This window comes from Magnolia sinica, chromosome 5, assembly GCF_029962835.1.
Source record: "Magnolia sinica isolate HGM2019 chromosome 5, MsV1, whole genome shotgun sequence".
NCBI lineage: Eukaryota > Viridiplantae > Streptophyta > Magnoliopsida > Magnoliales > Magnoliaceae > Magnolia > Magnolia sinica.
In genome coordinates this window covers 88919317-88991405 of record NC_080577.1, presented here as the reverse complement: position 1 = coordinate 88991405, position 72089 = coordinate 88919317, and the positions used below count along the sequence as shown (strand labels likewise).

The 72089-nt window shown below is 40.5% G+C and overlaps 1 protein-coding gene, 1 long non-coding RNA gene and 1 other non-coding gene across 3 annotated transcripts; 1 reads left to right on the top strand and 2 right to left on the bottom strand.

Moving 5' to 3' along the window:
- Positions 1 to 38986: 38986 nt before the first annotated feature.
- On the bottom strand, positions 38987 to 39447 carry LOC131247100 (uncharacterized protein At2g29880-like). Its single transcript, XM_058247540.1, has 2 exons — positions 39172 to 39447; positions 38987 to 39085 (listed from the first exon to the last, which is right to left on the bottom strand). The coding sequence occupies exons 1-2, from the start codon at positions 39445 to 39447 to the stop codon at positions 38987 to 38989; spliced, it is 375 nt and encodes a 124-aa protein (XP_058103523.1).
- Positions 39448 to 39746: 299 nt separating this feature from the next.
- LOC131247383 (uncharacterized) lies at positions 39747 to 40702 on the bottom strand. Its single transcript, XR_009171691.1, has 2 exons — positions 40451 to 40702; positions 39747 to 40368 (listed from the first exon to the last, which is right to left on the bottom strand). It is a non-coding gene; the product is annotated as an uncharacterized LOC131247383 (long non-coding RNA).
- Positions 40703 to 62853: 22151 nt separating this feature from the next.
- LOC131247473 (small nucleolar RNA R71) lies at positions 62854 to 62960 on the top strand. Its single transcript, XR_009171766.1, has one exon. It is a non-coding gene; the product is annotated as a small nucleolar RNA R71 (small nucleolar RNA).
- The last annotated feature ends 9129 nt before the right edge of the window (positions 62961 to 72089 follow it).

Genomic DNA, 72089 nt, shown 5'->3' with positions numbered 1-72089 from the left:
ATAACCTATAACCTAACCTTAACCTTAACCTTAACCTAAACCTAAAACCTAAACCTTAACCTATAACCTAAAACCTAAACCTAAACCTAAAACCTAAATGTATTCTCAAATCCCTAAACCTAAACCTACACCTAATCCTAATCTCAACTCCCTAACCTAAACCTAAACCTAAACTTGAAAACCCAAACCTAAACCCGATCCCGAACACGAACCTGATTTCCTAAACCTAAACCTTAACCTATTCTCAATTCCCTAAAGCTATAACCTTTAAACTATAACCTATAACCTAAACCTAAAACCTAAACCTAAACCTAAAACCTAAATTCTCAAATCCCTAAACCTAAACTTACATCTAATCTTAATCTCAACTCCCTAACCTAAACCTAAATCTAAACTTGAAAACCCAAACCTAAACCCGATCCCGAATCCGAACCTGATTTTTAAACCTAAACCTAAACCTATTCTCAATTCCCTAAAGCTATAACTTATAACCTAAACCTAAACCTTAACCTAAACCTAAACCTAAACCTATAACCTTTACCTAGACCAAAACCTATGACCTAAACCTTAACCTATAACCTATAACCTATAACGTAAACTTAAAACCTATAACCTTAACCTAAACCTAAAACCTAAACCTTAACCTATAACCTAAAACCTAAACCTAAACCTAAAACTTAAATGTATTCTCAAATCCCTAAACCTAAACCTACACCTAATCCTAATCTCAACTCCCTAACCAAAACCTAAACCTAAACTTGAAAACCCAAACCTAAAGCCGATTTCCTAAACTTAAATCTTAACCTATTCTCAATTCCCTAAAGCTATAACCTATAACCTATAACCCAAACCTAAACCTTAACCTAAACCTATAACCTAAACCTAAACCTTAACCTAAACCTAAACCTATAACCTCAACCTAAACCAAAATTGTAACGCCCTGAAAATCGGGGGTCGAGCAGGAGCCAAACTCCCGAGTTCCAACACATCACTTATGCAACATAGATAATGATGATTAAATGTTGTCCGTATTAGTGCATTAAACATGAGTGAGATTATACCAAATCAACATATCATACTCTAGAGACAGTTAAATTACGCAAGCGGAAGACTGTGATAAGTACATATAAGCATATAAGTGATTCTAAGTCCCTAGAGTATGAACGTCACCAGGTTAAATAGTTACATGTACTATACCAAAATTTACAAAATGATCAAGTGTAATGTCCTCTAGTCCATATCCTAGTAGCCCCAATGGCGCAACTCCAGGTCTACATAGACCGGCCCGAGAGTTGCATGTAGGAGAACTCCTCATCATCATAAAAGACAGGCTCCATCTCGTAGGCCTCACCATCACCTGAAATTGTAATAGAGTCTGGTTGGTGTTTTAAAACACCGTCCCAGCGTGGGAGTGAGTGATTAACTTAGTGGAGCTATAAGGCAAAGGTTAACATATTATCAATTCAGTCAAGCAGTAATAATGAAGCAATACAACAAGCATTCCTAGGTACTCTGGTTAATGCAAGAATGATATGTGTTAATGATGCATGCCCTCGCCATACTCCCTCTGCGACATCATCTCACGATCGCGGCATGCACCCCTTCTTCTATGCTCAACTCCAATGTCAAAGGCATATGCAATGTAGTGCATGTACGTGATTAGCTAAGTTCTTACTTAGTCTTATTCATACAATAGGTTGGGAAGCTAAGACACCTCCTTTTATATCATTTACCCAAATAATGATCTATCTAGGGTCGTCAATCCTAGTTAATCTCATACGATAGCAGTTCTAGGTCGATACGGAGAGGCTCGTCACCTCACCGCATGCTTATTTTATACTCGAAGTCACTACAGAAAGGCTCGTCACCTTAGCGTAGTCCTAGTGTATACTCGAGGTCACTACGAGAGGCTCATCACCTGATCGTAGGCCGACAACTCGAATACAGTGTCCCATACCACGTTATTCAGCTCACGAGTTTATTTTACTCACTGCTCACTACGGGGAGGCTCGTCACCCCAGCGTAGGCCGTGTAAGACCCGTATTCTAGACCGTACTATTCTTTCGAATCCCACGATCCTTCCCGTCGAATTTCGGCAACCTGCGACTGATAATCGACGTTTGTGCACGATCCTAAGTCGTATCCTGTAGAATTGAGTTGGCTTAATCCAAGACTTGTACCATTACGACCGCACCGTCGCTGTGGTTCCAACGCCACGTCTTCCGTACTGATCTGATACCTTGGCAGGTAAATGTGCGCTGGCGTTTATTTCGAAGAAACACCGCGTGTTTGCAATCCCAAGAGAATCTCTACAACATGTCCCATCAATCAATCATTCAAATCAATCAATCAATTAATCAATGTTTTTTTTCTCCTCAAGTTAAGCAACCCCAAAGTCAAATCTTTCGCACCGTCTCCCTTACACACCCATACATGTCTAGTACAACATCACCTCACATCCATCACTCTCTCTCCTTACAACCTCTTCTCTCTCTCTTTCTCAACACTCTATCCCAAGCAAGCAAGAGAACTCACGTCCAAGCATTCCATGTGAAGGAGAAAAGTGACTTTGTGTGGCCCACCTTTCCCACCCTAAAAACCATCATCTTAGCCATTCAAACCTCATCACCCTCCATCAAAGTGAAGCATAAGGAGATTGGCTTTCCAACGGACCGAGAAGACCGAACGGTGGGTGCTTCCATAGGCTAGATTTCATTGTTTTGATGATGGGCCAAGTGAGGCCTACCGATTGATGGTATGGATCTCACTTTGGACCCTAGATGTGGCCGATGGCTCACTTTAAATTCCATGATCATTCCATGATGGGGCCATCCTCCATGGACCCCATCATGATGTTTATTTTTCTTGCATAAATAGGGTCATCTAGACCTTTCATTTTGGTGGAGAAGTGATCTCCACCATTGATCCTTGATTTGGTGGGCCCATATGTATTGGGACCCACTTGATGTATGTTTTAAATTATGCAAGGGAGGGCCCATAATGCCGGGGTCCCTCCATCACACGTGTCCCTCTCTCCTTCTCTCTCTCTTTCCCTCTCTTTCTTTTATTCTTGTATGTGATGATGTAGTGGTGTGGCCCACTTGGATGGATCCCACCTTAATGTATGTTTTACCCATACCATTCATCCATTTGGTGGCCCACCGGAGTAAGGCCCACCTTATGCATGTGTTACACCAAGACCTGGACGTGGAAAGAAAATACAAATATTAGCTTGGTTCTACAAGCCTTTGGGGTGAACCACTTGTGTAGGCCCCACCTTGATGTATCAATCTCATCCAAGCCGTCCATCCCCTTTCCTACCTCATTTTAGGCGTTGAACCGAAAAACAGAGTCAATCCGAGGTTCTGGCGGGCCATAGCATAGCAAATGGTGGTTTTCACCATTGAAATCTTCCCTAATATTTCTATACATCGAAAAATACTCAATATTGGGCTCGTTGGATCTGTTATGAGCTGTAGAATCCAATGGCTGGAGTGGATTCACTTGGAGCGGGCCCCATGTACGAAAAACCTCGAAAAAATGAGATTTAAAAAAAAAAAAACTTACAGCAGCAGCTGACGCTGCTGCTGTCAGAGGTGCAGGCAGCGTCAGCGTTGGCGGGTGGACGGACGACAGGGACTCACGGTCCTAGCTGTGGGCCCCACCATGATGTTTGTTGTATATCCACTCCGTCCATTCTGTGGGCCCCTTAAGGCTGTGGGCCATCCCCAAAAATCAGCCCTATCTGATGCTCAGATGGCCCACATCATAGGAAAAGTAAGATTAAATGGCTACCTTTGAAAACCTTTTCTGGGCCACAGAAGTTTTAGATCAAGATGAAATTTACTTTTCCCTTTCAGCCAGGTACGTGTGACCTTATCAACGGATTGGATGACATATAGACATGATGGTGGGCCCCATGTGGGACCCACAATGATGTATGTGTTCTAGTCACACCGTCCACTGCTGTGGACGGTGGATCCTACCTAGATGTATGTGTTTTATCAATGCCGTCCAGTTGCTGGACGGCTAGTGAACCCCACCATGATTTATGTGTTTATCCACACTGTCCACACCTGGATTGTGGGACCCATCATTATGCATGTGCTCCATCCAACCTGTCCATCCACTTTGAAAACTCATTTTATGGCATAAGCTAAAGGATGAGACAGATCCATGGTTCAAGTGGACCCCCCTATATTATATATATATATATATATTATATTATATAATATATACGTGATGGTGGGCCTTCAATGGACCCCACGATAATGCATGTGTTGCATCCAAGCTGTCCAATCATTTTAAAAGGCCATTTTAAGGCTTGAGACTAAAAATAAGACAGATCTATAGTTTAAGAGGACCCCACCTTAGTATATATATAAGGCCTAAGTGATTAGGCCCATCTTATCATATTTATGGCCCGTTGTTGAGGCCCACCTTAATATGAATGTAAGGCCCATATTATAAGGCCCATTGTGATATATTCAAAGCCCATGGGTTATGGCCTATTGCAATGTATATAGGGCCCATTGGTGCGGCCCATTGATGTGGCCCACTTGATGAATATAAGGCCCATGTGATATGGCCCATTTGATGTATTTAAGGCCTAATGGGATGCCTTTAAGGTCCATTACAATGTGTGATTCGTCCATGGTTTGTGTAATGATGTTTTATGGCGGGCCATGCCTTGGGAGCAATGTCGATTTGACGTCCACATTGTAATAATGTTGGTTAAATGTCCGCATTATGACTCTCCCTTGGGCCCATTGATAGACCCATACTGGTTATATGTAGGCCGTCTAGGCCCATCTTCGGTGTAAGGATAGTTCATTACTTTATAACATGCTTAGTACACTCCCATGATTCATGCGCATACGCATCATATGTATGCTTGATATAAGAAATGTTTGATCATAGCACATGCCGTTAGGCCAAGACATTTACGGGACTCCTTATGAGATGGAGTGCCCCACATGAGGGCGTGGTACGCGCGAGATTTCTGCATGACTGACGGTTTGACTCATGCATTTCGCATTGTGTGTCATGATTCACTACACGCCCTAGCGACATCAGGGCCGTGGCCTCCACAGGCATATCGTGGATGGTCGTATCAGATACCGAAAATATTGGTTCTAGTATTGTGGGCACTTAGGATATCCTTGGGTAAAAATCTCAGAACCTTTTTTGGTAGCAGGAGTTGCTCCAACGTCTAGACCGAGTGGATACACGAGCGCCCGAGTATCGAATACTAGTAGGTCGCGTCTCTCACTGTGTTGTGGTCGGTTGGAAGGGGGTGTGGCCTTATCCACTCGAGTGAGGGGGCTATAAGCTAGGTTGAGTTTAACCAGCTTGCAAATGAGTCCGCTATCGACCAGCCAGGTAGGTATTAACAGACTACTGGTCAAACGGATAGTATGGTCTCTTTCACTTGCTTGGCTGTGCAGCTAGGGAGGAGGCAGTCAGTGTGAGTGTACTAAACCTCGGTGTATCTAGAGAGGAACTATACTGATATGTATACTTGATGAGTACTGACACGCTTGCTTTGCATCTCGCATATGACATTTGGTTACAGAGGCCTCGCATCGCATGGCCTTGGTATGGCCGATAGCATTCATGCCTTGCATTACATAGTTTTGGTATAGCTGATAGCATTCATGAGCTTACCCGCATATTTCTGCATTACTCTGATATTATATACTTGACACTCACCTTACACACACTTTCACCACCCTCTAAGCTTTCTATAAGCTTATGCACAATAGATGCGTGCAGGTGACGTTGGGTTGCAGCAACGTTAAGCTTGGAGCGTGCGGCCGAGCTTCTGGAGTTTCTTTTACTTTTATTATATTGTATTTTCCTTTCATACGCTTTGTACTTAAAGTTTTTGATATAGTGGATATGTGGTGATGTTGTTTTGTGACTTGGTTATGCTTGTAGTTATGCTCCATTACAAAAAAAAAAATTCATACTGAAAATCCTCCTTGTAGGATCTCAGGATCGAAATCTGGCATGTGAGTGCCGGAATCCGAGAATGGGGCATTACGGAGGCTGTCGGCGCTAGATTTGCGATCGAAAATTTTGTGAGCCCGTTTTCTGAGTTTGGGGCATGACAGGCCGACAGCTCGACCACGGTGTCCCATACCACCATGCTTGGCTCATGAGTCTTTGCGGATCGTGGTAACAAGGTTAAACGGGCTTTTCACTGGTAAATTGGTACCTTAGATTTAAGCAGTAGCGTTCATACATGGTGAACATACATTAGGCCAATTGGGTTGCTTAACAAGCTCGACTGGTACTAGCGTACGTTGAATTGACCGATATGGAGTGCGTAAGCATTCCATGTGGCCTAACCACTGTCGACAACCAGCGTGTAACTCAGATTCCTCGAACATGTCTTGTGTGGTGAAACAACCTCGACCACTAACTCGAAAAACATTACCGATTGCCTGGGCTATACAGTAGTCCCAATGATACTCAAATGCAATAAGCATTCATATGTGATAGTTAAAATAGCATGTGACAAATAATTCAAGTATAAATCTTGTTTGAGTATTTAACAAGTACATACCATACATATTGTCATACATAGACATTCATCCATAAATCACATAATAGCAAGATAAGTTACACGAAGGAAACTGTAACTATAGATAAGGTGATTGAGAATCATATCTCAATACCCTAATTAAAAACATTTCAACGAGCATTTTCTCATTCAGGCACTTTATCAAACACTTAGGCTACACATATCACATACATGTAATAAAGTAATTATAATAGGTATTATAGCAAATCCCTTCATAAAGGATTCACCATACGTACAACAATCATGTATTCTCAGTCATTAGACATGGCAAGCATAAATCATAACTCCATACTCATTTAAACATTTCAACAAACACATGGAATGCATTAAAAATCAACATAGTTTACATATATATGTAATATATGGAAAACATCACAATTAGGCACATGTGACAGCAATTAAGTCAGTCATAAATCATTACTAACATTGAAAGCCTTGAAAACCACAACCTAAACATTTATAGTCCGCACCTTTTGCCGGTAAACTCGTATCGAACTCAGTTTGTATACTAAGTCTTTGTTTACGGTACAACGGCAACCTGAATCACAAAATAGGTTAGCTATTTTACCGATTTTACTACTCGGATTCCTAAATCAGATTAGGGTTAGGATTTCTTACCCAAAAATGGATTTGGAATCACCGATGTAGTGACACGGGAGAGGCGATTTAGCACGTAGAGCGGTGGGATCAAATCCAGCAACTATCCCTCACTCTCTCTCACTTCTCCTCACTTTCTCCTTCTCTTTCCTCTCTTCTCTCTCCTAGGGTTTATAGAATTCGTATGCCATGGGAGAGAGGGGGTTTAAGGGCCTTATATAGGCTCAAAAGCGAGCTCAATGGCCCCAGGGCCATGGTATACTTAGGTTATAGTCAAATGGCGGCTGTTTCGGGCCAATGGAGCTAATCTGGAGGCCTATTACCTGCATACGGTCCGGAGAAATTTCCCTGACAATGGATCTATGTCAGGTTATGTTTTCGGCCCGATCGGATCAGTGGATCGACCGCGGTGGACCTGTTTCAGTTCAACGGTCGTTATCACTTGATCAGGGTCACAAGTACATTGACCTATGTAGGAAAATTTTCCTGATCTGAGGGTGTAGTTGGCTCAAAATATGACGGTCTAAAACCTTAAATTTGGCCTGCAAGAGAACGACCCAATTCACTTAAGTTTGAGTTCATTTTCTGAAGATATTCGCATTTCTCACACACTTCACTCCGGGCTCAGGTTGTGCATTTCGGGATATCATTTGGACTTAATTTTCGAGATAGTTGTCAAGCCCAGTAAGGCAGTCATAATTGTTTAGCTTCACGTTAATCGGACTTTTGACGCGTGGTCCAGGTCCAATATGGAGTTTCATGATGCTCCCAAGAGCAACTAGGTTTTGAGATTGATCTTAGGTTTTCAAGTAATGTAGAGTTAGCGATCCTACTTTTTTTGGGTCTTATAAATCGTGTAGAAAGCGGTTCAGCTAATCTATCGGCTAATTCGGTTTAGTAATTAATTAATTTTCGTCTGATTTCTAAAGGATTCGGTCCTTAGTGATTTCTGCCTGAGGTGGTAATCGGGTCTTTGTACGGATTTTTCCGAGACGTTACAAAAACCTATTACCTAAACCTTAACCTATAACCTATAACATATAACCTAAACTTATAATCTATAACCTAACCTTAACCTAAACCTAAAACCTAAACCTAAACCTATAACCTATAACCTAAACCTAAATCTAAAACCTAAATGTATTCTCAAATCCCTAAACCTAAACCTACACCTAATCCTAATCCCAACTCCTTAACCTAAACCTAAACCTAAACTTGAAAACCCAAACCTAAACCCGATCCCGAACCCGAACCCGATTTCCTAAACCTAAACCTTAACTTATTCTCAATTCCATAAAGTTATAACCTGTAACATATAACCTATAACCTAAACCTAAACCTTAACCTAAACCTATAACCTAAACCTAAACCTATAACCTTAACCTTAACCTATAACCTATAACCTATAACCTATACTTATAATCTAAACCTAAAACGTAAATGTAAACCTAAACTAAACCTATAACCTAAACCTATAACCTAAAACCTAAACCCAAATCTAAAACCTAAATGTATTCTTAAATCCATAAACCCAAACCTACACTTACTCCTAATCTCAACTCCCTATCCTAAACTTAAACCTAAACTTGAAAACTCAAGCCTAAACCTGATCCCGAACTCGAACCCAATTGATGTAATAATGTAGCTCAATCATATGACAATAAACAAGAAATCTTGCTTTGTTGGCAAGTATACTCGAACTCAAGCATCACAATGCATCTATTTCTATCTCACTATCTCATCGGTAAAAGCACTTTTGTTGTATTGTGTGCTTCTTAAATATCATCCAAGCTTGTGTATACATTTTGTACATTCCTTTTGTTGTTCTCATTAATGATTTCTTTTTTCTTTTTCTATACGTTAGTTGATTAGATAGAGGCTGAGCACATAGTCTCCGCAATCTGACATCGGATATAAATATATTATAAGTCAGTCTAATTTTCAAAAAATTTCAAACCGTCATAAAGTAGAGACCGTACATTGTGTGAGATGAAAAACGGTGCCTAACCCTTATTTCAACACCAAGGTCACTAATCAAAATCTTTGATTGCAAACCAATTACAGGAGTTACTCCCCCACTCACAATTAATTTCATGGTATCTAGTTTATCACATATTCAGAGCTTTATTTAGCTAATAGCAATTCCAAGTCAATCAAATCATTCTTGACTCAATACCGCACCCACGACCCTAACCCATGCCATTGCCATCTCTAGTTGTGCCTTGATATTAGGAAAATAAGTTGCTGGCCTATGAAACTTCCTCACAATCATGCGTCTGTATATATTGAAAGGGGAATTTAAGTAGAGCCAGCCGTTTAATTAATGGTTTGGACATTGCACTTGTCTTCCATGCTGGTGCATATGTGGTGGTGGGTGCATTAGCTGATGACTTGTACACACGTGCAGGCTTATCTGTAGAATGTGGTGGAAATTCATGCTTGTGGCCCACAGGTACTGAATCTAGACCATCAAAACCCTAGGCTCCAATGTAGATAGGTTACGGCTTGAAAACCATATAGAATAGAGGAATCTAATCACCGTATCCACATACATTGTCCATCGAATATGGGCTATTGATTATTTTTCTTTTTTTAAATTGTCCCCTTGATGGTCACCCATTCATTGAATCATTGTGATTTTAGAAATGACCATTGGGGCCCACAATTTGAATGATCTGTAAGGTGGATGTAATTTGATTATAATCGACCTTGCTCTCTAGGACAAAACTCCTGATCAGAGGAGATTAGGAACTCAAGAAATCATCAGGTCAAGCGTTTTGGACGCACGAGAGCTCGTAAACGGATTGGCTATCAATGGCTAGTGGTCGGTGCTCTATGGCCCCAACATGATGTATGTGTCTCATCCATGCCGTCCATCCATTTTTCTACATAATTTTATAGTATGAACCCAAAAATGAGTTAGATAAAAATCTCAAGTGGGCCACACAGTGTTAATTGAACTCTCACCATTAAAAACTTCTTGGGGCAACAAAAGTTTTGGATCAAACTAGTATTTGTTTTTTTTTTTCTTTCTTTCTTTTTCCTTCATCCAGGTCTGTATGGCGTAATCTACAGGTTGGATGTTAAATAGAAATTACAGTGGGCCCTAGGAGGTTTTTAATGGTAGACATTCAATCACTACGGTTTTCCCATGGTGTGGTCTGCCTGAGATTTGGATCTGCCTCATCATGCGTAAAGTATTAAAATGATGTTTAAAAATGGATGGACGGTGTGGATAAAACACATAGATCATGGTGAGGCCCACAGAGCACCGACCACTGGCCACCTTGCTAGTGGCAGCGTCACTGGCCAAACCGCGTGCGAAGACGTCGTGGAAGGCAAGTCGTTTCGCGAGGATAACACGTGCATTCACGAAAGAGCTTTTTACATTTTAGCATGCGTGAGCTCTTATTTATTTATTTATCGCATTCAGCTTTCTTACCTTTAAGACCTTTTTCGATTCGGATTCCATTGTGAAACATACAGCGCAGACGTCAGTAGCTACTGGAAAGCTCTGTGAACCCCACCATGATTTGTGTGTTTTATCCACGCCGTTCATCCATTTTTCTAGCTCATTTTAGGACAAGAGCCTGAAAATTACGCAGATCGATGACTTAATTAGGTGGAGGACACCACAGGAGAATGTGGTGATTAAGTGCCTACCATTAAAAACTTTCTAGGCCCCACCCAACACGGTGCGGATTAGGTACGACCTAGAGTCACCAAACACGATGTGATCCTTACCGTGGGGCTCACCTTGATGTATATGCAGTATATCCACATCTCATCCGTCAGATTCAAATCTCAGGTGGACCACACTAGACGGAAAGCAGTGATTGGCCTTTAAAACGTTTTATGCGCCACAAAAGTCTTGGATCAAGTTGATATTTGTATTTTCCCTTCATCCAGGTCTTTTTGACCTTATCAACAGTTTGGATGGACAATAAAAGCTACTGTGGGCCCTAAGATTTTTTTTTTAATGATGGCCATCTAATCGCCACTGTTTCCTGTAGTGTGGTCCACCTGAGATATCGATCTTCTGCAGTTTTGAGCCTATGCACTAAAATGAGCTGAAAAAACAGATGGACAGAGTGGATCAACTGCATACACATCAATGTGGGCCCCACGGTCAGGACTGTATCGTATTGGGTGAAGCCGGGCCGCACCTTATCTGCACTCAACTCTTTAATAGTTCCATCCACGTTTCTATCCATCCGCTTTTTCACACAAACCTTCGCTGGCCTCTTTCCATGAAATCAGATGCTTTAACTCCCATTTCTCCACACCATGTGCCATGCACAAGACACGCGTACTATTATTAGCCCTTAAAAATATTTATTTTGTCCAAAACTATCCTAACCGTCAAATTAATGGACCTTTTCTTAAGGAATGGAGCCAATGTGCTTTTAGAGGGTGGTTTGTTTAGTACCTATCTGCATAGAACTTAACAAATATAAAGCAAGTTATCCAAGCCTTTTCAGGCTTGATTGATACGTGACAGTTAACGAAAGAAAAAAGAAAAAAGAGAGGATTACTTTCTTTGTGAAGGATATTATGAATTACTTGTAAAATTTATATAGCTGAATTACAGGGATTTAACAGTGCATTGGAGATGGGAATCTAGTAGCAATATTAACTGGAATTTATACCTAATTGGGACGCCATATGTAATGTTTAGGATTTTCGCTATTTTGGATTTCAAAAATCCTTGAATAAATATTTTTGTTGTAAATGGATTAAGTTGTCACTTATTTATCCTTAACACTCGATGTTATCTTATACGCGGGTGTCACCAGTAACAAACTGCACAAATTTGATTAATTAATTGTAGGAAGTTAATGAATTCACCCGATCACTTAAACCTCGAGTCTAGCCTCATGATTTATTCATTTACAGCCCAAAATCTAGTCGACCTGTCATTGACTAAGTAAGACAGTCGTAACTAAATAAAAACCTACATAAAGCCAATACAACTAGGGGTCACTAAACTGATTCAGTTACTTTTTTAGCCTAAGAACGAGGGGTTTAGGGTGATTATGATCGGATTGTCATTTCCGTTAGTTGTAAATAGGCCAGAATATGAACTTAGCTAATATAAACCCTAATTATCATGTAGAAGAAACATTGCTACCTAATTCATTCCAGAAATGCCTAGATTTTTCGAACAAATTCTAAAACACTCGTTAGTGGGCCACTAAACCCGAAACTATAGAAAGACATTTGACTTAGCGGTCTTGACATCTATTGTGAGACATCAAGTCGAAATCGCATCTCCAATCACTCAACTTGGATTCGCAAGGTCAGTACATGAGATGTGTAAATATTCCTGAAATTAACGAAGAACTTAAGTTAATTATTTGTATTCGGTCCTTGTCAAAGTAGTGGCTTTCGAATCATTAGATCGTGATCAAATTTAGGGCAGCAACCTAAGTTATTACCCTTCTCATATCCGTATAGTCGCGACGCTAACAGACCATCAGTGACCGTCGAACAGACTTTAAATCATAACCGTTGATCAGTGTGTCCCATATGCAGGGTAATCGAAGCCTTGCATAGATCATCACTTAGAGAAATTATCCTATGTCTTAGATGGACTTGTACATCTCATAGTGGGCCTTAAGAGCTATAAACAACCTCTCATAGGATTATATGACTAAAAAAGTATGGCCAAAAGCACCACTTCTAGCACTATAAGTACATCCAATTTGGGCTCCCCTCCCTCAAATCTGAATTTTTGTAGACACCCCACCCAGGATAACATCTTGAAAAAGGCTAAGATAGGCCAGGAACCATATCACACCTTAAATCAAACCCTAATCCTAGCCTAAACTTAACCCTACCACAAAAACCTCAAAACTTCCAAACCGAGACCCAAAAGCTTGATTCAAACGTTCAATCCACATACAGCCCCCGCCTATACCTTATACCATGACTAGAACCCGTTACCCAGGCCCTAGCCAACCTGGCCGAGTCATAAAACCCCAGAAGGAAGCCACCGTTCGAACCAGCACATCAGACAAATCCCGCACGCGCGAACCCGGCCTGAACAGAGCCCGGGCGGTAGTCTGACTACTTCCGGCAGTAGTCAGACTACCGCCGGCGGTACTCGGAGTCCCGCCACATGCAGCTCATGTGTGGATAGCTGTCCCAGCATCTAAAAGTCAACTTTCTCTGGTATTTACCTTCCCCATCTTCACTATTTACCATTTTAACGGCCCCCAAAGCCAATGGGAATGTGCCACGTGACACTCCTCTCCCCCTAGCCAATCACAAGCCTCTATTTCCTAATTTTAACCCTTACCTACCCCATATTTACGACAATGCCATTGGAGAAGGTTATAAGTAGCCCTCTCCTCTTCTCATTTGATCCATCCCCAACAAGCCACTTCACATTTTCAAGGCTAAGTGCGAAAAAAAAAGGAGAGAGTGAGGAAGATACTGAAGGAAAGGGAAGGAGCCCCCAAGCCTTCAACGATCCGAAATTTTCAGCCACCCCCTAGCCTTCCTCTCAACCTTTCCAATCCATAAATCTAGCCTAGATTGATCATGGTTCAATCCATACCTTAGCTCACTCAAAGATCAAGCCAAAGATTCATTCATTTTATATACAAGCATTCATCATGACATCTATTCCCTTCTCAACCCCCCTGCTCCTCCAGATCTCTAGTGAACGTATGCTCTGTGACTTGCCATACACCGTATCCTGTCACATCAGAAATTGCTAGTGATCTAGTCCATTCTTCTTTACCTTTTTACATAAACATCATTACATCCTCCTTCTAGACACGCCATTGGACGTATGCTCTGTGGCTTACCGAAGTCTCGGATCTTGCTACATTAGAAATTCACGTGTGTGCCTAGTCCCATCTCGACCACAGCATACATCATCCCTTGAGATTGTTTTATTACACTAAGTAGAGACTATACATTTGTACGGGCAGATAGGGTGCCCAACACCTTCTCTCTTTGTAACCGAGGTCCCTTACCCATAATCCCGGATAGCAGACCAGGAGTCAATCTAAAGGAGGGAAGTCTTCAGATTTCTCCGACTTTACGTATTCTACAGTTCTAGCCGACTGTGGGATTCTGAGATTATTCTACTAGTGGTGACTCCAACATTCATAATCACCTATATTAAAAATACAACAACACTAATCAGCGTGGGCGCCAATTTTTCAGTGTCTATAAAATGGCGATTCCACTGGGGAATTTGCTAGCTCGCACTGGCTGAGACCCGACTCAAAAGTGTGTGGTATTTTAATCTTAAGGGATATCATCACTACATTCATACAAAAAAAATATTTTTGGCTTGCACTTTCTTGGGCATAGATTCGAACCATGACTACTCGATCTCGCGCAGCCATGACCTCTCAAGCTACCCATGAAGAAGAATCGGCAGTTCAGCCAATTCTCGAAATATTAACACCCGCACCTACATCCGCATCGCTACCAGTGGCTCCAGCAGACCCACAAACCAACACCACCATGCAAGAGATGGCCCATAGTCTCCAAGCAGTGCAAGAACTATTACTTCGCTTAGTGTCAAATGTCACACCAAATACATAGGCAACTCAGCTTAGTGTACAAAACAGTTCACTCCCTCAAACTCCTTTTGCCTTCTCCCTCATTCCTCCAGCAAATCCCGTACTCTCTCTCCCAGAAGAGTCAGCACAAGATCAACACCAGCCAGCAAACGGGAGCAACCCTCCCACACATCACTACCCAACACATCACAACAATCAAGTTACAACACAAGTTCCCCCTCATGGGAACCACAAACAAGAACTGGCGGATGCCCATGAAGGGGGCCAGTTTCGAGTCTAAGTCACTCCCCCTAACGGGAGCAACATTCCAGAATTGATAGATACCCCAGGCGGGAGCCACTTCCGAACATCACACCCTCCTCCGAAAGGGAGCAGCGTTCAATTCCAACTACCTCCCGTCATCGGGAGTCCACCATTCTTCTAACAATCCCTCGTCCTCGATCCATATGAAGAGGAAGCAGCACAAGCCCTACAGTAAGGGGTAAGATATCCGCAGCAAAGCAAGTCAAAAATCAAGGAATTACAAGAACAACTGCAAATGGTGCAAAATCAAATTCAGAGACAGCAAGGAGTGGATCACCCATGCACCAAATTCAGGGACCTTTTTCCCTTCCCAGACGCCCGAGTACCTCCAAACTTCGAGGTACCAAAATTTAAAAGGTATGATGGTAGTGGATGCCTCACAGCACACCTAAAAGCATTTTGTGGGGAATTCAATGCGATAGCAGGGAATGATGGAGCCTTGATATGGCTCTTCTAGAAATCCCTTAAGGGTGACGATTTGGATTGGTACACCTCGTTGGATAGCCATCAAATCAGAACCTGGGAAAAACTCTCCCAGGCATTCATCGACAGGTTCTCATACAACCTGAATATGGCTCCGAGAAGATATGACCTGGCTGCCTTGAGGAAAAAAAGTGACGAATCCTTATCAGCATACGTAGGACGATGGCGAGCCATGGTGGCCCAAATGAGAAACCCCATCGATGACGAGGAGCAGATATCCATGATCGTACATTCAGTAAATTCCAGCATTTTAGGATATCTAATCTCGTATCCATACATAAATTTCTCCTAGCTCATTCGAGCTGGAGAATAAGTGGAAGCTGGGATCAGAGCTGGAACCATTTCCCCATGGCCACACCAGACCCCTACAATCAGAAGAAACAAAGTCGAGGGGAAACCGGTTGGATACGGAAATGGAAACGACACTACTCCTGTACAACGCACGACAAAGGTAAATAATATCGTTGCTAACACTTGAGGCAATCAGTATGCTCTACAACCGGAGCCGCAACAAGATAGGCAGTATCAGCCACAGTCAAATACGCAGTACTAACCACAGCAAACCCAATAGGGATAGCAGACACAACCATCTCAACAACAATTAAAACCACCCAGGGGGAATGCGCAAGGTCCATATAAGCAAGCAATGTTGGGAAGGAAGTTTACCCCTTTAGCACAAACATACAGTCAGGTTCTGACAATGCTAATACAAAAGCAACTCTTGACACCACTCCAACCGCGACTTCCACCTAATCCCTTGTCTCCCGATTACAACGAAAATCAATACTGTGCATACCATCAGGCTCCTGGCCACTTAATGGACCGCTGCTTTGCTTTGAAACATGCAGTCCAAGATTTAATCGAAAGCCAGAAGATTGCGATCACCCCACAAGCCAATAATATAGCTCAGGCTAACATTCTCCAAAATCCCCTACCATCGCATCAAGCAGGACCTAGCACATCCAACACCTTTACCGTCAACCATATTGAAGGAGGGCAATCCATACACTCCTCTCCACATCATTCCATACAAGCAATCATGCCTCGTACAGCAAATCGGACATGGGGATACCAACAGACGCCATCGCCTGGGCCACAGGTATTCCTTAAAGCAGCACCAATCACACAACCTCTTGTCTTCCTTGAAGCAGCACCAACAACACAGCCTCTTGTCTTCCTTGAAGCAGCATCAACAACTCCACTTCTCATCTTGCAAGGGGCACCCCCAGCATCCACCAGGTCATATCCTCAACATCACACTCCCCAAGGAGCACGTCTCGCCCTAAATTCGGCAAATCCAAGGTCGAATTCTAAACCCATTGTTCTCCCGATAGGTCTCCCTGATCTAACTCCACTAACCTTGCAAGGGGCACCCCCGGTTCAAGCCCTAAAATTTCTGATGCCACACCAACTGGCACATGCCCAGAGGACCTCTCCCACACAGCAAATGGAGGAAGAGAATCCTAATGTCAAATCTCACCAAGACTTGGTAGTACCTTAAGAGAAATCACCAAGTCTCTCACAAATGATTCCCGCCACAACCCCTCAACCTCAAGAACCAATGATATACCTGGAAGGAAGAGAGGTTCCCTCCTACGACCCGAAAGCAGTCCCATGGCACTACCCAGAATGCGCTGAAGTGGGCAACAATGAAAGATATTTCAGGAGAGACAATTAAAACCCAAAGGAAACCTGGGGAATTTTACTGGGAACTACCCAGAAAACCGATGTCGCCTACGATATAGCAGCACAACTCAAATCCATTCCTGCACAAATTTCCATCTGGGAACTCGTATGCACATTAAGATCGCATCGAGAAATCTTTGCAAAAACATTAAATGATGCCTATATCTCTCCTGATGTACCTCCCAAAATGGTGGCAAGTATGATCGGACAACTCCTCGTGCCACGAGCCATAACTTTCTCTGATGAGGAATTGCCACTTGAAGGTCGCAAACATGGGCGCTCACTAAATATAGTTGTCCGTTATGAGAATTTCAAAGTTCCACTCGTACTCATAGACAATGGATCAAGCTTAAATGTTTGCCCTTTGAGGACTGCCGAACAATTAGGGATAGAACCGTCTTCTTTCAAGTCCAGCACCATGAGCGTTAGAGCCTTTGATAACTCTCGAAGATAGGTTGAGGCAGAAATTGACCTCGAACTACAAATCAGACCAGACATGACCCTTGTCACATTTCAGGTTATTGACATTCCTGCCTCATTTAACCTCCTGTTGGGGCGGCCATGGCTCCATGCTATCAGAGCCATCCCATCTACCCTCCATCAAAGGGTTAAATTCCCTTTGGGAAATCGAATCATTATAGTATTGGCCGAGCCATAAACAATCCTACTGGTGACGGTCAATATCCCAGAAACCGACATCCCATTGATTGACATTCAGCATGCAGAGGGTGACATATCATATCACAGCTTTGAATTCGAAAATGTGAATGCAATCGCTAACCCACACCCTCTCGCTGCTGAATATGTCATTCCCCTTGCTGAACGATTAATCTTGAACTACCGCACTGAGTTCCATGAAAAAGGTATGGTAGTAAAGACAGCACGCGCCAACGTACAGAGGCGAGGACTGGGATATCAACCGACACCAGAAGATCAAGCTGAAAGGCCAAGAAAGGGTCAAACGTTTAGGTGTACACCCATCAAATTCATCAAGGCTGGGGCAGTTTGTGGAGACACGATGACTTCCCTTGAGGATCATCTCCGGCGACTCAAACTCTCAGAGCCTGCCAATAAAGAGTCCATCTGGCCACTGATAAGGTGGGATAAGATCCTTAAGACGTCAAAAGCACATCTGATGTCAGGGGCAGAACCCCTAGACTCACCACATGGGGCTAGGGGCATGGATAAGGATCCACCCACAAAGGACCCAGATCCAGGAATGCCCCTTGGAAGGGACAAAGGCAAGAACAGGGAGACACCCGTTTCCACCCATAATCAAGAGGAACTATCCTCACCACTAGCTCAGCGACACAAGGGGAAAAAGCAGCCTATCCATTGGATTGATAAAGGAAAGTAGCCTTTCCTTGACTGGATGGACATCAAAATCCCATCGCAAGATGAACTTGAAGAGCTAGAAGAACTTCAATTACTGGGCGAAGAAGTTGAGTCAGATTCCGACTGTGAGCCCAGCCCAGCAGACGTCATGGTCATCGGGACAGGTGACCCACAGGAACAGACAAAGCAGAACCGTGGGATCGAAAGGAGGAAAGAACCACGATAGTCAGCCATCCCCCTAACGATCTAATCAACCTGTGAACCATCCATGGATGCCAGTCCTAAAAAAAAGGTCAATGTAAATAGTAGTTGGTACCCCGAACTAAGACAAGATCAATCATGGTTCGCAACATTGTAATGACCTGAAAAATTTTATGCCAAGACCCGAGTACTACCTCTATTTTCCTTAGAAGTTATTTGTGGGTTACTTAGCGCTAAACTCGATTGCTTGTGAAATTTACATCAATCAGTTTCAATTTGATCTGCATGACTTAAAACTTGTAAAATCACTAGCGCTATGTTACTCTGAAATCTGGGATTCAACGCTAAATCCAGTTGCTCTTGGGAATTTTTAGAAGTTTTGGATCGGACCTGGACCGTGCATCGAAAGTCTGATGGCGATGATCTTAGACAATTATAGTCACCATGTTGGACTTGACCATCACCTCAAAAATCAAGTCCAGATGATGTTCTGGGTCGATTTGATTGAGTCTGGAGTGAAGAGTGTGAGAACGATGAGAAATTAAATGTGATTTTATGAAATCTGAGTCGTGTCGCTTGCGCGACGATTTTAAACAATCCGACCATTGGATTTTGACCCAATTTTACCCTCTGATCAGGGAAGATGGCACAGGTAGGTCATAGTGCTTGTGGACCTGATCGAGTTTCGGTGATCGTTAAATTGAGTGTGGTCCGCTACGGCTGATCTGTAAAGTCGATCGGTACAAAAATTCAGTCTGACCTAGATCCATGGTCAATGAGCTTAAGTCCGACCGCACGTGGAAAAAGGCCCGCCAGAAGTGTTCCGTTGGATCGAGAGAGGCCTGTTTTGGTTATAACCTAAGTATACCTTGGCCGTGGGGTTGTTTCATCAATATTAGGCCTATATATAGACCTTAAAACCCTCACTCTCTTTTCCATACGAATTTCCTAACCCTAGATAAGAAAGAGAGAGGAAAAGAGAGAGTAAGTGAGAGAGAAGTTGGTGAATCATCTTATATTCTTTCCTGTTGCTCTACATCCTTGAACCATCACTTTAGAATCGTTATTCCGGCGATTCTAAGTTCATCCTTGGATAAGTTCACCTAACCTTAATCTGTTTTAGAGCTTAGAATGGTTTATGTGTTGTTGTAGCTCATTTCTATTCTTGTTTTAGGTTATCTAGTCGCCGTTGACGAAGACATATCGTCTGAATCAGTTTGGTGCTCTATTTCTGGTTTAAGGTGCGGACTTTAATCATATAGGTTATGGTTTTCAAGGCTTTTAATGCCAGTGAATGGTTTATTCTTGTTATGGATGAAATTTCACATGCCAAATGCTATGTTTATTATGTGTTCCTGATATGCATGTGCTATATTGAGATTTGTGTATTCTATGTATATGTATAAAGTACCGTATACGTATAAAATATGAACATGTGATTGCCATGATTATTTGTCGTGTACTTGTGCTAATTGTATGTGTGTCAGTTCCTTGGCAAAAGGAATTGTCCAAATGCGTGTATTCCAACATACGTCATGTATGTTGACATATGTAGTCTAAGTGTTTGTAGAAATGTCTGAATGATCTAAAGTGTAATATATTATTCTATTTGCGGGTGTTGAGAAGCGATTCTCAACTCTCTTTTTGGTGTGTATGATTTCCTACATGCAAGTCACATTCTTTGTTGTTTAACTTCCAGTATTACTTATGAGTAAATCCATGTTAAGTTGATATTCTGCAAATGCTCATATACTACATGATTTGAGTTGTTGTTCCATTACTATTCTAACTTGTTGATATGAATATCTGTTGTAATGGAATATGTTTGGGACTACAAATAGTCCGGGAAATCGGTAATCGGCCTTAAGTTCGTGGCTGAGGTTACTTTTGCCACGTAGGACGTGATTTGACAAACCCGAGTCATATTAGAGTTGTCGGCAGCGGTTTGGCCACACGAAGTGTTTGCGCACTCTATGTCGTTCAACCCAACGTGCGCTCGTGCTAGTCGAGTTCGTCAAGTAACCCGATTGTCCGATATATGTTCACCATGTATGGATGCTATTGTTTGAATCTAGGGTACCAAACTTACCGATGAAATCCTATTAACCATGGTACCTTGATCCGCTAAGACTCATGAGCCAGACATTGTGGTATGGGACACCGTGGTCGAGCTGTCGGCCTACGCTGGGGTGACGAGCCTCCCCGTAGTGACCAGTGAGCAACCAAACTCGTGAGCCGATTATGCTGGTATGAGACACTATATTCGTGCTATTGGCCTACATTAATTGGTGACGAGCCCTTTGTAGTGACCTCGAGTATACCTGGATACCGCATTGAGGTGACGAGCCTTATTGTAGTAACGAAGGTATGATAGGCGTGCATTGATTGGTGACGAGCCCTTTGCAGCGACCTAAAACCATATGATCGTATGAGATTGTCTAGGACTGACGACCCTAGAATGATTCACTGTTTGGAAATTGATATGAGGAAGGTACTTTAGCTTCCCAATCCTGCTATATGAAAAGGACTAATAACAACTTGGTAATCATGTTCATGCACCGCATTGTATGTGCTTGGAAGAGGTGGAGCACTTGAGGTGATGTCATGCGTAACGTAAGATGAAGATGCTGAGGGTGTATGCGTGAGGGCACGCATCATTCTACATACATCCTGCACGAACAAGAGTACTTAGGACATGTTTGATTGTTCTGCTTTATCATTACTGCTTGATTGAATTGATAACATGTTAACCTTTGCTTTATTGTTCCACTGAGTTGATCACTCACTCCCATGTTCTGGGACGGTGTTTAAACACCAACCAGACTCTGTCTTAGATGCAGATATTGATGCGACCCCTGAGGTAGGGCAGGAGTTCGAGGATGATGAGGCTGCATTTTCTTTCATGCAGTTTTCAGGCGGGTTCTTGTGAGCCTTGTTCTGATGCGTGGAAATTCTAGGATTTCTTTTTGGGAATAGATGATGTCATTTGATACTTATAATTTTGATAGTAACACTTGTAAGTATGACCTGGTATGTATATGTATTTCAGGGATTCGCACATATACACATATTTCTTTAAGTCTTCCGCTTGCGTTCTTCACTTATCCCTGAATTATGTTTGCAGTTTAGCTTAATCTATTCCATGTTTTATGAAATCATATAGACAACATACATCCATCATTCAATATGTTGCATAAGTGATGTTTTGAAACTCGGGAGTTGAGTTATGCTTGACCCCTGAATTTCAGGGCGTTACAAACATCGTCCTGTTCTGGATCCTTTGGCGACACAAAAAAATCAGAAAATTTTCAAAACAAAAAAACATCACACATTCCCAAAAATACAAAAAAATCAAATATTCCTCAAAACCACAAAACATTAGAAAATTTTCAAAATACAAAAATAATAGAAAAACCTTCTAAAATCATTGTGCCAAATACCTAAGATACAACGCAAGAGTTTGAGGTCGACTCTTATGATTTCGATCTAGAGTTGGACTTTGAGCTCATGGGTTTGGATGAAGCCCTGGATGAGGGAAATGATGATACCGCTAACGAATTTGAGGACTCTCTTGAAAAATTTGAAACAAAGGCCAATGTTGTAGCAGAAGATTTCAAAATTGTGAACTTCGGGTCAGCGGAACTCCCCAGAGAGGTGCGCATCGGTAGATCACTCTCCATGGAACACAAGCAGAGGATGATGGAGTTTCTGAAACCAAGGTTGTCCAAATTTACTTTCTCTTATGAAGACATGCCAGGGCTCGATGAAGACTTGGTGGTGCACCATTTACCAATAAAGCCAGACTTGAAGCCCATCAAGCAGAAGCTGCGAAGAATGAAGCCAGAATGGGCCCTGAAAATTCGGGATGAAATCATCAAGCAATACAATGCGGGATTCTTGGTAGCCTTCAACTACCCGGAATGGCTTGCAAATATCGTACCAGTTCCAAAGAAGGATGGAAAAGTCAGAATGTGTATCGATTTTAGGGACCTTAACAAAGCAAGTCCTAAAGACGATTTCCCTCTGCCCCATATCGACACACTGGTGGATAATACTGCTGGACACAAGATCTTCTCCTTCATGGACGGATTCTCTAGTTACAGTCATATCAGAATGGCTATCGAAGATCGCGAGAAGACTTCCTTCATCACACCATGGGGAACTTTCTGCTACAGGGTTATGCCCTTCGGGCTGAAGAATGCAGGAGCTACATATCAGCAAGCCATGACTGCCTTGTTCCACGACATGATAAATAAGGAAATGGAAGTCTATGTGGACGACATGATTGTCAAATCTCGCACGATTGAAGGACACTTCGAGGATCTCAAAAAGCTCTTTGACAGGCTAGAAAAGTTCAAGCTCTGACTCAACCCACAAAAATGTGTTTTTGGTGCAACCGGAGGCAGACTATTAGGGTTCATCATCAGCGAAGATGGTATTCGGGTGGATGAAACTAAGATCAAGGCAATCATTGAAATGCCACCGCCCAAAACTGAAAAAGAAATTCGGGGCTTCCTCGGACGGATCCATTATATCAGCCGATTCATCGCACAGCTCACCTCGGTCTGCGGCCCATATTTAAGCTCCTACGGAAAACTCGCCAAAGGAATAAAAAAGACTGTCAAGCGGCCTTCAACAAAATCAAGAAGTACCTGCTGAATCCCCCAGTGCTCATGCCACCTACTCCAGGTAGGCCATTGCTACTATATATCTTCGTCGCAGCAGAAGCAATCAGATGCGTTCTTGGCCAACACGATGAGACAGGAAGAAAAGAGTAAGCGATCTACTATCTATGCAGACGATTCACAAACTATGAAGCTAAATACTCTAGCTTAAAGAAAACGTGTCTCGCTCTAGTCTGGGCGACACAACGACTAAGACAGTATATGATCGCCCACCCAATCCTTCTGCTCACTTGCATGGACCCGTTGAAGTACTTGTTCGAAAAGCCGACACTAACGGGGAGGATCACAAAATGGCAGTTACTGCTTTCTGAGTTTGATATCACTTATGTCACCCATAAGGCAATAAAGGGGCAAGCATTGGCCGATCATCTAGCGGCGCACTCTCTACCCGATTATCAACCATTGAAGACCTTCTTCCTTAACGAGGACGTCCTCCTGATCGAGGAAGAAGAAAGGAAGGCCGGAGAGTGGACGCTCTTCTTTGATGGAGCCGCAAATTCGAAGGGAAGTGGAGTAGGCGCCATACTCTACTCTCCCGATGACGTCCTAATTCCCATATCCAAGAGGCTGGCATTCCAATGCACTAACAGCATGGCTGAATATGAAGCATGCAACGCAGGTCTAAGAGAAGCCATCATCCTCAACATAAAAAAGTTACAAGTCTTCGAAGATTCACAACTCATCATCAATCAGATAAATGGTGATTGGAAGACCAAAGATGAAAAGATAATCCCATATCACGTCTACCTGAAAAATTAATTGAGGAATTCGATGAAATCGCATTCTCCTACATGCTCTGAGTCAAGAATCAATTTGCAGACGCTCTGGCTACTCTCGCCTTAATGATGGAGATCCCAAAAGGAGTTGCGGAATGGGAACTCACCGTCGAACTCTAGGAGGAACCCGCGTTCTGCCTACGGATCAACGAAGTTAAACGTCCCTCAAATGATCGGCTATGGTACATAGATATTAAAGAATATCTCGAACATCAGAAGTATCCAGATGGAGCAACACTGACCGATCGTCGCATTATCCAACGGTTAGCGGCATAATTCGTGATCACTGGGGGCATCCCCTACAAGCGATCCTTCAACCAAGTCTTTCTCCGTTGTGTGGATGAGATAGAAGCAACGCAAATCATGTCTGAAATCCATGAAGGACTATGCGGCCCACACATGAACGAACATATGATGGCAAAGAAGATCCTACAAGTCGGCTACTACTGGCTCACAATGGAGATAGATTGCTGCAAGCACGTCAGGAAATCCTTCAAATTTCAAGAGCATGCAAATGAGATCCGTGCGCTGCTACCGAACTCTACAGCTTGACGGCACCATGGCCCTTCTCTGTCTGGGGGCTGGATATCATCGGCAAGATCAGCCCCAAAGCTTCAAATGGGCATGAGTACATCCTAGTGGCAGTAGATTACTTCACCAAATGGATAGAGGCAGCATCCTACACTACCATCGTAGCATCTCATGTGGTCAAGTTTATGAAGAACAACATCATTAGCCATTATGGGGTCCCTCAGGCCATCATCACTGACAATGGAACTCCGTTCGTCAATAAAAGGATGGGCAATTTCTTCGACAAGTTCAAGATTCAATGCCATCGGTCAAGCCCCTATCGTCCTCAAATGAATGGTGGGGTTGAGGCTGCAAACAAAACTATCATCCGCATACTGGAGAAAATGGTGAAAACATATCGTGATTGGTCGGAAATGCTTCCTTACACACTTTGGGCCTATCAAACGTTTGTACGATCTGCTACAGGCGCCACTCCGTATGAGCTTACATACGGAATGGAGGCGGTACTACCAGTCGAAATCGAAATTCCAGCACTGTGAATACTGCTGGAAAGTGAAGTCGAGGAAGGCGAGTGGCTACAAGCAAGGTATGATCAACTGAACCTGACAGATGAAAAGCACATTCGGGCGCTAAGCCACTCCCAATGTTATCAAAGGAGGATCACCCGAGCTACAACAAGAGGGTCCGCAAGAGAAGCTTCAAAGTGGGTGACATGGTCATGAAGCGCATCCTACCGCCTCACTTACCAGATCCCAGAGAAAAATTCAAACCCTCGTGGGACGGACCGCTAATTATTCGAGAACTACTCCTGGGAGGTGTTCTTCGGTTCACCAGTCTGAAAGGAGAAGATCTTCCTGAGCCCATCAACGCCGAAAACGTGAAAATCTATCATGGGTAACCATACCTGACCCTATTAATGATTACAATCGCAAAGCTGCACCCATCACATTTCCCACCAAAAACTAAAAAATATGCATATATCCGCCACCTCTCCCATCAGGAAACACCTGCCATTTCTCCCCTAAAAAGAAGAGAACCAAAAAAAAAAAAAGAAAAAAAAGAAGAAAGAGAAAACCAAAACAAAAAAATGGAGAAAGCAAAAAGAAGAAAATTCTAAAAAAGAAGAAAACCTCAAAAAGAAGGAAAGAGAGGAAGTTCATCCCACATCCACCCAAAAAGCAGCTTACGATTGTACTAAAAGACAAGGGTAGGAAGGTAACCAGTTGGCCGGCCATGAAGGAAGTCCATACATCACTCCTGACACTCCAAAAAAAACAAACAAAAAAAGAAGAGAGAAAGACATGTCTAAGAAAATGGGACAAGTTAAAAACCCGAAAGGGCGGCTCGAGTAAAAACAGCGGGCATGTAGCGAACTTGGTGAAAACCCGAAAGGGTGCCAAGGGTAAAAACAGCAAAGCTGCCAAGGGGTAGGCAAGATCAAAAACCTGAGACATAGTGAAAATCCGAAAGGACGCTATGGGCAAAAATGATGGGAAGAGCCAAACGTAGTGAAAACCTGAAAAGGCGTTACGAGTAAAATGGCAAGAAATAAAAATAAATATATATATAATAAAAATAAAAGTGCAGGTACAGAAAAAGCCAAGGTAGCAGGCGCCACAATAAGATACAAGGGATGAACAACTTCGGATCAGTACTCTATCAAACTCTGTTCAAATTCACGGAATGCGATCCCAGACACCCTCTCAGGGAACCAAGACCCTAAGAACACAATCTAGACTACTGCGCACAACGTGGGCTGAGCCCAAAGTTTTGATCCCAATCATCCAAAGCATAAATCCAAACACTAGTGAATTAGCACAAAACAAAATCTTTCTTTCCTTTAGAAACGTTTACACTGCTTTTTCTTTCCTTTTGGTTCCAAAAACAAAACCATGCATGTATACAAAATAAGCAGTCAATCACAACTAAGGATCACAGGAGTGATCGTATCCCTCATACGTCGATAATCTCTGCCTAAGCCTCTCTATCTCCATGCGTAGGTAAAAAATCTCATCCCTATCCAGACGATGCGCCGTGAACATACTCTCATCATACTGTCGCCCCACTGCCAGTCGACGGGCCATGTCTTCACATGCATGATGGAGGATAACAATCTCGTTGATTAGGTGACCATGTGTGGCCAGCAAGAAGGAAGGATCAATGAAGGGTCGCTCCTCAAAAGCCTCGAACGAGTCAACGACACATAAAGAGGATGAAGCAGTATCACCCACCATGTCCTAATCAACAGCCTCGTCTATCAAATGCTAGCCAGGAACCTGTCGATAAAGTGACTACCCTGCCACCCATCGCTGATATGATACTGTTGCCAGAGGAGGGGCCCAAGACTCGAGATCCAGAGCTGTCACATCCAAAGAGCCTTGCCAGGAAATCCAGACTCGTCTATACAAGGTAATTAAATTAGAAGGAAGAGGGGCATGCCCAAATCCAGAGTAGGCGAACTTCGGAATATCCTGCCAGAAACAAAACTAACGAAGGAATTGCATTGGCTAGTAAGAGCAGTATCCTCGAAGACCTAGCAGTAGCAAAGGAGTGTGAGCTGCACTATAAATCAATGGCGAGCGACAGAGCCAGGTAGCCTCCCAGCTAATCTCCCACCCTCGAAGCTGAGAGAGCATGCAGCGGTACAATGACTTAGAGGCTTCAGTGTCGAAGGGAAGGCCATCAAGTAACAAAGACAGCACATCATCGCGGTGGGAATCAGGCCACACAAGCATAGGGGTCATGTACAGGTGTTCCCATAACCACACCTGGGAGAGGAATAAATCAAGTTCAAGTTGCAAGCAGAAAATGAAGGAAAAGAAAGGAGCAGAGTAAAGAATACTTGAAGGAATGAGCAGTAGCCCCGGAGGATACACGTATGTCTAAGAGAGCACTCGGTCAGCCCCAAGAAGAGCTTCACCAACACCACAGAAGTAATGCTCCTGCGATGCAAGACACAACAGAAGACATCCAACAAAACTGTCAGTGATGACTGTCTCCACCCTGAGAAAAGTAACTCAGCCAAGACTCAAAATATCAGTGCATTCAAGCACTGGAGCTGGCGATCTGACCTAGGACCCCCTCGGGTAGTAGAATAGTGATCATACAGGACCTCGAGCGTAAGCTCACCGGCCCCACCCTCTGTAGTAGGGAGAACAGTAAGAAAATTGAACTAGGAAATCAGATCAGTAGAACAGACCGGCTCAGACGAGGGATCATAAGGCTCCCGGGTCAGGGGAAGCCCAGACAAATGTGAGAACTCCTCCAATGATGGGCCCAACTCCATATCATTGAAGGAAAATAGATTCAGAGAGGGAACCCAATCGTATAAAGCTGTGCTCAATAACCGCCAATCTAAGCGAATCCGGTGGAAGTGAAGAACCTCTCGAAAGCCTAGAGAGCTCAACTCAAAAATCTGCAACTGGGTCAGGCTCTCGATCCAGATATGCAACCTCTCAGAACAGGTGCCGTGTGGCTGTAAACGGCAGGTCCGAACAGGCACTCCCTCTACAATTGGAAGCCCTAGGTCCACAGGAAAATTGTCAAAGATAGGCATTCCCTCATCTAATAGGTCTATCTCATGATGATGGAAGAAGCTAGCCTCGCCCATCACATCCCGTAAAGTCTCCTGAAAAGCTGCAACAGACAGGCCCGAGCCACCAACGATCGCTACCTCAGGAGCAGTCTGAAATGAACAAGACCCGGGAGCTACAACGTCTAGTGCATCCCAGTAGCTGACAAGATCTGTACCCTGGAGCCTGACAGAAGTCGACTGTCTCATCACTGCCTCGAAATCCGCACCAAAGATCTGACTCAGGCCATCCACAAGAAGTCTATCATCCGCTAGATGGGACCCGCCACCCATCCAGGCCTGATCCGCCACATCCGCACCGTCCATCATCGTCGTACTACTATTCACACCACCCATAATCATCCCTCCATCAATCAAACCATCAGTCGCCATCGTCAAGCCATCCTCACCATCCAAACCATCCATCCCCACCATGCTAACATCTCCAAATCCGGGTGGCACATCTGATATGGGCCTATCAAAACCATTCAAACCATCCAACCCAACCTCATATCCTCTATTAATGTGGTAGGGATCATGTCATAAATGGCATTGATCTCTCCAAAAGAACTCATTACACCACCATCAACCTCCATTAATCCATTCATAAATGAATCTTCTCCACCATTTATGGGCTCACCTACCTCTTCACCATTAATAAATCCATCATCCCCCTCATCATGATCACCCATAACAGCCACCAAAAGGAAAGAAAAGACAAAAGAAGAAAAGGACAAGGGAAAGAAGGGACAAAAGAGAAAGGGGCAAAAGAGAAGGATCAGACGGCCTAGGTAAAAGGAATAAACAGAAAGGGACAGGAAGGAATGAACAGAGCAGAAGAGGACTTGTTAGAAGAAAAGATGAACGGAGGCAGTAATCAGATTACCGCTAGCGGCATTCGGAGTAACGTTGCAGGAATTGTTATCACTGAATCACTGCAGCACTTGACAAACAAGCAGAACGGGTGAAAGTCAACGGGCGGTAGTTCGACTACCTCCCGGGCCCAGTTTCGAGCAAAATTCCGGCAGGGCCCACTCCAAAGGGATGAGACCAAGTAATGCACCTCCACGTGCTTAGTTGGATAAAAAAAAAAGAAAAGAAAATGATTATGAGAAGACCAAAGAAGGCAACATTGAACAATTGAAATTTCATATAAACAAGAGGATTACATAGCTGGTCACAGGATACAATGAACTAATCGTCATCGAGAAGATAAGTATCTCTATCCTTGTGATGAAAATGAGGTCCAAAGATTCCTCCTTCAGGAAAACGGGCACCGTTGCCTAGAGCATAGCCAGGCTGTATGATCGGACCAATGCCGTACTGCTCACACCACGAAGTATACTCTCTATCCGGGTTGACAAAGGCACTAGCCTCAAAACCCTCCAAAGCAGCGGTCAACTCCCTCTCAAGCATGGATCTCCAATCAGATGGTTCGGATGGCGGACTAAGTGGGACCAAAGGGCTGCCGGTCAGCTGCCAAAAAAGTCTCTCTCCCAGATACCATTTCGTCACACGCGGGTCCTCTAGAATACGGTGACATCGTGAGGCCTGAAAGGCCTCCTAAGCTCCAGGAGTAAGCGTTGCATTCGACTGGAGATATGGCTCGGTGTGAAACTGCAAAAGGGAGAAAAAGGATCGGCAGATAGGCAGAAAGCAGCACATGGGCAATACAAGGCGAGACAGAACACTCACACCATTAGGGATAAGGGCATCAATATTCGACCTCCAGGCGAGATCGGAAAATAGGCGCGTGCGGTTGCAGTTATCCTTGTACTACAGCATCATGTGAGGGAAAGGGGGTGAATGATCAATCAAAGTAGGTGCCAAATGGAGAAAATGGTAAAAAAAGCAGACCTGCGCCAAAGCCGCGATCAGAAAAGGGCACACCAGACCATTCCCAAAGAAAATAATGTAGAAGGGACATCAAGAAAGTACCTTGATGACTGGATAAAAGCCAGTCAAAGATCGGCTGATACAACAGCTGTCCTTTTCCAGCCCTTCGTACAAATGAGCTAGGAGGGCCACATTCTAGTTGTACGACGTGGGAAAAGTGATATTTGCCATAAGCGACAACCGATAAGAACTCACAAGCTCATTCCCATGACAGAAAATCATCGCTCCCATAGTATACAGAATCTGGGCGCAAGCCTTCGCCCCAGTCGCAGCTTCAATCTCAGGAATGCGTCTGGAAAAATTTGACGACAGCCACAATAGCTTGAATCGATGACCTAAAAAATCTGCGGCATCTGGCATCATCCCTAACAATTCCATCCAGTCATCCTCAAAAGGTACTGGGAGATCATCCTCCAAAGGAACGGATCCCCCATCATATCGGAGACCTAGCTGCATGTATATATCATAAGGAGTGATCCCCCACTCCCCAAAAGGCAATTGGAAGGTGTGAGTCTTAGGGTGCCACCGCTCGGTCAAGGCTGATAAAAGGGACATGTTCGTCTTACTTAGACGAACTCGAAATAAGAGCGCAATGGAGTACACTCCAACACCTCAAAGAATAGAGGCTGCGGATCATGGAACCAATCGGGCCAGTGTGTCCTAACCCCACGGCCTCTAAGAATCATAGGTGAACTACCTTCCCGAGCTATATCAGAAAGATGCCGACCTTCTCGCAGCAGATATCACGGATTAGTCGACTGGCGAGAAGGACCAGCCTCATTCCTACCATGACGAGGCATGCTGCACAAACAAAGCTCACAGGTAAATGCCCTTCTCACCAAAATGTCAAAAGGACCAAGCCCATTTTAAAAGGCCCATTTCAAAAAGATCATTTTGAGGCCCAGGCCCATTTTCCAAGCCCATGTCCAAAAAGACCCAATCCAAGGCTTATTTTCAAAAAAGTCAAGGCCCATTTTTAAAAGACCCATTTCACAAAGCACACTCCAAGGAGGCCCACTTCCAAGACCACTTCAAAGGCCCATTTCAAAAAGCCCATCAAAAGACCCAGACCAAAAGCCCCTTCCAAAAGGCCCACTTTCAAGGCCCACTTGCAAAGCCCATGTCCAAATTCATTTCAAGGTCCATGATTAGGGCCCATTTTCCAAAGTCTCTTTCAAAAATCACCACCATAACAAGTCCATGCATCTGGACACATCAAGATCATGATGTAAGACCCACTTGGAAAATCCCATCTGTCCATCATCCACAAAGTGGTCAACTAACAAGATCTATACCATCTACACACTCAAATAGGCCCCAGATCATCCATCTAACGGTTCAGATCATCCAAAAAATAATAATAAAACAAAAAACAAAAAAAATCTTCAAATAAAAGGGCCGGGCCCCTTTCTTATCAACCCCAATCAAAAACAAAAAAAATAATAATATGTATACAACAGAAAATTCAGCCAACAAAAATAGGAAATCCAACAAGATCTAATGGCTAGGATCAAATCAAAACAGATCAAAGGTCCTGATCGTAGCCTTCCCAAAGCTCATGGAGAAATCCAACCCACCAAGAGCTCTTCAAATGAATGGTCCAGCAAGATCCATCAAAAACCCCTTGACCAAAATTACCTGAAGATGGGAAGAGAAGGAAAATGCAAGAAAACACAATCTCAAAAAACTCCTTCAAGATAACTTCCAGGGATCACAATGGGGTCCCTGAATGACCCAAAGGCCGAATTCAAATAAGGGAGGAAGATACACCAGATGGACCGATGCTCGCCATGGACCAGCAGTCCGTTTGACGAACCGGTGGTAGCCGGACTACCGCTGGCGGTAGTCAGACTGCCGCTGCCGACCGCCTGACCCCTAAGATAGCGTGCTGTCCCCCCATGCCCATTTTCATTAACCGGTCCTCCCTTTGGACCAGTGGATAAAAACCAAAAATAAAAGAAAAGAAAAGAAAAGAAAAGAAAATAAAATAAATAAATAATAAAATAAAAAATAAATATATACATATATATAGCAAAAATATATATAATAAAAGATTCTTCACAAAATCTCGTGATAAATTCAAATTCTCACGAGAAATCGAAAATCTCAAAAAAAAAAAACACAAAAAAAAAAAAAATAAAAAAAAATAAAATAATAAATAAATAAATAAAAATAGAAATAAAGTAAATCCCCAGGGAGTATAACCTTAAAGAAAGGATGATCCTTCTAAAACTAGCAACCCCATTAATTTATTAGTGGAGGCCGTCTGAATCTTTAGCAAATAAAAACTAGACGATAACGCCCACCCGAGAAGTCGAACAGATATTTTCTAAAAAATATATTTTCAAACAAAATCCCCAAGGAATCTAGGTCCAAAGGGAATAGCTTTCAAATAATTTTTTTTAAAAAAAACACACGCGGCACGTAATACATTGAGGAATCTTCCATATTCTCCAGTTGCGGTCAGTGCAAACAGCTAAATAAGATTCGATCTCTTCCAGTTTTCCCAGAGGATGATCAAATCCATACATGATATATATACGATTGGCCCGATCTCTATATCTGGAAAGTCATACGAATGCTAGTAGAAATCAGTGGATCTATCTCTGAAAAGAATAATCAAACTCAAAGTGACAATAATCCATTGTAACCAAAGTATCAGAATCAGAAGATTGCATGGCAAAAGATTACTTGCACATATCTAGTCTGGGGTGTTAAGAAATTTTGATTGAGTCCAAGTCGGCATAGTGAGTTCCCCGTAAGGCCACACCAACGCGCAGGGCAGCTAACCCCTTTGACAATCAAACAGACCAAATACTCCTAGGGTGATTACATAGCAAAGGACACGACAGACCAAACAGTACGAGAATTCTCGTAAAGCCGCACCAACGTGCAGAGGCCCTACCTTTCAGACTTACACTCCAATGCTATTAATAATCTGACGTAAAAGGGTTGTGATTGGTGACTCGTAAAGCCGCGACGAATGCGCAGGGGACAATCACAACCTTTTCCTCAACCCTCGTGATATGTGCAAGTCATATTTTTCTAAACAGTCAACTGACAATGATACAACGACAGGCAACAGATTCGAATCACTATCCTTTCTGACCAGAAGGGTGGGGTATCCACTTGCGTTGGCCTTCGGTTGCTCTCAACCTCGGCCAAAGAGGGGCATCTGTAGTCACCCCACGCAGGATAACATCTTGAAAAAGGTTAAGAAAGGCCAGGAACCATGATCACACCTTAAACCAAACCCTAATCCTAGCCTAAACTTAACACTGCCACAAAAACCTCAAAACTTCCAAACTGAGACCCAAAACCTTGATCCAAACGTTCAATCCACACACAGTCCCCTCTTATACCTTATACCATGACTAGAACCTGTTACCCAGGCCCCAACCAACCTAGCTGAGTCATAAAACCCCAGAAGGAAGCCACCATTCGAACCAGCACATCAGACAAAGCCCGCACGCGTGAACCCGGCCCAAATAGAGCCCGGGCGGTAGTCTGACTACCGCCAGCGGTACTCGGAGTGTCGCCACATGCGGCTCGCATGTGGACAGCTGTCTCAGCATCTAAAAGTCAACTTATCTGGTATTTATCCTCCCCATCTTCACTATTTACCATTTTACCGGCCCCCAAAGCCAATGGGAACGCACCACGTGGCACTCCTCTCCCCCTAGCCAATCACAAGCCTCCATTTCCTAATTTTAACCCTTACCTACCCCCTATTTACAACAATGCCATTGGAGAAGGTTATAAATAGCCATCTCTTCCTCTCATTTGATCCATCCCCAACAAGCCACTTCACATTTCCAAGGCTAAGTGAAAAAAAAGGGGAGAGAGTGAGGAAGAGAGTGAAGGAAAGGGAAGGAACTCCCAAGCCTTCAACGATCCAAAATTTCCATCCACCCCCTAGCCTTCCTCTCAACCTTTCCAATCCATAAATCTAGCCTAGATTGATCATGGTTCAATCCATACCTTAGCTCACTCAAAGATCAAGCCAAAGATTTATTTATTTTACATACAAGTATTCACCATGACATCTATTCCCTTCTCAACCCCCTTGCTCCTCTAGATCTCTAGTGAACATATGCTCTGTGACTTGTTATACACCGGATCCTGTCACATCAGAAATTCCTAGTGATCTAGTCCATTCTTCTTTACCTTTTTACATAAGCATCATTACATCCGCCTTCTAGACACACCGTTGGACGTATGCTCTGTGGCTTGCCGAAGTCTCGGATCTTGCTACATCAGAAATCCGCATGTTTGCCTGGTCCCATCTCAACCACAGCATACATCATCCCTTGAGATTTTTTTACTACACTAAGTAGAGACTGTACATTTGTACGGGCAGAGTGGGTGCCTAACACCTTCCCTCTTTGTAACCAAGGTCCCTTACCCATAATCCCGGATAGCAGACCAGGAGTCAATCTAAAGGAGGGAAGTCTTCAGATTTCTCTGACTTTACATATCCGCAATTCAGCCGATAGTGGGATTCTGAGATTATTCGGCTAGTGGCGATTTTTCAGTGTCTACACGAGGGTTTGAGAGAAAGAGAAAGAGAAAGAAGGAAAGAAAGAGAGAAAATGAAGGAGAAGAAGAGAAATAGTGTGGGTGAAGTGTTGTTAGACTTAGATTTGGGATTCTTTGTTCTTGTGGATTGCTAGTGCTTTAACCAAGTCGTAGGAGTTAACAATCTCTTCGCCGGATCCACTTCATATGGAGTTGGAGGTAATAAATAAATCATACTTACTAATTTCAATCCCTTTAGTGTTATAATTTTATGAATCTTACCTTAGCCGTCTCAATTTAATTTAGGAATTAGTGATTTCCTCCAAAAATCCTAACTCTAAGTGTGATTAGATCATGTGAATCTCTCTAAGGTGCGGTCTATTCTTTTAGGTTTCATTTTATCAACCCTTGATAGTATTAGATAATGATTTTTAGTTGATTATAAGATGTCATATGCTATTTTTGTTTAAATTGATTTATTTTTGTAATCCTAATGTTACTTATTGATGGGAGCCAAAATATTTAATAAAATGCTTCAACTGGATGAAACTCTTACTATTGGAAGTTTTGTATGTAAATTGATAAGTGATGTTGATATACATTGGATTGTATTGATATACATTAAGGGCCTGTTTGGATTCATGTATTGTATTGTATTGTGCTGTATTCGGGTACTGTTCATGTATATAATGAACGGTTTTCATAATACATCCAAATTAGGGCGAGACAAATCGGTGTTTGGATTAGAGGTATTATGGAGAATAGTATACAGTATCTTATACAGATCAACGTTTGGATAGGAGGCATTATGTTTGCATACTGTACAACTGTACAAGTTTCCTAATACTACATGTACGAATTGAATTTTATCACCATTCCATCATGATTTGGCGGGAACGGATTGGCTACCCTCCCTGACACCAGCCAATGGATGGTGGTCGTTGCTATGTGGACCCCACCATGATGTATGTATTTCATCCTTTCCAGAAATATATTTTTATAGATCATTTTACGGTCTGAATCCAAAAATGAGATATTTCCAAATCTCTGGTGGACCACATTACAGGAAACAGTGTTGAATGAGGGTCGACCATTAAAAACATGTTGGGGGCCAAATGTTTTCGATCAAGCTGATATTTCTTTGTTCTCTTCATCTGGGTCTGTATGACCTAATCAACAGATTGGATGTCAAATAAACAGTATAGTGGGCCATGGGAGGATTTTAATGGTTGATATCCAATCACTATTGTTTTCATGTGGTGTGATCCACCTGATATATATGTCCCTCTCATTTTTAGGATCAAGCAATAAATTGATATGTAAAATTTGATGAATGGAATGGATGAAACACATACATCATCAGTGGGGCCCACACAGCACCGACCACCAGCCATGGAGCTGGTATCAGGGGGAGTAGCCAATCCGTTCCCTGATTTGGCACCACTGCGAAATCAACATGACAATCAGCCCCACTATAGATTACCAGCGGCAGATCGAGATTGCCACACCTGTGATATGTGGACCCACGTGTAATCGTCAAGTCATCCACGCCCTAGAAAACAAAATGTGTTGCATAAAAACAAAAGTAGAAAACATACATTATAATTTTTGTAAACAAAAAAAAAACATATCGTTAAAATAAGGAGATGATATTCGGACACCAGTAGCAAAGAGAAGAACAGAAAGAAATTTAAAAAAAAATAAAAAAAAATAGACACAAATATTACAAATGCGTCAGATGTCATCCATCTCCAAGAAAAGAAAATAACAATAACAAAATTAGAAAGCCTACTTCGAAGTTATTTATAAAATTCAAAAAAATAAAAATAAAATTATCCACTTGAGATGATATTGAACGTTCCAGGAAAAGAAGAAGAAGAAGAAAAAAGAAAGAAAGAAAAAAAAAAAGAAAAAATGAATATTACAAATGAGACGTCCTTAACTAAATACTGTGAAATAGTCCTCCAATTCATCTTTAATTATAGACGCAAAAAACCTATCCACTGCAATGGACATTCAAGTAAACACCTGTAAACAATATGAGGACACCAAGCACCAAACCAACAATCGTACGATCTAGGTGTGGTTCATTTCCTGGACCATCAGAAAACACTCTTTCCTCATTGCCATCTTGCACACCATTGTCACCAATTACAGTTGGCTCTCTGGGTGCAGCTACACATGTCCCGTTATCCATCGTCGTGGTAGAAGTTGATGCACGAACAATCCGAGTTCCAACTGTTCCAGCTGCTACTCTACCGATAGCGGAGGCCTGAATAATATAGTAAACCATGCACATGTATGTGAATAAATATGATTGTAAGATATGTAAATCAACATGGAAAATTGATTTCTTATAATATACAGTGACGTTGTTAAAGATTTATCCAACCTTGTGTTGATTCCATGCAAGCATGGCATCTTCATAAACCATGAATGACTTATGTCTACATCCACTGAATCCATGAACCTGAGCATTGCACTCTTCCCACGTCTCATATATGTCGGGTGTTCTTCCTTCAAACACTACGTAAAACCTCCTCTTCATTTTCTCTGCAATTGGTAAACATAAGTTTCTTAGCCCAAATTTTGAGTGATGAAATTATAAGAAAGTTTGAGGATATTGATTATGCTGCCTGTGTTAAAGTCTGTATGTTACATCATTAAGGTCTGAAGTTTACCACTATACAAATAGATTCAACAACCTCCGATTTAGTAATTTTATGTCAACATAACCAATGAAAAGAAACTCATACAAGATTTGCCGAAAGTGACACTGGGAATCAGTAAATTATAATGAAGAAGAACATATCGGATATAATCCAAATATGTGAAGGTTATCTGCACATAGAAAATGAATTTCAAACCTGTGTATGTGTATCCTTCCTATATTCGGAATTAGAAACGCAATGCCTCCTGTGAAAATTATCTGTTACTAATACCCAATTACATTAACTACATCAATTTAAAACAAAAGCATGTACGAATATCAGTTAAAATAGAAACCATAACTACCCAGCCAAGAAAAAAAATCTTATTGCTACAAAAGCATGTAACAATAACCTGCTGACACCTGCAATTAAATAATGTAGTCATTGGAATGAGAGGCTGATCAAGACAGCAATAGATGCCTGCTAAAACAGAAATTATACCTACCCATCCAAACAAAAAAGGTTGATCAACCACACCATTAACAAATCATCCAAAGTTTAAATGACCCGACATAACTCCAGGCCTTTCAAATAGCGTCCTCAATTATCAAAATTATCTATCGATTGTAATGCAAGTGAAGAGTGTATCAGTCCATAATTAAATATTCATATTGAGCACTGCAAGAGGCCATCAAATGCAACTTCTGTATATCCAACCTCTTGCAAACACAACAAATTAGACTCACATTTATCCTCCAATATATTCCTACTATAGAAATGACTACTGTATAATGAAAATTATATTAAGCTATAATCTCAGATAGAGTATCGCATATCAGTTAAAGTCAGAACCTGCAATAGAAAGTAGCACTACATATTTCATATATGTAGCAGTCTAAAAGAAATATCGATCTGATTACTGCTCCAGTAGCAATCATATAATCCACATCTTTGCCATTTGTTAACTCACCAAACCAAGCATTCACAGACTTGGTTGAAACAGTATCCAACCCAAAAGCCAAAGAAAAAAAAATGTCCAGAAAACACCATTGTCCAAAAAATATTTTTGGTCATCCCAAATTCACTCCTGCCCACTCTGCGGAAGGATAAATTTTTCTATCTACTCCTTTCTTCTCTCGTGTCCCATTTTCATAAAATATCCTGCACTGACTAAACCGGATTGCAGCACCCTCACAGCCCGAATCTGATCCTCATTACTCAGACCTTCCACATCCTCAAGTATCCCCAGCAACCACTACACACATGTCATACTTTTGCCCTGCGCCATAGTTATAGTCAGGGTCTTTACAGCCTCTACCATCTCCCCCATCCTGTCCGCTATTTGCTCGCTCAGCTTACCCTTCCTACGACGGCTGATGTCACTCTCATCCAAACGACTATGACGAGATCCTGACATTTCCTCGATTGGGCTTTTGTTATATTTCTTCACCCTATTTATGGATCCCTCACCTGCGAGTGTGCAGGGAGTAGTCCTCTGACCGTCCTCATCATCGGATGAGAGTCGTACAATATCAGAGGCCTCCTCATCAGAGCCGTCGTCGGAATACATTTCGAATCGGCTGCACCGCTTTCCGGAAATGGGTGATGAGTAAGCCATGCTCACGAATGATCCTTGGGCACAATCGTTGCCAAATTGAAGGCCAAGTCATCCCATCTATCGATGTGCTTTCCTCGCACACGTTCCGCATATGGGTGAGACTGTACAAAGAAAGAAAATATTAGAAATCATATACAGAAAAGCTAGAAATTTTAGAATGAATGTTTTTTTTTCTGAAATATCGTACTACAATATAACCAGCCCACACATCATCAGTAGCGACGACCATCTTTCTATCTGAGTCCCATCCAAAACTGGATGCATTGAGCAGGTCCTTGATAGAAATATACAACCTCTTTAAGCTCTGCAACTGATTCGAAATGTGACAGTTTTCAAGTAATATGCCACATGTCTCATTGATCTCTCTGATGGTTGCCTTGTAGGCCTCGGGTTTGAACCCATTATCACTCTTCAGGCCGAGATTGACTTCTTCAACCAGGGCATCCACCAATGAATTGTCCATATTATCGGACCATTGAACTCTACTTATTTTTCGAGAAGAGGCTTGCCTACACCTTGGGGTAAATATACCCCTAGGTGAGGGCCTTTTCCTTAAGGGCGTAGCGGTTCTTGGCGGAGTTTGAAGAGTTTGTCTTGCTGATCTTGGACTGAGGTGTAGATGACCACCCCTTCTTGTAGGTGACGAGTCCACATTTATATTCCTCGGATTATCTGTGGAACTCCTTAGAAAATTCATTTCACCTACAAATAACACATATTTATAGTAACATGACATGAGCTTACAGTTGATCAACGAAAGTATTAATTCATGAAAATTCATAAGAAGATTATATAAGCCATCCTATCAAAAAAATTCACAGTAAAAGTAAATAAGTATGCAAATATTCCTGCTAAAAACATAGTAGATGAGTACAAAACCAATGAAAACTAAATACGTTGTCTGGTACGTGGAAGACTGTCATTCCACATTCTCTCAGTTATCTCGTCTCTCTTCCTCACCCACTCTTCCCGACTGCGGTCTGTCACCAGAGATAAAGCTCTTCCTTCCTCCGCAGTAGATATTTTTACAGGGGATGGTGTAGCATCCTCCGTACTGTCTCCACTATCCTCGACTACCTCAGCAAGTCCATCATCACCACTAACACGGATGAAATTATGAAGGACACAACAAGCTATAACAATTTTAACTTGTGTTTTAAACTTGAACTGAGGAGGAGTACGTAGAATAGGGAAGCAGACTTTTAAATCCCAAAAGACCGCTCTATGACATTTCACAACTAGGCATGGCGATAATTGAAAAGTTCTTTTTTATTTGCGGGCTTCCTTCAAGTACGGAACTCATTCAGATGATATTATACACCTCGGTAGGGGGCCATAAACCCGGGCGTATGTGCATATCGAGCATCAACGACATAATATTTTTCTACACATTGCATGCAATATTTCAGTTAGGTTTCATTTATAAACACCTAATATGTAAATAAACACCCCCTATATGTGATTACCGTGAGGAATAAGAAAACAATCAGGACGACGAGTTAATGCATTTTGCAAGACACGTGCATCGGATGCAGATCCATCCCAACCAGCAAGCACATATACAAATTTCATATCAAACGTACATGCAGCAAGAACATTTTAAGAGAGATATCCTTTCCTATTTCTAAAAGTTGAGCTCATTTCTCTTGACACATAAGCTGGTATATGGGTGCCATCTAGGGCCCCGATGCAGTCATATAATCAAACGTGTGCCACATGATTAGTTCACTTTTTATACGAATTAAAATTCTTACTAATAACATCTACCTTTTCTCTAATATTACCTGAAAGTATGCACTCCATAAAGGGTTGTCAGATATTTCCTTAGGTATGTGTAAAACAGGAAACTTCACATATTCTGGGTATATACCGATAATTGCGTCCAACACCCTAGTAAAGTGTCTGCTTATGGTCTCACTAGATATTGAAAATCGATGACCAATCACACGATTACGTACATTGTGTCCAACTGTATGTAAGAACATTACTACCTGTTCTTTCATACTACACCTCCTAGAATCAGATAGGAGTTTCCGATCTCTCAACAATAAACACAATTTGAAAAACGTGTCCCTTCTCATTCTTAGCTGTGCGAGACAATCAACATCGCTTTTCCGTATTATGCCATTGACAAATCTCTCCCTCTTAATATAACAATCCTTATACTCTGATTTAATACAGTAATGGCAATAATATTCTACAACACCCATTACACATGCAGAGGTTGTTATGGCTGTTAATGCAGTGGCTACTTCACTCTCAGTCCATTCACTAGCAGATGACCTTTCATCGTTGTTTTCAGCACTATCGGAAGCCATATGACTATTGGAGATGAAAGTTATCTGATTGGGAATTACAAAGAATTCATAAAATTTATATTGAGAGTATGAAAAGGATATGTGACAAGCATTACAGATCAAATTTAAATGTTTGTCATGCATATGTTTTTATGCAAAATGTTTCATACATTAATATACACTTCTGTTTCAATTAATATACAGATTTGACCGCAAACATGAAACCATGCACATATTTGTTATCAGATAATTTAGCTATCATGTTACCATCCCAATACAGATTTGACAGCTACATAAATATGTTTATTGTAAAATAAGCGAAGGCAAATGTAACGTTTATAGTTATTTACTATACACATTTATGTTAATGTATGGTAATTTAATGGTATAGGAAATGTTCATACAGTTACTTATGCGAATCATAATGCAAAACATATTCAGGGAGTTCAACAGCTATCACCCGGATTAGAACATATACAGGCATAGATACATCTCACAGTTCGTGCAAATATCGTATCAATATCTGTTCACTCACAGGAAAATCTACCAATAACCTATAAGGGAATGGGGGACTGAAGTCACTTCTCTATAACTGACTTATAGGCATCCATACATTCTCATGTAAGTGACCGTCACCTGTAATTGACTTACCATTGACAATCACCTGTAAGAGACATACAGTTACCCAAACAGGCCCTTAATGATTCTGATATACATACTAATCTTATGATTGAGTTAGCTGTCAATGAACATCATACATGGTGATATAAACAGTATTTCAAAATCAGTAATGACATACCTGTTATATGGCAAAGAAATTGTAGCAAGTTGGAAATTTTGCACTGAGGGTTGCAAGACTTCTACTGTCTACATTAGCGCATGATATATTGTAGCGGTGAGGGTTTGATTACGCGATGAAAAAAATTTGGTTAAGGAGATGGCAGTTTAATACTGAGCTCTCATAACATGCATTGCTTCTTTTCGAAAAGTAGAAAATGGTGATTTGAATTAGAATACCATATACTCATAAGAGCATTGATAAAAACATATCGTTAGAGGACCAATGAGTTGTAAATATGCATACTGTAATGTTATCAGTGAGCATCTTCTATTGATAATCCTGACAGTTAGCAATGGATATACATAGCTGAAAATGGAAAAACCGTTGTCCTAAGAGAGATTCATCTTGAAATGGCCATCAGAAATTCATAATAACCAGTTTAAATTTGTGTAGATGTCCAGAAAAGTGATTTTGAAGAGTTATACCTCAGACAGATCAACCAAAAGTAGCAGAGCCATTTCAGATACAGAATCATTTCTAGAAACAGAAATTTTTGAAGATATGAGACCATGCTCGGTTTTTATCAATAGGAGCAAATTAAAAATTCATTTCACTATCTGTAGGCATTGACAGCATCACACCCTACCTGTAACTTGGAAGATATGCAACCGTCCTTTCCAAAATCCCAACTAGGATTCTATACAGAACAAGATTTACCTCATATTATCTCCATCGAATAAATCTGGACAAGGATGAGGGGTTTCACAGATACAGGTGTATACGACCGACAGTATACCCTCCATCCTCCTCCAAAAATATCGCACTCGAGGAGAGCGATACAGGAGGTCTGCCTGGGTAGGGTAACTCTTACAGGCGAGAAGTATCGCATGTTTTCATCCGGAGGAATGAGATTCATATCTGTAGGGATGACCTTTCACCGAACGATGTGGGGTGCTTCAGCACGATTCGAAGAGCAATGAGGTTTGGAGTTACACTGCCCACGAGTAGTTCTGATCAATGGTTCGGAGAAGATGAAACTCGTTGCAATGGCGACATGCAACCTATATAGTGACGCTTATCACCACTAGTGTAACGAACTTCTCTTCTCCCACGTGATAGAACGACATGAAGTTGATATTTCAGTCATCAGTCTTCCTTTCTCGAGAAGGGAAATATAGTGCAGTGCCGTCATTCGGTTGTAATGACGGGAGGTGTGAACTTTGACAATACAATACCGCGATTTCAAATTTCTGGTAATGGACTGAACTCGTGCGCATGGGATACCGTCCGTTATACGCTCCAATCCAAACGTTGTGTAATTGGAATATTCAGGAATATTCACTTTTAATATGATACACTACCCTCTTATACGCGAATCTAAACAGGCCCTAAATTGTAATGATTCGTAAATATGTTCAGCTGATGCACCCTATTGTGGTATTAAATTTTTTCGTGATTATGTTTATGTATTCGATAATATGATTTGTAGTCGTGTGGATCGAGGCATGCAAAATGTTAAATGGATGACCCTCTTTTGGTTGGCTATTTTGGACTTATATGGTTAACAAAGGTTGAACATAGACGACCAACAGCAGTTGGATCTGCATTGGAAGCTTTACACCTAATGCCGGTTTGGTCTAAGGTCCCCCTTGGTCAATCGAATCAATCCAATACATGGCCTGATCATTCTTTTATTTGATGGTTGTATAACATTCAAAGGAATCTAGGATACCACTATTACCATTGAATTTAGTTCATTCATAACCATTAGTGTGTTACTTCCCATAAAGACTCATGAGCCAAACATGGTAGTATGGGACACTGTATCCAAACTATCGGCCTACGTTAGGGTGACGTGTCTGCTATATAAGCAAAATATTGGGTGACAAGCCCGCCATGTTAATAAAACATTAGGCGACAAATCTTCCCTTAGTGACTACCGAGCATTGATGAATGTCGCGATCTTACCATGTTATTAATGGTATGGGTGGCATGCCTTCTTAACATTTAGGGTTTAGGTGATGATCTTTACCCTAGTTATAATTGTTCTAAGGTGACAAGCCCTAATATTCACCCTACTAAGTTGTATGGACTATTGGGTAATGAACCGAAATTTGAATCAAGGGACATTGGTGAGGGGACGGTACGTGCTACCACGAGTTACGTGAATCTCTTTACCGACAATTGATAGAATGGAGGTATCTTAGGTTTGCCAATGTGTTGTTTGAACTAGAAATAATAACTACTTAGGGCTTGTTTGGGAGCATGGATTTAGAACCCCCTGGATTTGCAATCCTCCTAGTGTGTTTGGCATCCTAGAGTGTGAATCAACTTTAATCCAAAAGTACCTATGCATGGTATATTTACAGTGGTTTGAATTTAATTACTAAATCAACTTTAATATCTCTAATTAGTGAGATATGTAATTTTTGACACAATGGTTGTGATAAGCCCGCTGAAATATATGCTTTGCCTGAAAATGATGAAATTCCAAGTCTCGGATGGGTCGTAAGCACAGGATCATGTCTGAGTGGCTAACTAATGATTTTTAATCATTGATTAACATGGACAATGTTTGGACGGTGCTGATCATCATTAGTGGGCCATGTGCCTAATAGAATGATAGTATAGTGACACACATGTTACACCTGTAACTATTGAAATGATTTTAGGTGTAATCCAAGCTCTCACCGTGCATTGCAAACCCCCTCAGAGAGGGGATTTGAAACACCTTGGATTTGAAACCCCCAATTACTTTATACTGTCAAACAACTAGGGGATTTGAAACCCTCACAAATCCCCTCCAATCCCCTCTAATCCACGGTGCCAAATAACCCCTTAGTGTTTTGACAAGAAACGAAAGTATTTGATTTGGGGATTATCTTATTCAATAATAACAAATAAGGAATAAAGAGAACAATCATCGTAATATGTTTTATTCATTGTGAATTCAATTACATCCTCATCTATCCCTTGATTCCTAGATAAAGTACATATGCGAGAATACAAGAATCAGATAAGTTCAAATATCGATTCCAGCAGCATCTCGGCTTGCGATATTTTTGTCTTCATGAGAGAAGAGTTGCGCAGATTTGGATATCCTTATCTTCTTCATATATTTGTCTAAATAATGTTCTTTTCAGAAGAATACTTAGATCTCTTGAAAGACTGCAATAAATTTGGCAACCATGACGTTTAAAGATTATTTCCATGCAACTCATCAGAGAGTTGCGCTATTTGTCCAGATAATGTTCTTTTTAGAAGAATACTCGGATCTCTTGAAAGACTGCAACAAATTTGGTAACCATGTCGTTCAAAGATTATTTTCGCACAACTCATTAGAGAGTTGGGCATGCCCAGGAGTTGCGCAAGCCCGTGCAACTACTCTATGTAACACAATCCAACCCTTCTTTCCGCTCTCTATTTCCAATACTTGTCAGAGATATCAGAATTCTTCTTCTTTAGCAATTTTGATCTTATATCTCTTCAAATGAAGGAGTGGAGGGGTATTTATAGACCTCCACACACGTAAGTCCTCAAATCTTGTGTCATGGGGCCCACTTCGCTCAACTCTCTTTGCTCCGTGGTGCACAATTGATGATTCTTCCAAAACATGTTGCACAGTCCCGCGTAAACTCACACAACTCATATGTCTTCTGCACTTTTACTTCTTCTTTCTCCATATCTTTCAATCTTCTTTCTTTCTTTTTTATCTCTTGTACTCAATTTTATGCTCCAACACTTAGCTAATCATGCATATCATTACATCGTTGGGTTGTGCTGCGGGCCAACCATTTTACATATGTTGATGTCCTCGCTAATAATAGTGTTGATATGGTTCTATATTGGTATCGTTGATCCTGGACATTCATCATGCTAAACATTGTTGGGTTGTGCTGCAGGCCAATCATTGTGCATATCATTATGTCATCCATGCATTTAAATAATTAACTTATGAATTATTTATTTTGTAATGCTATTGTTGCATATGCTTGATTGTGTTGATAACATGTGTAACTTAGAAAATGGAACCACTGAGTTAGCTACTCACTCTCACCTGGGACAATGTTTTAAAATACCAACCATGCAATATTATCGATGCAGGTACTATAGAGATCTGATAAATGTAGGCTTGGATCGGTTTGCATCACTGCATTATGTTTTAAAGGATTTGGCCAAAACCAAAAACTTTACACTTTAATCATTTTGGGTATGTATATTGTACCTTATATAATCCTCATTTGGGAAGACACCACTCTTGAAATTATAAATTATAAATATTAGTCATCTATTCCTGGGCTCAGTAATCTCGACTTTATTTATTATGCCACTGATTTAAAACTATTATGATTAGTGAACATTAACCGGATACGTGGGCACGTGGGAACTCACCCACATGCATTTTTGTTAGGTTCACACCCGGGAACTCGGGATCCGAGTCTCCGTATTTGAGTAATAATTTTCAATGCGTTACAGGATGGTATTAGAGCAAAGTACTAAGATAACCAGGACTTGGGATTGAGGACTATACAAACTACAATAACTAGATGTTGGGAAACTTAAAATTAGAAGTTAGAATCTTAATGAGTCCTTAGTTTTAGGAGTATCCAATAGCATAGGAAATCCATGAAATTAAGAGCAATAAACCCTAGGATCAAAACCTCCGGTGTGCTCCGATTCAGAACTTAAACTTAGAAATGATAAACAATAGGATAGAATCCTCGATTTTGTGATGTTTTTTAACCTAAATTTAGAAATCTGAACATAAGGACCACTCTGGTTAATTGTATTGCATACAAAATGCTTAAATGCATATTATTATGACTTAGAACGAGAAAATTTGTTAAAACCTTTTAGGAAGTAAGATTTAGGGTAGGGGTTCAAAGACTCAGTAGGATGAGTGATCAGGACTTAGTAGAAACCCAACTAACAAGTGAAAAGTTAAAGTTTTACAAAATATGGACAATAGGGCTCTGTGCCTTAAAGTGATATTAAGAAAATGTAAGGAAAAGAAACAGAGAAATGAATGAATGAATGAAATAATGATGAAAAAAATTATGAATGAATAAATTAAATGAATGATGCATGAATGAGGAATGAACGAAATGAATGGGACAGAAAGAAAAAATGAAAACGAATGAATAATGGATGATGAATGAATGAATGAATGAATGAAATAAGGAAATAAATAACAATGGGACAGAAAGAAAAAATGAAAATGAATGAATAATGAATGAATGAATGAAATAAATAAGGAAATAAATAAATAATAATAATAAAGAAAGAAAAAATGGAAGAAAAAAGTATGAATTAGAGACTAAAAAAATCGGCAGTTCCACCACTAGATTGAACGGGCGGTGGCGGCTCCATCGCCGGATTCGCCAGACGGCGACGACTCCACTGCTAGAGTGACGATGCTATTGTTAAAGTGGAGAATAGAGATAACTCCATCGCTGGAGTGGCGGCACTACCCTCGGATTCCCCAGACAGCAGTGGTTCCATTGCCGGATTGGCGATGCCACCATCGCCTCTATTCAGTAATTTGTAATTTTTATGTATTGACTTCAAAAATTCATATATCTTTTAACACAACTCCGAATGCAGTGATTTAACATCTAGATTGAAGCTTAATGAGTCTAATTTTATAAAAATTAAATAAAAACTAAAAGAAAAGTTAAAATATAATTAATTTTAGAAATTTTTGAAAATTATATAGAAATCATTAATTTCAAACAACTGTTACTTCTAGAAATTTTTATAAAAAAATTTAAAACTGGAAATGGAATGAATTTTTTTAAGATAAGAGTAAAATTATTCTAAAATTTTAAAAATAATAATTTAGTTAAAGACATTTTGTAATTATACAGAATATCGTCGGTTTCAGACAGCTTATACTTATGGAATTTTTTTTGGAACTTAAAATGGAATAAAATTTTGTTAGACGAAAGTGACCTTATTGATGAATTACCAGAAAATTATAAAAATAATTTAGTAACTAAAAGTGACAAAGAAATTACTAACAATAGATGAGTTAAAATCGAAAATTTCTATAACTACAGGTTGTCGATGGACCGGACGTATCCTTTTCATCTTAGAGTTTTAGTATTTTTTTTTTAATCATGCCAAGAATTATACTATATGATTAAGTTAGATTTTTGAAGTCTATTTTTCTATTTCAATAAAGTTGAATTATGACTCTTGAGTAGGGTTGAGTTTCATTGTTTAAGACTCTATAAGTTGATATTTGAGGTAGACTGTACTAAAATATTTTGAGTTTCTTATTCTCTTATGGATTCAAGGTTTATACTAAAACTCTAAGATGAAAAGGAAATAGGATGATAATCTTCCTATTTCCTTTCTTGTGCCCTTCCTTGAGTCACAAGCCCTCCAAACCTCTTAAATATATTAAAACTTCTTCCTTCCCTCTCGAAATTAATGAAACATAAGTGTGATTTGCTCATAACCCATTGGCTATAGGATCAAAATGAAAATATGGAGACAAAATCTTAGGCCCCTAGAAACCTTTCTAAGATAGTGGTTTGACCAGAAACACTAAGGGAAATTCATTACCCACCAAGTCAAACATGAATTTAAACAAGAACCCTCTTTGAACTTTACCCAAAGGGCAATCTTAGAAATTGAAACTCGAACCTCCCAATAACTTATGATATTCCCCAAATGATTGGGACCATGGACTTACGAAACTAGGATTAGATGAAGCAATCGCAGTTTGATCCAAATTCTAAATCCTAGGAGATTATCAATGAACTCAATGCCCTAATCAAGTAAAAGATCTCGATTCACTATAATCAAGAAAGGATACCAATGAAGTCACTACCCTGATCAGGCAGAAGATCGATGTATCAGGCTCATACTCACTACAACTGTCTTTTCGTGTTAGCCGAACACTGAAAACAAAATTTTTTACTCTAGATAGTGGGGAACTATCGTCATAACTCTAAATCCTGTGAATTTTTTTTTAAAGAAAATCTTTAGGGTGAATTGTTTTAAGGGGAGTAGATCTTAATAATAACTTGAATACCTACCCATACGCCAATGTATCATGACGAAATCCGTGAAAACTCAGGCATCACAAATTACAATGACCTTAGTAGTTTACATAACATAAATGTTAGGAAATTTTAGGGATGAAATTTGTTTTAAGGGGGATAGATTGTAATGTTTAAGATTTTTGCTATTTTAGATTTAAAAGTATTCGATGATGATAGTTCTCTCATGTTCATTTGTTATTATTGAATAAGATATCTCCAATTGCAATACATTCATTTCTTGTTGAAATACAAGCAAAGCAATGTCCTAAGCATGTCAGAGATGACCTATTCTTATGTTTAATACCTTTATGTGCAAAATTATGTGTCCATACCACTACAAATATATATTTATCTACATCATCTATGTTATTATTTGCTCGGTCCATTCGCCGAACACATGACACTCTATAGGTAGGGTCAAAGAAACATCAATATTACTTTTTCCGAGGTAATAATATCTAATAGTCACATTTGAACCATAGCATGTCGGCACCAAAGAATCTACCGGGGTGGGGACAAAGGAAATACATAGTTTTTGAGAGAGTTGGGCGAGATGTTGCAAATGCATTACAAGATGGTTACTGCTGAGTGATTCACTCAGAAGTTTTTATGTGGTCTACCACATGCATGCAGACCTTGATGCATCTATGTGAATGCACACGTGGAAAATATGTAACATGTGTCTATGAGATATGAGCTTCTCATAAGATTGGAAATAATTCTTAAATCTTTTTCCTAAATAGTATAACTCACCTACTGGAAAGCTCATATTTTACACACATGCCACATTGTGATACATGCACTCGCATGCGGATATGTACAACTCTTATAATGCGCATGGAATTACCAAACCTCTTTTTTCATTAGTACTATTTGTTGTACCCTATTTTTTTTATCGTTCTTGAAATATCTAATTTGAAACGGATATGTGTCATTGCACGGGAAAGAAATAGCATGCGAAATATCTTTATAGATATTTGGAGCACTTTCCATGGAAGTATAGTTGGCGTCGACATGGATGATATACATCATTTGATGACGAGGATTGGCTGAGAAGTTCAAGAGGTGGAAAAGCGGTCAAGCAGAAAAGAACTGTTAGATGGACACGAAGAGACAAAAGGATATGGAAGATTTACTTGACAACAATTCAGCTGTCATAACCGTTGAAATAAAGAAGAGAAATGCCTGAAGAGAAATTGCAACAGAGATCTATAAATAACAAGGAGTTCATCAAAGCAAGTTATCTCATACCAATCCAACAAACAAAACAAATTATATTTCTCTGTCATATCTTAGCTCTATCATAGGAGTAGCAGTGATCCTTAGTAATAATCCAATAGCGGTAATCTTTAGTTGTAATACGAGTCTATGCTTTTGCACTGGACTATTCCCGATAACATGACAATCACTTCATTTTTCAGAAAGGCATCTTACTATTGCTCCCTACAATCGACGATAAGTATTTCCTTTTTGTTTGACCGTTTCCATTTATAAGTCCTATAATTTTATTGTGCGTGGCTAAATAGGTGATCAAACTTCTCAGGTCTTGGTCATATACGTTCATGTTTGACGTATCTGCCTATCTTGGCACTTAGAGTCAAGTTATTCGGTTTGAATCAAGCTGCATAATTGATTCTAGCATGCTTGCACTGGTCACATATAATTGAACCAAACTGAAAGCCAACACTATCTAAATCATTTTATTTTTTCAAAATTCTCTTTTAAATCATTTATAATTCTAAAAAACTTTTAAAATACCCCGCAAACTTTTCTAATTCAAACGACCAAAATAGAACTTGGGTCCACCTTTATAGTTTATAAGCAGTTAGAGGATGCATTGGGACTATAGCCGCAGATGCCATTGGATCTAAGCCAAGTTTCAATGATCCAGACTGTTCATTTGATGGGCCTTATCATCCATGGTTGATACACGAGAAAGTACTCTCTGATTTAAAAAATAAAAAATAAAAAAACAATTTTATGACACTAGAACAGCATAACATTCTGTCCATGTAACCATTATTAAAAAGGAAATTAAAAATGAAAAAGTAGAATTGTTTAATAGATAATTTGGTTTTTCTGAACAAAAACATTGTTACAATCCAAAATATAGAGCTGTAATATTTTAAAACAGGTTATGCAGCCGATGACAATCATTTCGTTACATAACAGATGCTGGGAATATTTTAAAACTTGCACCAGATCTCGAGTGCCGTGTGATGTATGAATTAATTAAATAATTCCCATTGTTCAGTGGACCGTTCGGAGCAAACAGCAGGCTCAACAGGCAATTTAACATGCTCGACCCTAGAGATGTATATGCTCGACCCTATAGATGTATAATGTATAAAAAAGCATTAATTCAACCCTACAGCTGAAATTGTTGTAAGATTGGGACGAGTCCAATGCAACTCCTCCCAGTTAGCTGGGATTCAATAACAATCTGTCTGTTTTTCAACGGTTCCTCAATAGGGATTTTAGTGTAGTGCGAGTCAGGTGAGCCCGGCCAATGCAGCCCAGACTCACAGAAGTCGTGGCTTGATTCAGTGACTAACCAGTCGATCGGAGTCTGTGGGCCTTTTGATCATTATTCTATCAAATACTCAATTTCCAAGCTAATTTTTGGTTATCTTGGATCCAAACAGTTAGTGTTGGAATTTGTGGCATATATATTTATTTTAATGAATATGATATCCTTAATAAATATTTGTATTAATTTAAGAGTAATGATCTAGGAGGCTGATTGTGTGGTCAGCTTTCCATATACCAGTTTTATTTGGATTTGTGGGCATCCACATTGCCTATCTGGACCGTCCATTAGGTCCAGTGACCTCTTGATGGGCTTTCTTGAAAAATTCATATTGATTGGATAATCTAAGCCATCCAGTTGGTGGTATGAAAAATCTACGTAGAAGATTGTCCCTAGAAAATAGGCCCAGTCATGGATGTTTAGAATGATCTGATTTGCTGTTATATTTCCCCAGTAGTGATAGAATAGGGGACTGGACCTGATGGACGGTTCAGATAGGTGATAGTAATGACGGGTGGTATAAATGCAACCCTGTGCATGAGAAGGTTTCCATGCACTTATCCCCTCGATCTTTAGCGAGAGAGGGAGAATTTGGTTTTGAGCCTGTCCCTACTCAGGATGTCGCCGTGCACTGGGCCCACAATCTGAGTAGATTTATGATCAGAACCGTCCGTACCATTTAATCTATGCTATACGGGCGACCCTAAGAAACTATGCTGAACAGATGATTGCGACTATCAATTTAAGCAGAGGAATTTAGAACAATGAAAAGAGAATTTTCAATGGCTCACATTCAACTCTGAAGATCAAAGCTAAGGATATTCACTGAAATGTTATTATAAGGTAATAGCTTATTTTTTTGTAGTATCTAGAATGTGAACCGTTCTAATAATCAGATTAACTCAGCATGTGGGTCCAGAGCTGGCGACATACACTGGCTCTTAGTCACGGCAAAGGCAAAACGAACCTCGTACTAAATCACACGCAGATCCATACCTCAACTGGCAGACTAAGTGGAGATGCCTCGTTTCAACACTTGAGGTCTTGGTATCGATCCCAAGCGGGGGTGGCTTACATGGAGTGTGTGTACTGACAGTTGTGTGTACTAACAAGCTAACCCAAAATAATAATAATAATAATAATATTTAAAATAAAATAAAATAAAAATAAAAAAACCTTGTACTAAATCCGTACAATCCGCTGCTTATTCTACCATACTAGCAGATACCTGAGTTGCTTTGGGAATGTACAAGACAACCATCTACACTAGGGGTGCACACGGGTTGGTTCGGTCCGGTTATGGGGTGAAACCGGAACTGAACCGTTCCTAACGGTTCTATGATTTTCAAAATAGGAACTAAACCGTTAGCACCTAAACCGTTAGCACCCTAGAACCGACCCGGAACCGGACCGTGAAAATTGATTCGGTTCCGGATTGGTTCCACAGTTCTGGGCTTTTTAAAATACAGCCCAATTGCATGGAGATCTAAACCTTGAACAATTTCCAAAATGTATTGAACTAATTTTTGGGAGACTATATTCCTAATCTCTTAACAATACTATTAAGGTCACTACAGGAAATTGTATTTTTACCAATGAAAAAATTCGTCTGTAAAAGATGATTTTTTGTCGATAAAGAGTATTACCGACGAAATATGTCGTCGGAAAAATGTTAATGAAACTTTTACCCAAAGTAGGAAAAAATGTGGAGGAATCTTTTACCTACGAAATTTTTCGTAGGTAAAAAATGTGGATGAAACTTTTACCTACGAAAGTTTTCGTAGGTAAAAATGTGAACGAATCTGTTGCCTACGAAATTTTTCGTAGGTAAAAAATGTCGATGAAACTTTTACCTACGAAATTTTTTGTAGGTAAAAATGTCGATCCAGGCTTCAGACTTTTCGTAGGTAAAAATGTCGATCCAGGCTTCAGAGTCCACAAGTTGTCTTAATATACTATCATCATGAATGCGTTTCTCCTTATGCCACCTCATATCTTCAGCCGTCTTACGAGACATAAACAATATTTGCAATCTGCATTTCAATGGGAAGTACCTTAACACATTTTGTGGGATTTTCTTACACTTGGCTTCGTCATACTTCACATTTTGGACACTTTTCAACATTTCATGCTTTTTTCAATACAATACACAATCATTTATACATGCATGTATGAGGATGTAACCAAGACCTAAGTTTCACACCAAGGATTTTGCCTCGTAATGAGACTTAGGCAATATCTCACCATCCGATAATGTTACTTTCAACAAGTCAAGCAACATATCAAACGATTTCTTACTCCAACGATTTATTATCTTCAAATGAAGTAACCTTGTAAGAAAATTCAGCCTGGAGAAGTTCTCACACCCCGGATAAAGTAGACGTTGCGCATCCCTCAATAACCTACTAAAATTTTCTGATTCGACATCACCCATAAGAGGAATATCTTTGCTATTACTTGTCATTGCAAAATCAGTATCCGCAATTATTCTCATGAACACATCCTCTATAATATCTTGCATTTCGTCAACGTCTTCATCCTCGTCATCCGGCATAATTGGGTCAATAAGGATTTCAGTGGCCTCAACTCTTTGGTGGATATCTTCACCATAATGGATCTACCAAGTGTAACCTTGGTCAATCCCAACTATGAACAAATCGTCTTCTACTTTATCTAAAGCTTTACGAGCCATTTTCTTGCATTTTTGACATGGACACCTAATCCTATTGCCTGAATCTGTCCGATTTCGCGCAAATTTCACGAACTCTTGAACCCCTTGTTTATACTCTGGGCCTAAATTGTTCTTAGCTCGCATCTAACTCTTATCCATCTCTACAATGAAAGGACTAGAGTCAGTTTACAGAAATAGGTTTAAGATTAGGTTAGGGTTATAGGTTTAGGATTAGGTGTAGATTTATGATTAGGGATTTGAGAATACGTTTAGGTTTAGGTTTTAGGTTATAGGTTATAGGTTTAGGTTAGGTTAATGTTATATGTTTAGGTTATAGGTTTAGGTTTAGGTTAAGGTTAGAGGTTATAGGTTATAGGTTTAGGTCTAGGTTAATGTTATAGGTTATAGGTTTAGGTTAAGGTTATAGGTTTAGGTTGAGGTTAAGGTTATAGGTTAGAGGTTTATGTTATAGGTTGTGGTTTACATTTAGGTTATAGGTTTAGGTTTAGGCTTAGGGTTTAGGGATTCAGATTCGGGTTCGGGTTCGGGATCAGGTTTAGGTTTGGGTTTTCAAGTTTAGATTTAGGTTTAGGTTAGGGAGTTGAAATTAGGATTAGGTGTTGGTTTAGGTTTAGGGATCTGAGAATATATTTAGGTTTTACGTTTAGGTTTAAGTTTTAGGTTATAGGTTATAGGTTTAAGTTATAAGTTTAGGTTTAAGTTTAGGTTTAGATTATATGTTATAGGTTATAGGCTTAGGTTATAAGTTTAGGTTTAGGTTATAGGTTATAGGTTATAGGTTTAGGTTTAGGCTTAGGTTATAAGTTTAGGGATTTGAGATTAGGTTTAGGAATTCGATTTCGGGTTCGGGTTATATGTTTGGGTTTAAGTTTAAGTTTAAGTTAAGTGAATTAAGTTTAGGTTATAGGTTTAGGTTTAGGCTATAGGTTTCGGTTAAGGTTATAGGTGTAGGTTTAGGTTTAGGTTATAGGTTTAGGTTTAGGCTTAGGGTTTATGGATTCAAATTTGGGTTCGGGTTTGAGATCGAGTTTATGTTTGGGTTTTTAAGTTTAGGTTTAAGTTTAGGTTAGGGAGTTGAGATTACGATTAGGTGCAAGTTTAGGTTATAGGTTATAGGTTACAGGTTTACGTTTAGGTTAAGGTTATAGGTTTAGGTTTAGGTTTAGGTTTAGGTTAAGGTTATAGGTTATAGGTTATAGGTTTAGGTTAAGATTATGGGTTTAGGTTAAGGTTAAGGTTAAGGTTATAGGTTATAGGTTATAGGTTATAGGTTTAGGTTTAGGTTATAGGTTTAGGTTATAGGTTTAGGTTTAGGTTAAGGTTATAGGTTATAAGTTTTAGGTTTAGGTTATAGGTTATAGGTTTAGGTTTAGGTTTAGGTTTAGGTTATAGGTTTAGGTTATAGGTTTAGGTTAAGGTTATAGGTTTAGGTTTAGGTTTAGGCTTAGGTTATAGGTTTAGGTTTAGGCTTAGGGTTTAGGGATTCAGATTTGGGTTCGGCTTTGGGATCGGGTTTAGGTTTGGGTTTTCGAGTTTAGGTTTAGGTTTAGGTTAGGTAGTTGAGATTATGATTAGGTGTAGGTTTAGGTTTAGGGATTTGAGAATATGTTTAGGTTTTAGATTATAGGTCATAAGTTTGGGTTATAAGTTTAGATTTAGGTTTAGGTTAGGTTATAGGTTTAGGTTTAGGTTATAGGTTATAGGTTATTGGTTTAGGTTATAGGTTATAAGTTATAGGTTTAGGTTTAGGTTATAAGTTTAGGAATTTGAGATTAGGTTTAGGAATTTGGGTTCAGGTTCGGGTTATATGTTTAGGTTTAGGTGTAAGTTTAAGTTAAGTGAATTAGGTTTAGGTTTAGGTTATAGGTTTATGTTTAGGTTATAAGTTTAGGTTTAGGCTTAGGGTTTAGGAATTCAGATTCGGGTTCGGGATCGGCTTTAGGTTTGGGTTTTCAAGTTTAGGTTTAGGTTTAGGTTAGGGAGTTGAGATTAGGATTAGGTGTAGGTTTAGGTTATAGGTTATAGGTTTAGGTCTGTGTTATCCCTTCTTCCAGTCTAGGTTTGTGTGAGCTTACCCATAGGTTGGATTTCAAATAACCATCATGGTGGGTCCCAGGAAGGAATCAACGGTCAGGGGCACTGCCCCACCATGATGTTTAGTTTTAGCTTTTAGTTTTAGGTGTAGGTTTAGGTTTAGGTTTAGGGTTATACTAGGGTCTGCTCCATCAATTTCGAGCTAATACATACACACGGGCCTGTCCAAATAGTCAGGTCACTCCAATGTTGTTCATATGAAATGGACAGCTTCATCATGGTCATAACAGTGGTTCCCACCTTCCAGGGACCCTTGCTCAACATCCGGATAGCTCCGACACACATCCGGGTTGCTTCATCAATTCTAAGCTAATACATAAATACGGGTCTGTCCAAATGGTCGGGCCCCTCCAATGCTGTCCATAGAAAATGGACAACCTCATCATGGTCATAATAGCGGTTCCCACCTTCCAGGGATCTCCGTTCAACATTCGGATAGCTCCGACGCACATTCAGGTCTACTCCAACAATTTCGAGTTAATACATAAATACGGGCCTGTCCAAATGGCCAGGCCAACCATATTGCTGTCCATAGGAAATGGGTCAAGTGTCCCATGCATATCAGCATTGATGTGTGTGACCTAGTGCTATAAACACCAATGTCTAAGTTAGTTAACAAGCTGATGTTTTATTTAAACCAACACGATTTAAATGATATTTAAACACGCAAATATACGAATCAGATGCAGATACGGTACGTATTACGAGATCGTTCCCACGAGGACTGGTCGTCACAATTCAAATCTACGATTCTCCTTAACTAATCCAATAAATAATGGAATGAATTACTAAGCACAATTTTATGAAAAAAAAAATTAATTAAGAACAGGGAAGAAAATTCAATCAGAGAGAGAGCACTAGGACTTTCGAATCCACCCCTAATTATCTTAACCTTGTTTTGTCTGTTGATTCACCTTGATCTAGATTGATACCACTTATACAGAGAAAGCACAATCTGTGTCCTTAATCGGGCATACAAACTGTCTAATTCCTTTAAGCAATGCCATGAATGACATATCCCATATCCTTGGTCGGGCATAAGGGATGTACATTCATTAAAGCACCCTGTTTCTTCCTCTATAGGAAACTTGTTCTTGATCAGACACAAGCACCTATAATAAGCATCCAAACAACATCCATATATATATTTTCATAGATGGAGAAGTATAAAATTTAAACCCATAAAGCCCACTTAGAGAAAGAAACAAATTAATTGAAATTCAAAGTAAATCAACCAACACAAGAGCTGATCAAATTAAGGGCTTCATCTCAGCCCTAGCTGAGAGATTAGTGACCCATAAAATCCATAAAAAATATTAAATAAAATTCATAAAAAAAATATCAAACCAAACAATCTCTCTCTCTCTCTTCTTTCTTCTCTTTCTTCTCTTCCTTGCTCCAGATCTGGAATCCCCTGGTTCTGAATGCCTTTCCCACGTCCAAAACTCCCCTTTTATAGCTGCTGGATGGCTGGGGTCGGTGGCAGAGTCGTAGAAGGACTCGAAGTGTAATTTTCCGCAGCCGTGATTGGTGGGCCCCACTGAGGTATTTTCTGGAAAATTCACCCCGTCCATTGGATTCAGGACGAAATTTCAGTCAAGAATGGGTGGTTTTGAATGTCCATTGACACGGCCCAGAGAAGAAAATACAAAAAGATCAGTTTTGAACGTCGCCGGGTAGCCCTTTTGTGGCCTCTGTATCACGCACGTGTGCACGCATGAGAGAAGAATATCAGCATGGTTTTGAAGCTCTCGAACCACTCTACAAGATGGACGGATCGGATCGGCCATACGGGTGACGTACGGGGCCCACAATCCTTCGCAAAAACGGACAGCGACCGTCCGTTACGCGGACGCGAAACCCGCTGCTGCGGCAATGGTGGGACCCATTTTGATAATTATTTCAATAATCTACTCCGTCCATTGCATGGAGGATGAAAAAAATGGCTAGGAATGCCCAATTTCAAGTTAGAGTTGCGGTGGCCCACAGAGTTTTGAACTCACCGTCCATTTTGCGTTTTTTCAGCAGTCAACGTCCGTACACATGCATGGAACCAAACGGACATCTAGGTGATGATAATATCGGCCCCAGGAAGCGGATGGACGGTTTGGATTGTCCATTTGGACACTAGATGGGCCCCACAACCGATGACCGCGGTTCGGTTTGCGGAGACGCTGGACGGCTCTGCCGTTTTCGACGAAGAAGCGTGGGTCAGCGTTGGCGCTGACCGTCCTGGTGGTGCGGTGCGCAGCTGGTGCAAGTGTGCACGATGCACACTCTGCATACACAGGGCCCACTGTAATGTTTTTGAGAAATCTGCACCGTCCATCCTTTTTCTCATATTATTTCCACCGTCAGGACCAAAATTGATGTATATCCAGATATCCAGCGGGCCCCACTTAATGAATTAAGGGGCTGATCTGGCCGTTGGACCACTTCCCGAGATCTTCTATGGCTGAAATTTAATATTTACGGTTAATTTACGGCCCTCATCCCGTGTATGAAGTTTCGAGTTGATCGGATGGCGGGAAACATGTGATCTTGCATTCTGGACCCTTTTCGAGCCCCTTTGCCTTGCTTTCCTCAATCCCAGGCGTGTAAAATCTTCATTATTTGTTCTCTGGAGTCCATCCCGTGCTCTGGAAACTTTGGATCATGAAATCCATGCCTTTAACATCAATTTTCAATTAACGCTCCTGACTTCATCCTGTAACAAGAATACAATTAAAATACTCCATTAAGCATTATCATATACGTAAAATCTGGTAATTACTGGGGTCTGATATGCAATATTTGACCCTGATCACAACCCCCAACCAGCATTTTGCTAGTCCCGAGCAAAGTATGCGAAAAATAATTTTAGAAATAAAAGATGATTCCTGTAACTCAAATAACTTGTGAACAGACAGCTGAGATGTGAAAATTCTAAGATTCATGAATGGTAAGTAGAATTTTCTCCTGAAATCAAGCTCACAGTAAACTTCATAATCAAGTTCAACATATTAATCTATTAATTAGAACATTTCTGAACATCGAGCTCCATGAATGTAAAGTGTAATCTCGACTTACAAACATTAAGAGATCCAATTGTCAATCTCATGATATCATTGGTAATTCGTGACAACCAAGCTTGAAACCAACACTTATCTCACAGATTAATTTTTAATTTTACCAGCCTTTGATTTTCTTTATGAGCAGTAACGCAAATGAGGGGAATCAAATTCTTACCTATAGGGAGCAAACCTATGGCGAAAACTCGTCGCCTCATTTTTTTATAAGTCAATTATGGAGAATCAAATCTATACCTATAGGGAGCAAACCTATGGTGAAGATTATGTGACTTAGCCTTTTAATTCTTCTTTTTACCAAGTTAATCATTCAGTTATCGAACCGAAAGCTTAATGTGTAAGCGAGATGTGATATGTGAAATCATGACTCAATCAATGTTTACAACGTCTAATCATGGATTAACAAATCAAAATGGACTGTGAAATCAAGCAGATGGCCGAATCCAAGAGTCATTAGTTACCAACATCATGTAGCTTATAATGGTAAAATCCCAACTATCCTTCAAAATCACTTTGAATTCAATAGAAATTCCAGAAAAAATTTTAAAATTTTCACAAATTTTGCTCAAGACCAAGAAAATACTGATTAGGTAACCTAATCTCCCACCCCCAACCTAAAATCTACATTGTCCTCAATGTAAAAGAAATAATCATGCGATGCACATGGGACAACGAATAATAAAAGAGAAATGAGGGAAAGATAGTACCTGGACGGAGAATCAAGAGGCTTCCCAAAATTATCAATGTAAGAGCAAGTTAGGGCAAGAGAGAAATTAACAGAAGCAAAAATAACAAAAAGAAAAGGAAAAGAAGATCCTACCTATACCACTTTCGCAGGTGCTCTCGATTGCATTTAGCGCATGCAACAAGCCTTTAAACCCCTAGGTTACCCCTAGTGGACGAGTTGTAGTCTCGTGAGGGTTTGCAGTAATGTTACCCACAAACATTGAAGTAACTAACTAAGAAAAATGAAAATGAATGAAATAAAAAGCAATACAATAAAACAAAAGGCTGGGTTGCCTCCCATGAGCGCTAAGTTTAACGTCTTCAGCCAGACAAGAACGGACCATGAATGAAATAATCTTTATAACCGGGGTCCGCCAAAGAAATTACCTCAACACTTTCATTAACCGATCCTAGGATAAGTGATGTGAGTTCCCATGAACTCGTGCTATCCGAAATAAGGCAAATCGACACTGTCCAAATAATTTAAGGACTTCTGCTCGAACGACTTCTTCTATGTTAGGATCACGCTTCCTTTGCATGTTATGCGACATTTCCACAGCATGATCCATACATATCGTGGGGCATACTCCCTGTATTTCCACTATCTTCCGTTCAATTGCTGCCTTATATGCTCTAAGAACATTAAGCAGCCTGCTCGCCTTTGTCTTCTCAGAGTTGGAAGCTATGCTGTCAGGAAGAGTCTCAGAGGGATGAAGAGGTTCCACTTTCGCTCTCCATTTTTCAGTCTCCAATATAGGAGTAGAGTCGAGCAATGCATTGACTTCATGGATGGGACTATCAATGTCAAAATCCATGCCCGATTGTGCTAAGCAGGTCTCAAGAGGATCTTCAAAAGATGTACGGAAGGAGTCCTGCACAAGGCTCTCGATCATGTCCACTTCAAATATGTCATCCAAATCTGAGGGTTGTTGTCCTGCATTAAAAACATTGAGTTTAATATTCATGTTACCAAAGGACAATTTCATAACTCCATTCCTGCAATTGATAATAGCATTAGATGTGGCCAAAAATGGACGACCCAAAATGACTGGGATCTGACTATGAAGATTCTGGACAGGCTGAGTATCTATAACTATGAAATCCACTGGAAAATAAAATTTATCAACCTGGATTAACACATCTTCAATAACACCCCGGGCACCTTGACAGATCTATCGGCTAGTTGTAATGTTACCTTAGTCGGTTTCAACTCACCAAGTCCTAGCGCTCATAAACCGAATATGGTAACAAATTGACACTTGCCCCTAAATCAAGTAATGCCTTCCCGATCTTATTATCTCCTATGCCGCAAGAAATGGTGGGAGCTCCGGGATCCCTAAATTTAGGAGGGGTGTTATGTTGAATCATGGAGCTGAGTTGCTCTGCAAGGAAGACTTTCTTATGAACATTCTGCTTACGCTTTTGAGTGCATAAATCTTTAAGAAACTTAGCCTAAGCGGGGACTTGCTTGATAGCGTCAAGCAACGGGATGTTGACTTGCACTTTTTGAAACACATCCAAGATTTCATCAAAGTTATTTCTTTTCTTTATTGGTGCCCGACGTTGAGGATATGGTGCTTTGGGCACATAAGGTTGCACATGAGTGGCTCTTGGAGAGTCAGAGAGCTTTTGGACTTTGGATGCATTGGTATGGCTCTCTGCTTCATCTTGATCTTCTGTTTTAGAATTTGATTCATCCCCAAGCATCTCTATTCTGTTATCAATCTGCTTGCCTGACCTAAAGGTAGTGATCGATTTGGCCTGTTCATGATATTGCCCTTGGTTGGAATTAGAGCCAATCTCATACTGTCCCTTTGGATTAGCCTCGGGTTGGCTAGGAGCTTGCCCTTCTCTCTCTCACTCAATGTGGCGCTAGTTGACCCAATTGTACTTCCACTTGGCAATGGATTGTGCATTTGCATGTAAGCTTTTGGCCAGGAAGGTTTGTTGGGTGTCTTTTTGGAATTGGAGAGAACTCTGCATGAAAAGATGGAGTGTATCCTCAAGAGATGGTTTCCTTGATTGTGTAGGCAGTTGTTGATATTGTGGAAACTGTTGAGGTTGTTGACTGCCAACTTGGGAGTAAGGTTGCATAGGAGGATTTCCAGATGGTCCTCCTTGTTGTGGTCCTTTTGCCCAAGAGAAATTTGGATGTCTAGCCCACCCTGGATTATAGGTGTTTGAGTAAGGATCATTCCCAGATTTTTGAAAAGTGTTCATAGCATGAACTTGTTCAGAGAGAAGTTCTGGGAATGCTGCACCAGATGGACAAGACTGCATAGGATGGGCAGGACTAGAACATGTGGCATATGCCTCGACTTGAGCTGTTTGTGGTGGTCCATTATTTAATACCAGAGCATCAACTTTCTTTGTCAGGTTATCAAGCTTGGCGCTCAGCTCTGGCATGACTCCCATCTCATATATACCACCTCTCTTTTGTGGTTGGGGACTTCTGTCACCTCTATTTGAATAATCCCATTGCTGGGAATTTTCGCACAAGGTTTCAAAGAAGTTCCATGCTTCGACATCACTTTTGGTCACGAATGACCCTCCACTGGTGGCATCAACCATGCGACGGTTCTGTGGTGTCAGACCGTCATAGAAGTATTGAACTTGTTGCCACTTCTCAAAACCATGGTGAGGACATTTAAGAAGCAAGTCCTTCCATCTTTCCCAACATTCATGAAAGTGCTCGCCCTCTTTTTGTGTGAAGTTAGTAATTTCTCTACGGAGGGCATTGGTTTTGTGAACGGGGAAGAACTTGTTTAAGAACTTCTTAGACAGTTGGTCCCATGTAGTGATAGATCCAACTTCTAGAGAATTCAACCATGCTTTCGCCTTATCCTTCAAAGAAAAAGGAAACAGGCGTAGGCGGATCGAATCGTCTGAGAAGTTTTGGAACTTAAAGGTGGAGCAAATGTTTAAGAATTCTTTCACATGATGATATGGGTCCTCCTTGTCCAATCCATAAAAGGATGGCAACAATTGTATGACTCCGGGTTTAAGTTAAAGTGTGCTGCCGTAGTGGTTGGCAACACTATGCATGAAGGCACATTAAATTGGACAGGAGCTGAATAATCTTTGAGAGCTTTAACTTCAGTCTCATTCGCCATTTCAACAGGATTATTTCTCAATCTTTCACGAATTGTTCTTTCAATCTCAGGATCAAACGGTGCTAGTTCTATATTCAGAGATCTACGTCCTAGCATAAACTATGTTATTGCAATGTAAGAAAGAAACTAAACTAAGAAGCAACCTAAGAGAAATAAAACTAGACCTAGAAACTAAGAGATTCTAAAACAAGTTAAAACTATGTAAATAAGAATGGGAAGAAAGAACCCGGAAAAGGAGATGATTGATGTATGAAGAATAGGGAGCTCCTCCTTTTGAAGACAATGTTATTTAGCAGCTTCCTTCCTCAATTCCTGTAAACAAAAAGAAAACAAAAATAAATTAAATTTACTAAAATAATGCTAGAAAAAAAAATCCTAAGCAAGGGAAAATTTCTAAAAAATAGGAAATTAGAAAATAAGAGAGAAACTTTCTAAAAAAAATAAAACCTAAAGACTCTTCTAACAATAATAAAACTTAAACTAGAAAATAGAAAGTTACTTGAAAGAAGAATCAGAATCTAGAATTAGAAAATAGGAAAAAATAAAATAGCTTAGAAATAGAAACTTTCTAAAAAAAATAATAATAAAAAAAAAAATAAAAAATAAAACCTTAATTCTAAAAATAGAAATTGGGAAAAAAAAGTAGAAAATTTGGAAAGAGATTACCAAATTAGTAGTTTATGTCAGGTCCCTACAAAACAGGAAATAGGTTAGTTTCTAAAGTTAGTAAAAAAACTAAGACTATGAATTATGATAAGAGAGAATCCCAAATTCAATTTGGAACGAAACAGTCCCCGGCAACGGCGCCAAAAACTTGATGTTTTATTTAAACCAACACGATTTAAATGATATTTAAACTCGCAAGTATACGAATCAGATGCAGATACGGTACGTATTACGAGATCGTTCCCACGAGGACTGGTCGTCACAATTCAAATCTACGATTCTCCTTAACTAATCCAACAAATAATGGAATGAATTACTAAGCACAATTTTATGAAAAAAAAAAATTAATTAAGAACAGGGAAGAAAATTCAATCAGAGAGAGAGCACTAGGACTTTCGAATCCACCCCTAATTATCCTAACCTTGTTTTGTCTGTTGATTCACCTTGATCTAGATTGATACCACTTATACAGAGAAAGCACAATCTGTGTCCTTAATCGGGCATACAAACTGTCTAATTCCTTTAAGCAATGCCATGAATGACATATCCCATATCCTTGGTCGGGCATAAGGGATGTACATTCATTAAAGCACCCTGTTTCTTCCTCTATAGGAAACTTGTTCTTGATCAGACACAAGCACCTATAATAAGCATCCAAACAACATCCATATATATACTTTCATAGATGGAGAAGTATAGAATTTAAACCCATAAAGCCCACTTAGAGAAAGAAACAAATTAATTAAAATTCAAAGTAAATCAACCAACACAAGAGCTGATCAAATTAAGGGCTTCATCTCAGCCCTAGCTGAGAGATTAGTGACCCATAAAATCCATAAAAAATATTAAATAAAATTCATAAAAAAAACATCAAACCAAACAATCTCTCTCTCTCTTCTTTCTTCTCTTTCTTCTCTTTCTTCTCTTCCTTGCTCCAGATCTGGAATCCCCTAGTTCTGAATGCCTTTCCCACGTCCAAAACTCCCCTTTTATAGCTGCTGGATGGCTGGGGTCGGTGGCAGAGTCGTAGAAGGACTCGAAGTGTAATTTTTCGCGGCCGTGATTGGTGGGCCCCACTGAGGTATTTTCTGGAAAATCCACCCCGTCCATTGGATTCAGGACGAAATTTCAGTCAAGAATGGGTGGTTTTGAATGTCCATTGACACGGCCCAGAGAAGAAAATACAAAAAGATCAGTTTTGAACGTCGCCGGGTAGCCCTTTTGTGGCCTCTGTATCACGCACGTGTGCACGCATGAGAGAAGAATATCAGCATGGTTTTGAAGCTCTCGAACCACTCTACAAGATGGACGGATCGGATCGGCCATACGGGTGACGTACGGGGCCCACAATCCTTCGCAAAAACGGTCCGTTACGCGGACGCGAAACCCGCTGCTGCGGCAATGGTGGGACCCATTTTGATAATTATTTCAATAATCTACTCCGTCCATTGCATGGAGGATGAAAAAACGGCTAGGAATGCCCAATTTCAAGTTAGAGTTGCGGTGGCCCACAGAGTTTTGAACTCACCGTCCATTTTGCGTTTTTCAGCAGTCAACGTCCGTACACATGCATGGAACCAAACGGACATCTAGGTGATGATAATATCGGCCCCAGGAAGCGGATGGACGGTTTGGATTGTCCATTTGGACACTAGATGGGCCCCACAACCGATGACCGCGGTTCGGTTTGCGGAGACGCTGGCGGCTCTGCCGTTTTCGACGAAGAAGCGCGGGTCAGCGCTGGCGCTGACCGTCCTGGTGGTGCGGTGCGCAGCTGGTCACATGTGCACTGTGTACACACGCTATAGATATAGGTCCACTGTGATGATTTCGAGAAATTCGCACCGTCCATCCTTTTTCTCATATTATTTCCACCGTCAGGACCAAAATTGATGTATATCCAGATATCCAGCGGGCCCCACTTAATGAATTAAGGGGCTGATCTGGCCGTTGGACCACTTCCCGAGATCTTCTATGGCTGAAATTTAATATTTACGGTTAATTTACGGCCCTCATCCCGTGTATGAAGTTTCGAGTTGATCGGATGGCGGGAAACATGTGATCTTGCATTCTGGACCCTTTTCGAGCCCCTTTGCCTTGCTTTCCTCAATCCCAGGCGTGTAAAATCTTCATTATTTGTTCTCTGGAGTCCATCCCGTGCTCTGGAAACTTTGGATCATGAAATCCATGCCTTTAACATCAATTTTCAATTAACGCTCCTGACTTCATCCTGTAACAAGAATACAATTAAAATACTTCATTAAGCATTATCATATACGTAAAATCTGGTAATTACTGGGGTCTGATATGCAATATTTGACCCTGATTACAAGCACTCACATTTATGGGATCTGGACTATTCATCTATTTGGCCACACACAAAGAACCATACCAATCTAATGATCCTAGATGCTGAAATGCCACTAACATTTGCTTAATGCAATTAAAATATCTTAAATCACTCTCTTCCCATGATAATCATATATTCGAAAGTTATGATTGGAAGCACGGTGTACCTTGATGTAGCCGAAATTTTTTAGGTTGAGTTCTTCCATGATTTAAAAAGGGGTATTCTTTTGCTTGTTCTTTCAACTTCAATAGCTTATTCATAGAAGCACTCACCATGGTTTCATATGGAAGAAGAGAAGAAATGGAATTTCTGTTCTTCCTTTGGAATTCATCATAGACAAAATGAAAGTTATTGCATCATTTGAATATATATATATATATATATATATAAGAGAAATATTTAGACATTATTACATAGACAAAACTACAGATAGTTCAAACCAAAGAATACAAACAATAGAAATGAGATTAAGCCATTTCAAAGATTCTATTTACCAAATGATGGCAACACCAACTGCTATTTCCAGATTTTTCAGAAGCCCGGCTAACAAAATCATTACCATCAAATTCCAATACTCCAAGCCACAAGAATTTAGAAAATTAGATAGAAAGAAATGGAAATCTTCCAACTTGTGAGAAAGGCGAATGAATGCTATGCACATAAAAATACACCAATTGAAAGAGGTAGAAATCATACAAATTTCCTTCTTGTAGCCAATGTATCAGAATGCCTAATATAGAACAGGTGGCTAGCCTATCTCAGCACCTAGATGACCAGCAAATAGGAGAGGGAGAAATTTGACCAAAGAAAAGGCTTTTTCAAAATAAAAGGGGAGATTTTTAAAAGAGTTATCATTAGAGGTGTACACGAATCAGGCTAGCCTAGTTAACTCGCTCGACTCGGCCCGACCCGGAACTGAGTTTGGTCTGAGACGGGCCATTTTCTTCAGCTCAAAACTGAGTTCGGGCCGAGTTCGAACATGTACCAGTTTGGCCCAACTCGGCCATATATATATATATATATATATAGGAAAAAGGTACTATGCACTCGACCTCACGATAAGCTCCTGTGAGGTCGAGCTATGTGGGCCCCACCGTGATGCGTGTCGACCATCAACACCGTGCATTTGATGGGTCCCCTTTAAATTATGGGATATCCCAAAAATCAGCCGTATACGGAACTCAGGTGGGCCATACCATCTAAAATCATGTGAAGACACCGTTAAAACATATAAAAGCACTTGGTGGGGCCCACTTGAAATTTGCATGCATCTGAAACTTGGTCTGAACCCTCATCCAAGTGGGACACACATAATGGATGGGCTGGATTTGCAAAACACATCTCATTGGGCCCAAAAAATGGTTATGAATGTTTTATGGTGCACGGCCCCTCTCCACTTCTGTATGTGGTGTGGCCCACACAAGTCACGGATTGACTTGATTTTTGAGACCTAGGCCCACGATGGAATGGTGCATCTGACTGATGGGGTAGATGTTCGAAACACATCACGGTGGGGCCCACACAGCTCGACCTCATGGGACGGACTCGTGAGGTCGAGCGCATAGTACCTTTTCCGTATATATATATATATATACATATATATATATATATATATATATATATATATATATATATATATATATATATATATAAATCCTTATCTTAACCATTTGAACTTACCAAAGCCCTTCCCATGAACTTGCTATAAAGTCCGAAACTGGCCCGAACTCGTCCGATTGCTGACCGGGCCGAGTTCGGGCTGGATATGTTGGCCCGATGATTGGGCCGAGCTGGGTTCGGGCTGGGTTTGGTTGGTGACCAGGCCGGGCCGGGTTGAGCCCAGTTCGACTCGGTTCGGCTCGATGTACACCCCTAGCTATCATATTTTCTCTAAAGCATCTGAAATACTTCCTTTTGTTTGCTTTCAACAACAGATGAACCATTTGCAACTTCCTATCGTTCAACATAGTTCTCCCAAATCTGCAGAAAATATATGTAAGCAGACCCTTCATAAGAAAAACCGGTCCTGCACCATTTGAATTAACATTTCTTTCATCAGAACAAATACAGTTGCATGTTTTTCATCCATTGGCAATGCAACCACAGTGATATTTGTGTTAGTTTCTTTATGTGCTTGAATGAACCTCTCATAATCCATACGATATAAATGATCTCCAGCAAGAAACAGGAACTCCGTGACACTGTTGCCATAAATACTACATTACAGCATCAACAATTCCTTGTAAAATGCATCACGTATATTCATTCATTGAACAAAATCCATTAGCATATATAAGACATCTCCCACCCGAGTTTTTGCCAGAACATCTAAAATGCATATGCCACCTGATGGAAAGCTTGGATCTCACGCACGTGTGCCATATTATCGGTACGAGGGTGCAAGCCTGTGGGGGTGGTCTTGGCATTATTCTTTTTAAAGGTTATATAGACCTTTAAAAGGGGATTTTGCAGTGGGAATAAATTCCGTCGGTTTCGACGCAACCCAACCAACGGATCTGACATGGCACCAGTTGGCCAGAATGGATTATCATAACCTTAATCCAACATCAGGATTAATTTTAATCACGATTACGGCTTTTTTAATGCCACGTGTCAACATCTTTACCGTACATCATGAATGTCGACAACTCGATGTTTGATCACGGGGAGCGGATTAGGTGTTAACCTGGTAAGGTAACACCTTAGTTGGTGTTACCCTGACAGTGTGGGCCGACATTTATGAATATGTTTTATATCCACGCCGTCCATCCACTTTTCAAGTTCATTTTACGATGTACTCCCAAATTTAAGCATATATAAATCTCAGGTGGGCCACACCACTGGAAACACTGGTGATTGACCATTAAAAATTTCTTGTAAGCTACAAAAGTTTGGGATCAAGGTGATATTTTCCCTTCATCTAGGCCTTAGAAAGTTTTCAAGGGTGGGCGTTCAATGGACACAATTTCCTGTGGTGTGGTCGCTTTGAGATCTAGATCTGCTTTATTTTTTAGGACTACGTCCTAAAATGGGCTGGAAAAACCAATGAATGGCGTGGATATGCAACACATCATTAAGGTGGCTCCACAATAAGGGTAACACCTAATCCGCTCCCTTGATAACGTAGCCATGTGGCACTACGAGTGAGGAACACCACTAGTTTGAGCCATGTGCGCCCCACGTAACCAAAAGGTGGCGAGGGAGCGAGTGCGAATGTTGTATACGAATATTCCGTGGCCTAAAGGTTTCCTTGTTTAAATCTAGAATCCGGAATGGGAATAATTATCAACTAATCCCATGTTTAGTAGTCCATGGGACCACCTTGAATTCTGGCCGTTGAACCACACACTACTATTCATGGGTTACTTGTTGGTGATCAGAACTGTTCATCTCTCGAGGCCCATTGTGACTACGCCACATGAAGAAGTGCCGAGCATCAACTTTCCAGGCTATGAAATGAATTGAGAAATGTAGAAAGTGGACAAACAATTCATCGTGGGGCCAACATGATCATAAATGTTGGGTTTTTTCAAAATAAAAAAAGTATAAAAGAAAATTTAGGAAAAGAGTTATGACTCTTGGTGGTTGTTGGTGAACATTTATTTGTGAATGATGGTGTCTCTTTGATAAATGCAGCATAATTTGAATTCGAAATGGTGGTGAAAATATATCATTAATAATGGAGGAATGTCATTATTGAAAAGATATTATGGAAGAAGATGTCAAAAAAGATCTTAAAGCATCCCTTGTGACTGTATATAAACTCATCTTTGAGTTAATATGAAAATAACAATTCCAACAATTTCCTTTCCATCTTCTTCTTCTTCTCAATTTTCAGTTTTGATGGCCTTTTTTTTTTTTTTTTTTTTTTTTTTTTTTTTAATTTTTATTTTTAAGTTGTAGTTTTCAAGCGTTAAACAGTAAATAGTTTTTCAGACAGTAAATTGCAAATAGTTTTTAAGAGTTAAGCGGTAACAACATAGGGTCCTTACTCTTACCTGGGTGGTAGACTCCTAGGAGTTCGACACTGGGTCAAAGGTTCGAGTACCCACCAATGGTGAAATCCCACGGTGTGCGTGTGTTAAAAAAAAAGAAAAAAGAAAAAAGCGATAACAACATATAAGTCAGAGGTGTACGCTGTAAAAGTGTGTTCGGGAGCAGTTCGCAGGCCAAATCTCACATTTCTCTGATCTTGAAGAAGATGCTTATTGTATCCTGGAAGTGGATTTGTTGTAACCCTCTAACAAAGGGTGCGAATATTGCCTTAAAGATAGCAATATTGTGATATGCCTTAAGCCTATTTTAAGTGGTTAATTTTCTATCTTTACGCTTCAACTCTTACAATAAATCTAGTGTGGTTTTCACACCACTAGTCATTCACGAGAAGTAAAATGGGTAAACAGTTCCTGGTCATGGATCATGGGCCTATGTAAAATGACACGACGAAAAGAAAAAAAAAAAAAAGAAAAAAGAAAAAAGAAGAAGAAGAAGATAATAACTCTCATGAAGAAGATGTTGATATTTACCAAGAATGGATAAGATTCAAGGGCTAACGATGGACGGATTCTAGATTGATGGACACATAGTGTCGACATTCTTTCGTTTACATGTGATGAGAGAGAAAGACAGATAGGGATACTCTCATGTCTTCAATACTCTTCTTTAAAATTAGGAGAGGACCACTAAAAAAGGAAGACCGGAGAGCCTGGGGGATGTTTTCAGCGTGCAAATCGGCAGCTTTACGAAAATGAGCTCTGTTAGGTTTTTCAGTGCCACGTGTCATTCAATAGGAGTCCACAACAGCCTGTACCAAGTGGCAATTGAAGGGCACGATGCATTCCATGAGAAACGGACTCGCTTTCGGTAATGACCTCTCCAGTAGCGAGCTCATGCTGGAAAAGCTCCGTGCGCCCAACCATGATGCATGGATTTTATCCTAGCCGTCTACTGACATTTACAGATAATTTTAGATCATGGTTCCAAAAATGAGTCAGACAGGTGGAACACACTGCAAGAAAAAGTGGTGATTTAGCGTCTACCATTGAAAACTTTCTAGGGCGTGCTGTGATGTTTAATTGGCATCCAAGCTGTTGATTAGGTCACAAAGATCTGTATTGGATGAAGGGAAAGCAAAAATATTAGCTTGATTAAAAAAGTTTGTACCCCAGGAAGTTTTTAACGGTGGGTGTTCAATCACCCCGGCTTTATCGGGTGTGTTACACTTTAGATTTGGATCTGCCTTATTTTCTTTCTCGTGCCATAAAATGCCATAAAATGATCTGAAAAAAATGAATGGACGGCATATATGAAATACATACATCATGGGGCCCTCAGAGCACCGACGTACCGGACAGGTCACTACCGGATCCGACTCGGTGGGAGACATGCACGTGACTTGAGATGGCACATGCCAGGAGAGGACAATCATCTCATGATCGAAGATGACAGACATATCATCATTGAGGCGTTTTAACTGTTTCCTTTTAATTTTGAATTTTGTAGTCCATGTGAGGTACATCCACCCCGTGTGTTCTGACTTAAAAAATAATCACATCGATGTAAAGAAGTGATGTAAAGCGGGCAGTGGACTGTGGCCAAGATGGATCAGAAAAAGGTATGTGGAGGTGATCCAGGCCCCCAGAACTTAAAACAGTCAGCATCTTGCAAATCAGAATGAGCTATCAAACATACCATATATGATTTTGGGTAGGACTAGCTAATTTAGCCACCCAATCC

Coding starts and splice junctions, on each gene's coding strand:
- LOC131247100 (XM_058247540.1), bottom strand. CDS start 39,447: ATGGACAATTCATTGGTGGATGCCCTGGTTGAAGAAGTCAATCTCGGC. Junction 39,086..39,171: donor TGTGGGCTGGTTATATTGTA/GTACGATATTTC, acceptor TTCTTTGTACAG/TCTCACCCATATGCGGAACG.